Here is a 72089-nt window from a genome sequence, read left to right as displayed (position 1 = left end):
CTTCCTGCCCAAAATTGCTACAGAGATTCCTAAGATATTGATTCAACCCATTAAGCTTGAAAAAAAAAAAACCTGACAGTCAATTTGACATGGATGCTAGTCCAGATGTCCATGGGGATCTGATAGTCAGCTTACACCAACTACTAGCTGGGAAATCAGTCAGTGACAAGGGAATTAATAAAGCTTATTAACCCAGTCATTGGTCTAAGTAATGATGTTATAGATAAACATGCTGATATAGTTACATATATATCAGAGTGACAACATTGAAGATTGCCCATGTGTAAAAAGCTGTGAGTGTAACTACATATATTTACTGCTATACAATTGAATTACTACAATGGGATATTCTTGTTCTATAAGAAATGATAAGCAGGCAGATTTCAGAAAAACTTGGAAAACTTATATGAACTGAATAAAGTAATGAGTTGAACAAAGTGAACAGGACCAGGAAAACGTTGTACACAGTAAAAGCAATCTTATACAATGATCAGCTTTAATAAACTTAGCCCGTCTCAGCAATATAATGATGGAAGACAAGTCCAAAAGACTCAAGATGGAAAGTGCTATCCACACCCAGAGAAAGAACTATTGTCAGAAGACAAAGTATACTTTTTTCAATTTTTTCTTTTTTTTTCTTTCTCATAGTTCTTCCCTTTTGTTCTTATTCTTTTTTTCCCATAATATAACTAATATGGAAATAAGTTTAATATGATTGTACATGTATAAGCTATGTTATATCACTTGCCATCTAAGAGAAGGGGAGTTGAGAAGGAGGGAAGGAGAAAAAAATGGAAATCAAAATCTTATAAAAGTAAATGTTGAAAACTAAAATAATAATAATAGTAAATCTAAAAATAGTCAAATTACTACATATTTAATTATATATCTCTTAATTTGTGGTTATAATTATATAATAATGTTTTGTTTTATATTCATGCTATAGCAATTTCTCTTAAATTTTATATATATTCAACTAATGGAATACTATGATAGAGTTCAGGATCTGAAGTTAGGAACACTCTTTTTGAATTCAAACCTGGTCTCTGATACTTACTTGTTATATGACTTTGGGAAAATCATTTAAACCTATTTGCCTTAGTTTCCTCATCTGTAAAAAATGAGGCAGAGAAGGAAATGGAAAACCACTCCACTATCTTTGCCAAGAAAACCTTAAATGCACATCGTAAATTGTCAGACCCAACTGAATAATAACAGTATACTACTGCTTAGAGTTAAATTGTATCTTATAGGTTGGCCTATTGATACAGTTATTATTGAAGTTAGCTAGCTTAACATTGTTTATTTAGCCATGGTTACCACTTTTGACTAATTGCTTTGTGCTCTAGATATTAATGTACTGCCATCATTTACTCCCCTATTCAATAAACTTTGACTTCCTATTGCTCACAGAAGCAAATACAATTAAGTTTTGTTTGGCATTCAAAGCCCTTCTTAACTTAATTCTCCCCTATCTTTCCACTCTTCTTATACCTTACTTCCTAACAGTTACTCTTTGATCTAGTAATAGCCTTCTGACTATTCAACAAAGAAGATATTTCATATCTCAACTTTGGACACTTTCTCCAATTGTCTTATATCTGGAATGTTCTCCCTATCCTTTTACCATCCTAGCTAAGATTCTACCTTCTACAGGAAATCTTCCCTAATACTTCTAAATTCCTATGTTTTCTTCTTTTAATGATTTCCTATTTATCTTCTATATTGCTTGATTTGCATATATTTGCTTATATGTTATCTCCTGCATTAGATTGTAAGTTCCTTGAGGATAGGTTCTATCTTTTGTCTCTTTTTATATCCCCAGTATTTACCACAGTGTCTGGAACATAGTAGGCACTTAAAAATGTTTATTGAAATGAATTTAATTTAGATGTCCATGTGTTTTATCCCATATAAAGTTAGAAATGTTATCACTATGGTATCTTCTCAGCTGATTTTCAGTATAATACCATGTCTACTGCATGTGGTATTAATGCACATTTGTTTTATATTGTTTTCAATGGTACTGAAAGTTCATTACATGGGATGCCAGGAAAATCACCCTTGTTTTAAATCACTGATGTTTGTGTTTATGTGTATAGTTACAGATTTTGGACTTGAACCAGTTTATCTTTACAAGGAACTATATAGTCAGTTTCAGCCCAAGGGAGGAATGTAACTTGAGACTCTAAATCCTTTAACATGAGGTTCTCTCAGTGGTAGAGATCAATGTCTTATGCCTGTATGAGTCAAATGGATACTGACAACCCCACCTCTCTTGTTGAAGAGAAAAGTAGATTAGGAAGAAGTCAACGTGATAGGTGCTAGCAGCTTCCATCATGTCTCTATTTCTAGATTGCTACACTAGAGACTTTGGGGAATTTCCCCTTAGGTGATAAGTAGAATTCCTGTTTGAATTGTTATCTCACTCCCAAATGGGAGAGCTCCTTCACTCTGTATTCTCCTAGTATACTTTCTCTGATTTCTGTTTTACTATCAACTTAGATAAATGGGCTTCTTTGCTTAAAAAAAAAAAAAAAAAAAAAAAAAAAAAAAAAGGAAGAGGCAACCACTAAGGACCTTAGATACCAAGTATAGATTTTGTATAGCCATTTTGCAGTTGCTGAAGATTCCAGAGGTGACATGTTGAGATCTGTGCCTTGAGAAAATTATTTTGGCAACCATGTAAATGATGAATTAGAGATTAGAGAAAGTGGAAGCAGAAAGATCTATTAGGAAATTATTAGGATAATCCAATTGAAAGGTGATAAATATATTGAGATCTGTGGTGGAACTAAGATTAAATGAAGCAATCAATGCTAATATAGCAATAGATCCTTTTATATGACTCACTTAAGGCTTTGACTAAGTACACTCTAGGAAAAGGTAGAAACAACAAGGCAAGAGAAACCCATTGACTTCCCATGTTGGTCCAAAACTTATATTCAAAACCAAAGTGAGAAGGGATACAACCAAGGATGTTTCTAAGGAGCTTCAATCATAATGGTGTTCAGGCCATGGCAAGATGAGAGAGTACACAAAGCCAAAGACCACTCTAAGAACTTGGCAAATTGTTATACCAAGCTCCTTGGGGCTCCTGTATTCATCTTCACCCCATGTATCACAATGACTCAGGAGGTATTTCATAGAAAGAAGTGATTAGATTTCTACCCCTGAGGTTACTGGCAGCTAGATGCCAATTAGCTAGCTAGGAAACTGGAAATGCCTAGCTTAATAGGTTTCATGTATTGAAGAATTCTGATAATAAGGTTTAGGGTGGTATTAAATAAAAAGAGCATGGTAAAAGGAGGTAGGAGGATACTAAGGCATGAACAGCTTGATAAAAAGCAAAAGCCTAAGATTCAACCCCCTCCTCCCCCAAAATAATGCAACAAAGGACTTGAAACAAAGGTATTATCTATGTAAAGGGAGAAAAATGAAAGGATTCAAGAAATATCATGGAGGCAGAACAAATAAGAATTGACAATTGATTTAATAAGGAGGGAGAGTTACTAAATTCTAAGTCTCAGTTTGCTTTTCTGTAAAATGTCCTCTAAGGTCTCTTTGACTTCTAGGTCAATGATCCTATGGACCATTTAGTTTTACTAAATTGCTATTCTTGTTTTCTTCCTCCTTTTCCTCCTCCTCCTCTTCCTTTTCCTCCTCCTCCTCCTCTTTCTCCTCTTCCTTCTTCTTCTTCTTCTCCTTCTTCCCTACTTCCTCCTTCTTCTCCTTTTCCTCCTTCAATTTCTTCTTCTCCTTTTTAACAAGGAATATTTCACTGAGTAGAGATAAAAAAATAATATAAAAGCAAAATATATTAAACTTCAAATAAATATGTGTGTGTACTTTCAAGTGCACTTTTGAAACTTCTGGGGCTATGATTTTGAGGAATATATTTATTTACATATACAATCAGAAAAAAATTAATCTGAGCCCACTATACTTAGTGTTCAAATGAATTTTCTGAGCTAGTGGAAAATATAATAACATTTTCTAGGAAAACAGTTGGAGTTTCTATAGTTGTGAATTTTACATAAAACTGTGTGGTTCTAATGTCCCACTTTTGAACAATTTTTGTTCTTGCTAAGCTGCAATGATAGAGTTAGAGTCCCAGGACCAGTGAAGAAAAAAATGTAAAATCAAATCAAAGGGAGTAATTCAGAGTCAATTATAAGATTACTAGACTGGGGTTGGAATCAAAGAGATAATCTATCTTACAGACTTGTGGATAGGAAAATACTTTATAAATCATAAATCACTATGAAAATCGAACTGTTAATATGATTATATCATGATCTTGGAGATAGGGCAAAGGAAGAACAGATGAAACAAACAGGAATCAAGTTCAGGACACATGAGAGCAAAATGAGGCTACTAAGCCAAATTCAAGATCTCTGGAGGTCAAAAGCAGGTGGGCCAAGAGAAGCAATGTAGGACAGACTGGGACTCAATAGAGAGAGGCAAAGAGGTGGCTTGTTGTAGCAGGTGGGATGTCCTATTGCAACTGAGCCTGGCTTGGAGGCTCACTCTTTCATGCTCAGCCCACCTGCTTCCCCACAGGGTTCAAATGAACAAAATCCTTCTTTCTCTTCCTTCCTATGATTTTCTATAGAAAGTTTCCTTCCCATTTCCATCTCTCTGGTAACAATAGAGATTCCTATGGCTAAAAGAGTTGTATCCTAAGGAAATCAGCAGTCATGATTTCTTTAAAATTCTCAAGAAGTTCATTGACACGACCCACATTTACATGTTAAAGGGCTGAAATTTTTTGATTCTTCCATCTTCATGTAAAATATAAAATAGCCACAGGTTTATTTAGAAGAGAATTTTGGAGGTGAAATTAAATATATATATATGAATATAAACATATATAAATTTCCAAATATTATCTTTTACAATTTGTACTTTTCTCTTAACCCACCAGTGACCTAAAGCAATATCAGTAACAACAACATATAGCTCTGAGAGGTAGAAAGGGCAGTTATGGCAAATCAAGACTCTCTGTATTCTTTAGGTACCAAAACTTGGAGGAAACTTTGTGGTTTAGGATATTGTTTTAAAATTTTATCATGATATAATAAAAAAAATTTTTTAAACATTACAGCACTTTCTTATGAAAAATAGAAAAGGATATTTGTATTTTCTTATAAGGTTTTTAAATTTAATTTATTGTTAAGGTTGAAATGCAAAAATAATCCAATAATCATTCATTCTTTTTTTGTTCTTAAGGTAGAACAAGAATTTGTAACAAAAAGCAACAACTAAATTCAGAAAATAAGATGATATCTATTATGAAGTAAGTGAAACTATAACAAATATAAAATCAAAGAAAATTAACTTGAGAATGCTGACAATCATTAAAAGAATTCAAACAAATACTTTCACAAGATAATGTCTTTTTCCTTTAAAACAAGAATAATCGTCTCATATTTGACTATAAGAGCACCACAAAATAGAGACAAAAGTACAAAATAAGAGAGAAAATCTGAGGGCAATGGAGAAGAAAAGAGAAAGTAGTCTGTACAGTATGGGTAGATGAGAGACAAGGAGAGCATAGAGAGGATAGTATATGAATATATGCATTGATTATCTTTAATATATAATACTCTTACCAGATAAATTATCACCAAGTTATAGTTGATCTACTTTTAAAAATCTATAAAATCATAACTTAGAGTTATATAAGTATAGTTTTTTGTTTGTTTGTTTGTTTAATTTTTTACCTAAGGAGGCAGCTAGGTGGTGCAGTGGATAGAGCACCAGCCCTGGATTCAGGAGGATCTGAGTTCAAATGTGGTCTCAGGCACTTAACACTTCCCAGCTGTGTGACCCTGGGCAAGTCACTTAACCCCAGCCTTAAAAAAAAAAAAAAAAAAAATTTAATTTTACCTAAATTTCAGATTCAAATAAAAAATTTAAGATATTAAATATATTTTATTCTTGACATTTGGCTCCTTTATGACCCCTTATTTGTCAAAGTACTAGAATCTATAGGGATTCTATCCAAATCATCAAAGCTTAGCCATTCATAAGAAAATTAATGAAATAAAGTCCTTTCTGCTCAAGAGATTTGAATGGGAAAATTCTAGATCAATTTAGGGATCCAGAGTATCAGAACTTGTCAGTTCCTTAAATTTGGAGAGTCCAGTTGTGACTCCAAATTTTGTCACTATGACTCAGTTACCTATCTTTTTTGTTCCTCACCTCATCACCTCATAACAACCATGCTAGATAGGTATTTTTATTATCCCTATTTTACAGTTGAAAAAGTTGAGGAAATCAAAGGTTAAGTGACTTGCCCAGGGTCACAGTGGTTGTCAGTATAATGAGGGTTAATTTGAATTCAAAGCTTTAGAACTCTAGGCCCATCTCTCCCTCAACCTACTTCTCAACCTAGCTTCTCAGGGCAATGTATTTACTTTTCCACAAAGGGATCTCTCTGCTATGGGTTCAAGAATAAAGTCAGGACCAGTTTCAATTCTAAGAGAGCCTAACTTATAATGTGAAGAATTAAAGTTTCTTTTCTCATATTCTTCAGTTCAGTACATCCCACACACAAACTCCTAGTTTTGAGTTTTGGCTTATGTCTAAGTTTCTCCAGAGGGCTGAGAGTACTACTTGCTCATTGTCATACAGTCTGAGTCAGTCTCTTATTTCAAGTCTCGTGTTTATAGCAATGCACCATGCTAACTAACTTCTCAGTAATTTGTTAGCAGCTAGGTAGTATAGTAAGAGGCAGCTAGCTGATCCAATGAATAGAGCACTAGACTTGGAGTCTGGAAAACCTGAGTTCAAATACAGCCTCAGACATTTACTACTTGGACAAGTCACTTAACCCTGTCTGCCTCAGTTTTCTCATCTTTAAAATGACCTTCAGAAGAAAATTATATTTGCCAAGAAACTTCCATGGATAGTATGGTTCATGAGGTCAGAAAGAGTTGGACATGACTTAACAACAAGGTAGTATAATGGATCAAATATTGGACTGTGTTTAGTTCTGTGATCCTGAACAAATCATCTAACATCTCTCAGCCTCAGTTTCCTCAACTATAAAATGAGGAAAACAATAACAACTATTTCACAGAGTTATTGTAACTTTCAAATGAGATGACAAGAAAGCCCTTGCAAAACTTAAATCACAATGTAGCTATTATTTTTGTCATTATTTAAAAGACAGAAGAAGTAACATGAGAAACTGTTATTTAGGACCTGACTCTGATCAACAATTCTGAATTGAAAGTAAAATCAGCAGGGGAGACTTGGAAGCCCTGAGGAATAAAAGTCTGAAGACAAATAAGTGATCCTAAAGAAAGGAGGAAACTGTCTAAAAAGAATGATTTGGACACCTAGGGAAATCATCAACCAAATCATCAAATTCAAAGGAGACATCCTGGATAGAATGTAAGTACCTTAAGAACAGGAACTTTTTCTTTTTTCATTTTGTATCTCCAATGCAGCATGTCAATAAATAAAGAACTAACTGAAATTGGAAAACCATGGATTCAATTTCCAGCTTTGATACATACTAGTTCTATAAACCTGGGTAAGTAATTTAACCTTTCATTGAGTATGTTAAGTAACTATAAGGCTATACATTTTAGAAAAGGCAATTAACATTTAATAAACACTGGAAACTCAGATACAAATAGAAAATAGAAAAGAAAGGCAATCTCTGTCCCAAAAGAGCTTATATTCCTAAAAAACATAGAAAAGATACTTGAAGAGGGTAAGAAAAAAATGAAGATAATTGTCACCCTGGAATTCCCTATGTCAATAAAATTCCAAGATTGGACCTTACCCATATTCCTATTGTAATGCCAGAGAAACTGAGGCAAGATAGAGATTAGAGGGTTTTTAATATTTTATTTGAAAGGGATAGATTGTGTTGGGGGCATGTTGCCTCCAGAGATGATGTCCAAAGCATCCAGAAGCTAATGTGTGCTTCTCATGAAGTATATATACACATGTGGCTCCAAGCTAGCAGGGAGTAGACTGAGGCAGGGGTGGAGTCAGAACACTGAGAGTGGTAATGTACTATCAATCCAGTTCTGATAGGGTAAGTAGGGAGAGGCACCAGACATTCTAATAAGTTGGGATCAAGAAGAACAATGACAGGATGGGGGGAGAGGGGAGGCACCGAACATTCTGATAAGTAGGGAAGGTCTGTGGTCATGAAGTCTTAAGATAAGAGGTTTTTCTCCTTATCTGGATCATGATGATTAAGAAAGGGGATGTTGCTACTAGGCAGAACAATTCAGGGAAAGTGAAGTAGAACATTTAGGGAAACTGAGGCAGAACAATTAGGGAAACTGAGGCAGGACCATAAAAGGGAACTGTGGCACAACACTATCTCCACTACCTACCACAATGTTTTCAGCATAGTAGATGAATAATAAATGTTTATTGAACTGAAAAGCAAAGATTCAAATTTCACTTCCTGTCCATTTCCAGTTTCACCTTTAGAATAAGTGCTAGAGAGATTAAATATATATATACATATATATATATGTATATCCTCATACTAGAGGGTGAAATCTAATTCATATCACAATTTCAGAAAACCATTCCAATTATTCCAGCTGAAAATTTTTCTTCCTTCTCCAAATTCCTATAGCACTTTGTTTCACAGAAGTATAGAATCTTAGAGTAGATAGTCTAGAGGCCAAGTTATCCCTGAATAGTAAACCTTTCTACACTGTACTTGACAAATGGTCATTCAGCTTTTACTTGAAGCCCTCCAGTGATAAGAAGGCTACCATCTCAATCCATTCTATTTCTGCATATCTCTATTTTTAGGAAGCTCCCTCACCCCACTTATATTAAGTTGAAACCCACAACTTCTGCCAAATGCTCTTAGTTCTTTCCACTGTAGTTAAAGAACATTGTCTCATTGTGCATATAGCATCCTTTCAAATAATTCTCCCTATCCCCAAAGTCTCTTTCCTCTAGCCTAATTATCAGTAGCACCATTCCTATGGCACTGAACCTAATTGTCCTTCAATTTCCTCATTTAAAATGAAGGAGTTATGCTATGATCACCAAAATGGTTTCTTTCTACATTTTTTTCCTATTAGTTAATGATTACTGAATTAGCAATGTTGCCCATGTCATATTCAAAATAGCAATAGTTTTGAATTGTAAATTCAAAATGGCTAAAGGTTTTTTGAAGTATTTTTCTTCACTTCAAACTACAGAACTCCTAATGTTTATTTCAACACTAAAACAGAATGGAAACTGGCTCACATCCTAGCACCACTTACATGTAGTAAAATTGTGTGGTTTTCGCCAACAAGACCTATTTTAATCAAAATCTGTCATCTGAAATAAAATCTACTTTTCCAGTATGATATAGAATGATTCCCCTGAAGATTAATATGCAGAGTTGTAATGCTGAGCTCTTTGAAATGTTAGCTGTTGTATAAATGATACATTGATTCAATAAGCATTTATTGAGCTCATACTTAATGCAAAAAAAAAAAAAAAAAAAAAAAAAACACTTTGAAGAATAGGAATATGGGTGAACAAAATTCTTCTCCTCAGCTAGCTTTCAGTCAAGGGAAGGAGGAGAAAAGTAATGAGAAGGGATTGAGACCTACAGGAATAATAAGACAAGACTGGATTTAATAGGGTGCTATAAAAAAGGGAAACAAATTTGAGGTACAAATGTGAAGTACAAACAAAATTAAGAAGAGAAAGATGGCATTTTTAAAGTTTCATGCAAAAGATAATATTTGATCTCTTTGATGAGAGAGTAGAATTTGGCATTGAAATGGCAGAGAAAGACAGAAAGATCATTTCAGGTACACAGAACAGTTTTAACAAAAACATGGAGTCAAAAGAAAATGGGATCTTATCAGGAAGTGATAAGTAATCTAATTTGATTGGATATTAGGATTTATGAAGAAGAATAGTGAGAAATGAGATCATAGATTTAGAGTCAGAAAGGACCTCAGGAGTTATCTAGTCCAAATCCCTCATTTTACAAATTAACAGAGGCCAAGAGAAATAAAGTGACACCAGTCAAGTCACAAGTAGTAGCAGAGATAGATTTCAAACCTAGATCCTCTTATTTCAAATCCCACATTTAATGCCAAGCTAAGGTATTTGAACTTCATTTGGATAATGGGAGAGTCATCAATGGGTACTAAACAGGGAGAGTCATGATTTTTTAAAATGTACTTCTATAAAATTGCTTTGACAATTTTCTATAAAATTGATTGGTAAAGATAAGGACTAGAGGTAGATTAGTAATATTCCAACAATTGAAGAAGGATAGTAATTACTATAAAAGATCACAGGAGAAGATTATGAATTCCCTTGACCCTTATAGTTTAGATGTGGACCTGTCCAAATTGAAGTTTGTACTGTCATTTTCAGTCACGTGGGAAACTCATGGAACAATGAATACAGAACTGGCCTCAAAGCCATTAAGACTTGAAGCTCAAGCCTTGCTTCTGACAATAAAGGCTGTGTGAACTCGGGTTGGTCAATTAACTTCTTGGTGTTCTTGGCAATGTTCTAAGGATCTAAGTTGTAGAGAAGGTGCCAAGTATGGATTAATGGAAGAAATTGACTCACCATAGAGTCTTTTATATCAATGAAATCACGGGTTCTATTCTATAAGGGGCTGAAACTCTTGATACAATGCACTGAGGTCAGACAATTGATCACTTGAGGCTAATTACTGATTGGACAATACTCTATAAGAATATGCTTGGAAAATGGCAATTCCCATTATCCTGTGCTGGCCGAATCAATTGCTGTATACAAAGAATTGTGGGAGGAACTAGGAGGTAAAGGGAAATTAGCCGGGTCACTTCTGCAAGAGAGACGAAGAGGTGAGGTCACAGAGATCCTATGCATCCACTTCATTTCTACTGCTAAAGACCAAGAATAAAGACTTGTTTATCCTGAGTCTGGTTTATTCTAAGGTATCCAGGATGCTAATGCAGTTGCCACACTATTTCTATTCCTATGATACAAAACACTACAACATGTACAAGAATACTTAAAAATGAAAGGTTCATAAAATTAGATCTAGTTGTACAAGGAACTTCGGCAGTTGTGGTGGTGGTAGAGGTTGTTCAGTTGTTTCAGTTATAACTAATTCTTCATGACCTCCTTTGGAGTTTCCTTAGAAAAGATCCTGAAGTAGTTTTCCATTTCCTTCTCCAATCCATTTTACAGATGAAGAAACTGAGGAAAAGTTAAATGACTTGCATAGGATCACATAGCCAGTCAGTATCTGAGGCTGGATTTGAACTCAGGTCAATTTGACTCTAGGCCCAGCATTCAATCTACTGAGTCACCTAGCTTCCCTAACTTCCTCAATTTATATTTGAGAAGAATGAGGTCCAGGATGTTTAGATGTCTTGCTTGAGGTCATACAAAGAGTAAGCATCAGAGGCAAGTTTTGAACTCTGATACTCTGGTCCTAGAGATCCACAACCTTTTACCACATTAATTTGGACACTGCTATTGCAGTGATTCTAACTCTTAGTGAATTAAGTAAATAATTTACTGAATGATTTACAGAGAGTGTATTGTTTTTAATTTCCTGATTGATGTCCAATGTCCTGTTTTTCTATTTATTTTTTAATAACCAAACTCTAGAAGATCAACAGAGGGATTTATTCAATAAAGGTAAATAACTTTGACCTCTAAGACAGTCTGATAGAGATAAAATAGTATTTTCCCCCTTTTTACATTTTATTTTCATTCTTTGTCTATTTCACTCAACATTTATTCTTAGGATTCACAGAATTACCTGAAAACAACCAAATGTATCAAAAAGAAAGTGTACTGGAAATTAAATAATTATTGGGGAGATGGGGTTAAGCTGGGGAAAGATTAAAAGTTCCCAGAGAGACCCTAATTTTATTACAAATATATTATCCCTTGAACAACACAGTGATTATTGGCTTACTTAAAGTTGGAGTAATACAGTTTACTGTAGATTTCTGGTAGTTGGGAGTCTGTCCTTATTTAAATGAGAAAATAACCTTCAGCTCCTTTAAAATGTAGAGTTTGGCATTTTACAAAATTTCATAGGGAGAAAATGTAATGAGTCAATAAACCCAATTTGGAGGCTGGTTATTGTCACATAAATTAATTTGCCTGCTAAATGATCAGATTCACATCCACCTTTTTCCCTACCATCTGCCTCACAACAAAGTTGGCATTGTAGTCCTTTGAGAGTGGACCGTAAAAGTGCCATTACTTAAAGGCTTATTATCTACCAAGTCATTTTGAATTCCAATTTCCCTGTGACTGACCAGGTACAAAGCAAAGCTTGAATTTTCTAAAAATAAAAATGAGAAGACAGAGTTGCCCACTCTTAAAGACAGTTCTCCTTGTGGAGGGAGGGTCCAAGAATGCAAGAAGAGTGTCTGACCTTGCACCTTTGATAGACTATCTGCCATGGCATAAGACTCTCATTAAATGGGAAGGTGGCAGACCATATTTCCATGGCTTGCTTTTGACTTGTCTCTCCAAAGTCTCGTGATCTGTGAAATCTCTCATGACTGTCACACTGAGTAATCCCATCCCATTTCTCTGCACAATCAGGCACCTGGCAGGCTTTGCCAAGCAGAATGCTTGTTAGGGAGGGGTACGCAGAGCCAAATCTGTTCTTTAGCCAAGTCCTAAATATGACCCTAAAGAAATCCAAAGGCCAAGTTAATCCCAACTGGGATTTTTGACTAAATCTTAACCAGAGGGGGAAAGAAAATACTTTTTAAAGAAGGAAAAATATGAGAGGATTATATAAGTACAAATAGTAAAATAAAGGAAAAAAGATTAATTCAAAATAACTTGTATCATTATTCATTAGTGGGCTAAAAGCTCTTTCAGAACTGAGGTTATGTCTTTTATTGCTTTTTTGTGTATTCCCTCCCCCACCCCTCCACCAATAGCATCTGGTATAGTATTTTGTGCATGCTACTCCAGAAATACTTGTTGACTAATATATAATTATCAAAAGATATAATTCTGAGATTTATGGGTCACAGGCCCACAAATACATGGATCATATGACAATAAAGATTTTCCATTTCCAATACAAGTTGAGAAATAGAAAGAAATGAAGCACATTATTCATGCAATCATTTGTAACATGGTGAGAAAAAGGAAGAAAGCATTCCAGAAATAGGAAGCACTCAACAAGAAACAAAGAAGGGGGAAAAGCAGAAGAATAATTGTCAGCAATTATTATTTATTCACTATCTGAAGAAGCTTCTTAGAACGGTAAAGAAAATTTCTAGATCCAAAGAAGTCAACTAGGCAAGGAGATAGGTTGGGAGAGCTTGAAGAGTAAAGAATAATTTTGAATTGGTCTTAACCATGATAAGGTAGTGGAAAAGTGTATAGTTAATCATGCCTTCTCCTTGAGAAAGAATATTGATTTAAACAATATCTGAAACAAATGAAGAAAATATTTCTAAAGAATGTAGACCAGAGGCAGCTAGGTGGTACAGTGGATAGAGTACCAATCCTAGAGTTAGGAGAACCTGAGTTCAAGTTTGGTCACAGATATTTAACACTATCCAGGGACCCTGGATAAGTCACTTAATCCCAATTATTTCTTTGGGGAAAAAAGGGGAACATACCCTTTGTAGACATCATAGGCAGAACTAAAGTCCAGGAGCTAGCCACATGGATCCCTAGAAGCTAAAATCTGGTATCTTAAAGAGTCATTCCCTCAGCATAGGTATTACAAGATTTTTGGCTGGATGGGGGTTTTTAGACCTCCCCTTGTAAGCTTGAATTGATCTAGAGTAGGACATAGAAGGAAGAGTAATAACTGGACAGAAGGACTAAATTGGGGACTGGAAATGTGGCAGGGAAGGTATGATTGTTTTAGAGAGAGAAATTGCTAAGTACAGATGCTGGCAGGAAGAGTCCTCATGATTTTTGATGGGAAGTATCTGTCTATCTCTCTGTCTTTGTCTCTGTGTGTCTATTTCTCTGCTTTTGTTCTCCTATTGTCTTGATGTCTTTGACTTTCTCTGACTCTGTTTCTATCTCCCTCCATGTCTCTGATTCTGTCTTTGTCTGTCTCTTTTGTCTCTGTCTCTCTCTGTTTCTGTGTCTCTGTTGGTCTCTCATTGTGTCTTTGTCTCCCTCTGCCTCTGGCTCTCCCCAATCCTACCCCAATCCCCTCTACCATCATAATACATGAGAGTAATTATGTCTATCAAGAAACATTTATTAAGTGCTACCATGTGATAGGCATTGTGCAAAACTTTCGAGTTTACCGTCTAAAGAGGAAGACAACAAAGAAACAAAAAAGGAAAAGCAAATTATTTGCAAGAAATAAAAGAGTAAAGGCATTAGAATTAAGAGAGGTTGGAAAAGGCTTCCTATGGTGGAGGATTTGAAGGGAGCCAAGGAAGTTAAGCTGTAAAAATGAGGAAGGAAAGCATTCCAAGCTTGGGGGACATCAGAAAAAATGCCCAGAGACAAGAAATACAATTTCTTGTTCATAAAGGAGAAGACTGGAAAGGTAGTGAGAATGAGGTTATGAGAAGCTTCGATACTAAACAGACGATTTTATATTTGAACCTGGAGGTAATAGGTAGTCACCTTTTTTTTTTTTAAGTAGAGGATTGATATGACATTGACAGATATTGAAATTGGGTTGGGGGAGTGAAAAGTTGTAAAGAGTGAAGAGTTGAGAATGACCCAAGTCTGAGAAACTGCAAGAATAGTGTTACCTTCAACAGACATAAAGTTTCAAGGACAGGGACTTAAGAAGGAAAGATGAGTTCAATTTTGCCCATAATGAGTTTAAAATGTCTAGTAGACTAGTTCAAGATGTCTGAATGTTGTTGGAGATGAAAGACTGAAGGTCAGAAGAGAATTTTGAGCTGAAAATATATTTGAAAATCATCAGCATAAAAATGATAAATTAAATCTACGGATACTGGTGATATCACCAGCTGAAGAAGAGGGTCAGGATATAAGTCTTTGGAATACTTATGGTTAGTGCTAAGAGTCCAGCAAAATCTCTTCCCCTTAACAATAGATGGGGTAGGAAAAGGAGAAGGAAAGTGTTAGCTCTAAGATGATCCATATTTCCGGACAGGTGTAGACTGGAAAGACTTGATTTCTTCCACTAACAGAAAGGAGGAAGCTGAGATAGCATAGGAAAATACTCACGCAGGCAGCTTGCTAACCTTATGTTTCTCAGTGAAGTGTGCACGTTGAAGATGAGACATAACAAGCTGAGAAAGAAGATAAAAGACAATGTGATGAAGCAGATAGGGAACTGAATTTGGAGTCAGGAAACAATGGTTCGAATCTTGGCTCTGTCATTTTCTCCCTGTAGGATCTTGGGTAAATCATTTAAACTCTCTGTTTCCCCTCTGCAAAATAACAGAGGTAAGTAGATAAATTAAGAAGAATTTATTAAATAATAATCTTAAACAATCCCAAAGAACTCAGAATGAAAAATGCTATCTGCCTCTAGGAAAGAACTGGTGTCATCTGAATACAGACCAAAGCAAACTATTCTTTTTTCTTTCTCTTCTTTCCTTCCTTTCTTTTTTCTTCCATCCTTCTGTGTGGGGAGTTCTCAGAGATTTCTCAAAGTGAAGATTAGAAGTTTTGTTAGAATCTCCTGAGGAGCAGGCATTTGTTCCCTGAGCTCAAGGAAAGGAGGCCTATTTTACAGAGGTCAATAGGCAGTTTAAATAGTCAAGAAGGGGAAAAAAAAAAAAGATTACAGAAACCATCTCCTATTAATCCTCCAAAAATCATTGGCAAACTCCACCTTTATTCCTTTATTTGTCTTTGAAATACAGATAGGCTTTTGTGGTACTGGGGTCTTGGTTAAGCAATAAATGTTTTAAAAGAGATCTGTTATACTTCAAAGGTTAATAATCAATTTCTAAGGAGATTTATTTAAAGTAATTGATTAAGGCAGAGGAGTTAAAGATTTCTAAAATAACTAAGGAGACTTGGTTTATCTCATGCTTTTCTCAATCAACAAATAGAGATAGCCTGTTTGGAGGCTTCTTAATAACTCCAGGCCATTAAATAATTAGTCAGGTTCTTCTCTAAGTAGGTGAGTAAAGAACAAGGGGATTATCTCTTAAATGTTTTCTGCTGGAAGAGCGAACCTTTGCTCTTCTTCCCAGAGCCTAATGATTTAACAGACCTTTAGTGCTGAGTCTTGAATTACCCGAAGTTATTATTCTGAGAAGTGCTCAGTTTCCTATTTCACTCACTTCCTTCTTTCCTTCTTTCCTTCTTTCTCTCCTTCCTTCCTTTCTTCCTCTGGTTCTCTTTCTTTCTCTATTTCTCTCAAGTTTTCTTGCACAAAATGACTAATATGGAAGTGGTTTACATCCCACCTTCTTAAATTGTGGTTTGTGACATTGTGAAGTTTCATAACTGAATTATGAGTTATTTTCAATAAATGTTTGATGTGTATATCTGTTTTATATAACTATATACTTGGGGTCACATAAAAATTTCTTGGGCAAAAAGGGTCATGAGTGAAAAAAATTTAAGAAGCATTGGTTTATATGACCACACATATATAACCTATATCAAATTACCTACTGGAGGAGAGGAAGAAGAGAAGGATAGGAATTGGAACTCAAAATTTTTAAAAGATGAATGTTAAAACAGTTTTTATATGTAATTAGGGGGAATGAAATATTATTTAAAACTTTTGAAAAGCATTTTATTATAGCTTTTTATTGACAAAACATATGCATGGGTAATTTTTCAACATTGACCCTTGCAAAAACTTCTATTCCAACTTTTTCCCTCCTTCCTTCCACCCCTTTCCCTAGATGGCAGGTAGTCCCATACATGTTATATATGTTAAATTATTTGTTGGGGCAGCTAGGTGGCGCAGTGGATAGAGCACCAGCCTTGAATTCAGGAAGACCCTAGTTCAAATCCGGTCTCAGACACTTAAAACTTCCTAGCTGTGTGACCCTGGGCAAATCACTTAACCCCAGCCTCAGGGGAAAAAAAAATAAATAAACTATTTGTTAAATACTATATACATATTTATATAGTTGTCTTGCTGCATAAGAAAAATCAGATTAAGAAAAAAAGGTTAAAAATAACCTGGGAAGAAAAACTAAAATGCAAGCAAACAATAATAGAGAGAATGTAAATGCTATGTTGTGGAAGCATTTATTATTTACTTTTGTCAATACTGTGTTAAGCAGTGGTGATATAAAGACAAGTGAAAAGAAAGACAGTGTCTACTCTCAAGGATCTCACATTCTAATTGGGAAAGATAATACATAAATGGTATCTGAAAAGGAAGTGTGGGAAGATGAAAGTACAAGGGCATTGAAACCAGAGTCACATCTGGGAAAGGAAATAAAGGTGGAACAGGCTAAGGCCCTCTCCAAATGGTGGCCCAAGAAGGAACTTAGCAATAGTAGAAGAGAGCTGATATGGTAGATGGATATTCCAAAGTGAGGAGGCCCTAGGATCTGAGATGAAAGAGATGATTCCTAGAGTGACTTCCATTTTAACATTTATGATATTTTGTGAGCTATACCAAATCAGGAAGAAATGTAATCACATTGATGTGGCAAAGCCTTAAACATTAGCTTAACAGACTAAGAAGGGCTTACTTTGCTCCCCTTTTTTTTCTAAAATGAATTCTTTGTATGGTAAAAAAAAAAATCTCCATCTTAATTAGCATTCTTTTTTTACATCCTGCATAACTAACATTCTGTCTTTATGTGATATTGAAATCCCTCAATATTTTTTAGTATTGACACTGTTATACCACAGTCTCCTTGAACTGTTCTACCTCAGTTTCCCTGCATTAGTTTCCCTAATTGTCCTGACTGAGTTTCCCTGAATTGTTCTGCCTCAGTTTCCTTAACTGTTCTGCCTCAATCCCCTTAGTTGTAAAACCCCACTCTGGTCCATTAAATCTGAGGGCCACTGCTTTTAGATTATGAATTGTTAATGTAAGACTCAAGATAAGGGGGAGATCAGACTTCTTGGCTCCTAACTTCTTTTGTCCTCAAGAATTTATGACACTACCCCCCTCTCTAAATATTCCAAAAGATAAGACTATTTCAGATAACTCATTGACATCTTTATTTCTGTTTATTCAGATATCCTGACTCTGGCCCCCTAGTTTTCCCCCTCCAGAAACTTCCTGCTCTTTTCTTTCTTTGTTTCAAAGTCCTATAAAAAGCCTGGGATTCTCACATTCTCCACTGGATACTTTGAGACAAGAGTCCTGTGGGAAAACTGGAACACTGATGCATTGTTGGTGGAGTTGTGAAAGAATCCAACCATTCTGGAGAGCAATCTGGAATTATGCCCCAAAAGTTATCAAACTGTGCATACCCTTTGATCCAGCAGTGCTACTACTGGGCTTATATCCCGAGGAAATACTAAAGAAGGGAAAGGGACCTGTATGTACCAAAATGTTTGTGGCAACACTTTTTGTAGTGGCTAGAAACTGGAAAATGAATGGATGCCCATCAATTGGAGAATGGTTGGGCAAATGATGATATATGAATGTTATGGAATATTATTGTTCTATAAGAAATGACCAGCAGGATGAATACAGAGAGGCTTGGAGAGACTTACATGAACTGATGCTGAGTGAAATGAGCAGAACCAGGAGATCACTGTACACTTCAACAACGATACTGTATGAGGTTGTATTCTGATGGAAGTGGACTGTTTGCATTTTTGTCTTTCTTCCCAGGTTATTTTTACCTTCTGAATCCAATTCTTCCTGTGCAACAAGAAATCGGTTCTGCACACATATATTGTATCTAGGATATACTATAACACATTTAACATGTATGGGACTGCCTGCCATCTAGGGGAGGGGGTGGAGGGAAGGAAGGAAAATTCGGAATAGAAATGAGTGCAAGGGATAATGTTGTAAAAAAAAAAATTACCCATGCATATATACTGTCAAAAAAAAAGTTATAATTATAAAATTAATTTTAAAATTTTTTAAAATAAAATAAAAGAAACTTGAGGGGAAAAAATAAACTTGATGATTTATAAATTAAAAAAATAATAATAATAGGAACTAAAGGAACTAAAACTAAAGAAAGCCAGAGCATACTCTGGCAACTTGAAATTTATGCAGCTGGCATGTATCCTCATTTCACCTTTTTTCTTGCTCCTTTCACATCCTGTTATAAAAACAGTAATTAAATCAATGCTACTGGGGAAAGAGCAGGCAGGACAGTAAACTGACCTATGGTTTCACTCATGCTCTCTGTGATTCCTCAGATCAAATGTCCTTCTCTAACTGCTGCTCTCCTATTAGAATCAATCAACAAGCATTTATTAAGTACACACTATATGGCTGGCACTTTGGTAGCTCTTAGTTATGCTTGACTTCTCTCTCATCCCATATATCTTGTTATTTGCCAGATCTTGGCATTTTCATCTTCATGACATCTCTAGTATATTCCACTTTCTATTCACATAATCATCAACTTACTATAAGCTCTCATACCTATTGTATTATTGCAACAGTCTCTTAATCATATATATATATATACATATATATATATATATATAGCTATATAGATAGCTTAAAGGATAGGTTTTTAGAAAGGGAAATTAAAGAATTTCCTCAGGTATGATAATGATTAAAGAAGATCTCAAAGTTGATTCTATAAAGTGTAAAACAATTTTAAAGGGGGAAGGAAAGAAGGAAGGCAGAAAGGCAGGAAGGCAGGAAGGCAGGCAGACAGGAAGGAAGGAAGGAAGGAAGGAAGGAAGGAAGGAAGGAAGGAAGGAAGGAAGGAAGGAAGGAAGGAAGGAAGGAAGGAAGGAAGGAAGGAAGGAAGGAAAGAAGAAGAAAGGAAGGAAGGAAGAAGGAAGGAAGAAAGCCAGGAAAGAAGGAAGGAAGAAGGAAGGAAGGAAGCCAGGAAAGAAGAAGAGGGAGGGAGGAAGGAAGGGAAAGAAATGTAGATAGATAGACACACATAGTAATATATGCTATACTACTCCTGTCAATGAGATCATGAATTTAAGATGTAGAATGGAATCTATTTCTGGGCATGGCCAATACTTTGTTTGGCTATTCATTTTTCACATACAGTTTTCTTTTTCTTTCTCTCACTTTGGGTGGGAGGAAGAAGAGGATTTGTAGGAGGAAGGAGGATTAATATTAGGGTTACCAAAGAAAAAACAAGAAAAGAGAGTCATTGAAGATTTTTTTTTAAATACACAGAACAAATCAGAGGGAAATTTAGTAGGAAACATAGACAAGGTTGAGAACTTTCAACATAAAGTTGAATTTATTATGGTCTTGGAGAAGCAAGCTATATGAACACAGTGCATATGGAAATATTTTACATAATAACACATGTAAAAACTACACCAAACTGCCTATCATATTCAGGAAAAGGGAAGGAAGGAGGGAGAAAAAATTGGAACTCAAAACCTTGTAAAAATGAATATGAAAATTTTTCTTGACATAACTGGGAGGGGGAGGCAGGAATCAAATGCCATTTAATCAAAAAAAAATACAAAAAACCAACCTATCCTTTATATACACACAGCACTTTCCTTTGCAGTGATTTCAAGAAACATTGATTATTTATGGCACTTTTAAAAGTGCAGGTAGATAAATATATTAGAAACATTTTGTATAGATTCAATCCCCCCAAATCAACAAAGAGTGAATTTTGTATTGCCTTGCTAACTGATTTGGGGTAGATGTTTAAATGCCCACTAATCAACAAGAGAAGACTGAAAGTCATTCAAACAGGATTTGCATTTTAACTGGCCTGAAAAAAATAAAAGCTCTTCAACTGGCAGAGATGTTTAATGCAGGCTGCAAAAAATCAGTCTGGCATAAAGTCCCTAGCAAGTGTAATAGGAAGTTTAAGACAACTTGATATTCTGCTGAGAGCCAGAGATACCGAGAGAATTATACATTCATCATTCAAATCTTTACTTGCAAGTCTAAACTGGTATTATTTAAATTAAATTATTTTGCTAACACAGTTTGATAATAGGATTAAGAGGTCAGATGCTGTTGGACATTTTTTACACCCAGAAGCAAGCACAATTCTCCATTTGCAGCTGTTCAAACTTTAAGCATGTGGAAAGATTCCAGAACTCTAAGATTCTTGAGTTTATATCTCAGAGATACTCTTAGAAACAGTGAAGACAAATTGATCTTTACAATACATCTTAAACTAACTAGTGATATTGGCTGCATGAATAAAGTATAACCAATATTTATATTAATAATGAAAAATTTGGTTCAAGATAAGATCTGTTTTGAAAAATGTAGGAAATGTGCACAGTTTGAAATCTCTTAAAATTTCTGACAACCATTATAGTTACAGTATGCTCTTAATAACTATTTTGGTGGCAGCTATTCAGAAGGGATGGAGGCAGGAAGCTAGGTGGTACAGTAGATAGGGTCTGGAATACCTGGCCACAAACATTAGCTATGTGAGCCTCAGCAAGTCACTTAATCCTGCTTGCCACAGTTTCATCTATAAAATGAGCTGGGGAAGGAAATGGCAAAACACATCAGTACCTTTGTCAAGAAAATCCCAAATGGGATAATGAAGAGTCAGATATGACTGCAACAATTGAACAACTGCAACAAATTTATTTCTTTATTGTGGGAATAACAGGGCAAAAGTCACCAGCACTTTAGGTCTTCTCATGTGTGATAATCAACTATGAATGACAGAGTCCATATTATTTGTGATTTTAATGCTATACAAAGATATGGGGAAAGAAAAGGGTCTAAGAGGAAGCTATTGAAATGAGTAGCTTTACTACAACTTTGCCCCAGTCTTTTATAGTTTGACTAAACATAGTGTATGGAAAAGGTGAAGAACTTACAGATTAAGCACATATTGATCAGAGACTGTTAGCTAAATTGATTGAAGCCTTAAGGACTCAGATTCGGCCTCTCCAGAAGCATGTGATTTTAGATAAGGCCTGGACTACATTCCATTGTCCAAAGAAGGACACTGGTGAGAAAGCTTTACTTCTACTACATTCCATTGACCAAATAAGGGAATAAAGACTTATGTGACCAATCACAACATATAGAGGGTGGGATTTTGAGGGTTCTTTGTCTGAAATGTATAAAAACTGTGAACATTTTCAAGGGAGTGGCTCTCTCCTGCTGTGACCAGGATGGGGTATGCTTCTCAAGATTCTTATAAATAATTCTGCATTCTAGAATGTTGGAGGGGATGTGGGAAAACAGGGACACTGATATATTGTTGGTGGAACTGCTAATACATCCAGCCACTCTGAAGAGCAATTTGGAACTATGCTCAAAAAATTATCAAACTGTTCATACCTTTGATCCAGCAGTATTGCTACTGGGTTTCTATACCAAAGAGATCTTAAAGAAGGGAAAGGGACCTGTATGTGCAAGAATGTTTGTGGCAGCCCTCTTTGTGGTGGCCAGAAACTGGAAAATGAATGGATACCCATCAATTGGAGATTGGCTGAATAAATTGTGGTATATGAATATTATGGAATATTATTGTTCTGAAAGAAATGACCAGCAGGATGATTTCAGAAAGGCCTGGAGAGACTTACATGAACTGATGCTGAATGAAATGAGCAGGACCAGGAGATCATTATATACTTCAACAACAATACTATGTGATGATCAATTCTGATGAACGTAGCCATCTTCAACAATGAGATGAACCAAATCAGTTCCAATAGAGCAGTAATGAACTGAACCAGCTACACCCAGTGAAAGAACTCTGGCAGATGACTATGAATCACTACATAGAATTTCCAATCCCTCTAATTTTGTCCACCTGCATTTTGGATTTCCTTCACAGGCTAAATGTACACTATTTCAAAGTCCAATTCTTTTTGTTCAGCAAAACAACTGTTTGGTCATGTATACATATATTGTATTTAACTTATACTCTAACATATTTAACATGTATTGGTCAACCTGCCATCTGGGGGGGGGGGGAGGAGGGGAAAAATTGGAACAAATGGTTTGGCAATTGTCAATGTTGTAAAATTACCCATGCAAATATCTGGTAAATAAAACTATTAGATATGAAAAATAAATAAATAAAATAATTCTGCTTTCTATGAGTGATCTGAGTAGTCAATTTGGATAGGTCTATTTTTGACCCAAACAATAGCAACTAGGTATGATCTGTCTGAATGATTTATAAAAATTTTGCCATTATAAGAATAAAAAAATTTATTGGGTTTTTTTTTCCCACCACAACTCAGGTAAGAATTAGAATTTATAGGACAGCTGAGATGACATGTAAAAAACAAAACAAAAACAAAAACAAATCTAAATATTTGAGGACCATATTTTTTAATTGAAGTAATCTCAAAAGCATAAAATCATCATAGTCTACATGGCTATTTGATCTATTCAGAGATGGAATCCTAGTAATTATCAAGGTAACTCAAAATATAAGCCAGACTATAGGTGAAGACCAGCAGATGATAGCAGAAATCAGTTCAGCAAAGATGCCAGAGAGCAGTAGGATAACATGGTGGCTAAGTGATGTAGAGGTACAAATTGCTAATCCACACATGTTCCCTCTGTATGTTTCCTTTTATTTCCTACATATGTATATATGGTCCTTCCCATACAGGTGATATGATAACTAGTAAAAATGTATGTATAGAAGGGATTTTTTCTTGTTTCTTTATTGTTCTATATTTTAAAATTAAATATATTTTGTTTTGGATTTTATGTGTCCTCTAATTGTTCTAGTAAAAGAAACACCTCTTATGAAGAGTTCATATGTTCTGATTTAAATGGATATTGACTCACAAATTGACTCAAACATAAAACAATTTCTATATAGAATCCACATGTAGGTGGGGTCCTTAGAATTACATTTTCCCTGATTATTGCTTATTTTTATCAGAAAGTAAAAGGACTTCCCTCACTCCTAAAAAACATCTTATTCTGAAAAATTAGGCCCATCATCTCCATTTACATTTGGTCACTGATTTGGTTTCTTGTTCATTTTAAAAATTGTTATTGGCACAGCTGAAAGAAAGAACTATGTAACATCTCCAAATATTCATTTAAAAAGCTGATGCTAGATTCTTAGGACAGCCCTTGATAATATGAGAGCTATAGATCTGGCATGAACTAAAGTTTTAAAGAATCTAACATTAGTCTATTTATTACATTAGAACAGTCCCATATAAGTTTCACCCATAGGCTTAAAAAAAAAAAATCTCATTAGCAAAGAAGGATTATAGGAAGCCTAATATATTTTGTGGTGAAAATGAGGTCTTTTGAACTTTGAATACTTCTTGGATAGAAATAAATGCATTTACCATGTGTAAAGTATTGTGCTAAATATTAGAGATATACACATAAGGAAAACATACTCTAATGAGGTAATGTAACACATAATAAAAAGTTGCAGCTACAAAGCATATGAACAGGATCTGAGATTGTAGCTAGGTGGAATCAGGAAAATCTAAGTGTAAATTTGACCTCAGACACTTACTAAAAAATGTGACCTTGGGACACTTCCTATGATCTGTAGCTGATTTAGCTGACTTCAAGAAGCAGTGTGACAAGCTAATAGAGGAAAGTGATTAAGTCATTGAGAACTGGTATCAAAATTATCAGGAAAAGGACCTAACCTCCTTTCTCTGTGCCAATCATAAGCTAAAGGGAAAGATACAAGTTGTCTGGCATCAATGGATCAATCATTTAACCTCTACCCACTTCAGTTTCCTCAACTATAAAATGGGAATAATAATATCCCTAAATCCCAGGATTTTTGTGAGAATCAAATGAAACTATTGATGTAAAATGTTTATCACAGTGCCTGACACATAGTAGATATTACATAAATGTTACTTATCATTATTAATATTAGAAATTATTGCCTTTCATTTTGTTCAGTGGAAATAAATTAAGTTTTTAGACCAGGAGGTCATCTCAAATATTGCTCACAAGTAACATCAGAGATAAAATTATGAGATAAGTACTCCAGAAATATCACTGCATGTGTACTAATTCAATTGAAAGTTCAAGTCATTCTGATTATATGCCAAGGGTAATGTTTTTGAACACATGAAGGATAGTATATTTGGTAAAGTGCTAAATTGAATAATGGTGGGCCGAATGTTTAATTGATAGTATTAGTTTATGCAAAAGCTTTGGAAACTCAAGAGGTTTCTGTTATAATGCCAACAGAGCGTAGAGATGAGTTCTCAGGTTTTGAGAATGAATTAAATGACAAGCATAATCTTACAAAAAAATAATAAAACAAGTGTAACCACCAATTATCTTCTTGATGTTAGGGCCAGATTGGGGATATTAGTAGTCTATAAGAGGACATGGCCAGGAGCTGAGCCAGATTTCCATAACATTATATGTAATGAGGAATGCAGACCAGCATCTACATCTAGAAGTCACTTAGTATAGAGGAAAAATGTGGGTATAATTAATACAAAAGTTAAACCAGGATCAAAGGATTAGGTGTCACAACCAAACAGAAGAAAAAGGCAAGAATGTGGAGCCAAAATATTGGGTGGCTTTAATAAGAAGAAGAGAAAGAAAGAAAGAAAGAAAGAAAGAAAGAAAGAAAGAAAGAAAGAAAGAAAGAAAGAAAGAAAGAAAGAAAGAAAGAAAGAAAGAAAGAAGAAAGAAAGAAAGAAAGAAAGAAAGAAAGAAAGAAAGGAAGGAAGGAAGGAAGGAAGGAAGGAAGGAAGGAAGGAAGGAAGGAAGGAAGGAAGGAAGGAAGGAAGGAAGGAAGGAAGGAAGGAAGAAAGAAAGAAAGAAAGAAAGAAAGAAAGAAAGAAAGAAAGAAAGAAAGAAAGAAAGAAAGAAAGAAAGAAAGAAAGAAAGAAAGAAAGAAAGAAAGAAAGAAAGAAAGAAAGAAAGAAGGAAGGAAGGAAGGAAGGAAGGAAGGAAGGAAGGAAGGAAGGAAGGAAGGAAGGAAGGAAGGAAGGAAGGAAGGAAGGAAGGAAGGAAGGAAGGAAGGAAGGAAGGAAGGAAGGAAGGAAGGGAGGGAGGAGGAAGGGAAGAAAAAAGGGGGGAGGGAGGAAAGAAGGAAGGGAAGAGGGAAATATGGCAGCAGGAATTGAGTATACAGGAATCAGGATCTTGATTTCTCATGAGGCCCAAAGAAAGGCAACATATTGTAATGGAGAAAACCCCTCACTATATTTAGAATAAAGTGGCTGGGGTTAGCCAAACTCTGCAATATTCTAGCTGTTTGCCTGGATCAAACTACTACATCTGAGCTCAAGCTGGAAGACCCAGTTTAGGCTCCCACCCCAGACACTTACTTTGTGACTTGGAGAGGGTGCACTGACTTCTCTGAGAATTCTGTTTCTTCATCTGTAAAATAGCAAAAATAATATCTAATTTGATGTGATTTTCAGTTGAAATCATGTATGCAAAGTGCTTTTCAAATTTTGTCACCATATGAATATGAGCTATTATATTTTTACTTTGTAAAATGAGAATATTGTGCTCACTTTGACAATAAATGAGTTAATATGGGTATATGTATGTGTATGTGCATGTATACATACATATGTATGTAAGAACAGTGGAAACCATGTCTCAAGAATGTGAGTTCTCCTGACAATGCAAGTGAGATATGCCTATGGATCCTGTGCCTAATGTCATAATTTCAAGCATCTTTCTGACTAGAAGCTGGTATGTGCAATAGCTTGGAATAAGACAGAGTTTCACAGGTACTTATGGTTATCCATTAAATCATAAGCAGAGAAAGGGCTAGTAAATGCTCTGGCCATAATTCTAGCATTTCATTTAATTTCATCCCCACTTTCTACTTTCTACTTTTTATTTTGTTCCCAATGTTCACTCTTCTATAGTCCAGAACCCTAATCTTTCTTTCTCCAAGTCTTAATAATTCCTACTATCACCCTATTGTCTTTACCATTCTCACACCATCCCTAAATTAAGGTAGATTTTGTTAGATATCTCGAGTGTCATGTTATATGACTGTGTATATTGTATATAGCAGTGTTACTCTAACCCCTCCTTCCTACCACTTCCTCTTTCTTCTTCATCCCATCCCTTTATTATTCTTATTGCTTCTTGTTCCTCTTCACAAAAACCTAGGAGGTAGGTGTTATTATCCACATTTTTCAGATGAGGAAATTAAAACAGACAGAGGTGAAGAGTTTTGCCCAGGTCACACAGCAAAATGTCAAAAATTTTGACACATTTTGAACATTTTTGAACACAATTGTTCCTGATTCCAGATGGAGCACTCTATCGACTGCCTCTAAGCCAAATGAATAGACCTTAAACAGAATGTCAGTCTCTTATTTGAAGTCAAAACTATAAGTTTATCAGTTTAATTGAACTGAGTAATAAAATAACAAAATACCAGTCTGATGTAATTTATGTGAAGACTTTTTTTCCCTTCTATTTCAATAGCTTCTTTGGTTAGCTAACATTTCTTTTTTTCCTTTTATGTTTTAAATTTCTACTTTGCATACAACCCCTTTTTAGACAGCAGGATTTAAAAAAAAAAAAAAAACCGACAGAGGAAACTATCCTTAGGCAAGTCATAATGTACAAATAGTTTGGCTGAGAGGGTTACAAAGGCTCTGTTGGTCTGTCAGAAAAAGGAGCCAAAACCTGACAGTCATATTAAATAAAACTTTTGTTTTAATGTCTGGATATGAATAGCATTGCCATTTCCTCAGCTGAAGATTCCCCCAAGCCCTAAGCATTTAGACATTTAGAGAGAACTCTTCAATGTGCAGCATCCGGATTTAGCTACATAGTTCCCATTAACCTTGCTGAGTGACATATAGCCAGATACCCCCATGCAGCACTGAAAATTTACCCTGACTGAAAATTCACAACCTGACTGGATAGAGGTAGGAAAAATAAATAAATTAAGAGCCTGATCACATAAAGGAAATAGCTGTTCCTTTAATTTTATTTTTCACATTTAAAAAAACTGTTTAATTAATCATCTTTACAAACTAGAAGAATCCAACAAAATGAAGAATGGAATTCCAAATAAAACCACAAGACCCAATTCATTTTGACAAAAGGCAAAAATAAAAGCTAAACAAATGTTCCTTAAACATAGATACTTTGTATTCACTTCTTGCAAATAATTTGAAAAAAAAAAACAAAACCACTGGGTATGAAATTCTACCTATTTCTAAGACTTTGTCTTTGGTAAATTCATCTATTTGGTAAAGATTAGCACAATATAGAGATTAGAGATCTAATGAGACACTAATTATATGAGAGCCATTGCATGTGTATACCATGAACCTAGATGGCTACCAGAAGCCAGAGCATCTGGAAAGGAAAAGAAGAAAACACAAGTTTTCACTTTCTCCTTTGGAAATTCTGACAAGTGTAATAAGAACTTAGAGAATATGTCTTCCCTCTCACTAATCTTATACTTAGGACATAGTCATTTTTTTACTCAATAGCTTTGATCTTTCTCATGAATTTATATTCTATTTTATATTAGATTAGATTGTATATATGTTTTATATCCCTGGCTAAAATGAGTTTTCTGTTTTATTTGATTTTGTTTTTTTGTTTTTGTTTTTTAATTTTCCTTGGTGCCTATGAGGAGTCTGATATACTCTAAGCATTTGATAAATGTCAATTGAATGGATAATGAATTAATGAAAAAAATCACTTAAGAAAAGCCACTTAGAGGATAATTGCAATAATAAATAGATGCTGTCCAAGAAATAATATCTTTGTTAAGGTGGTGGTTTTTTTTTAAAGTAAATTTGGGGGCATAAAGGTGTTTTGACTAGTTATATTCCTAATTTTCTACTCAATTCAAACCACTAACCATCTATTATATGTTGTATAGACTATGCTTTGCTAAGCTTTAGAAACTGCCCATATGTGGCCCTTTCACATAAAATATGTGTTTCATATGCAGAAGGGAATAAAATGTGTGTTGAAGAGAAAGATAATTATTTAATTAAAATTCCTTTAATCTAAACTTTTTTTTTTTAGCTTTAAAATGAAATAAAAGCTATCAGGCTTAGCCACTCAGAATTAAAATTTATAAAAATGGAGAAAATTAGACTAAATTGTCTCTAAATTTCTTTTCACCTTTGAAATATTTTTAAAACTCTATAAAATAAAACCTAATCCCAACAATACTGTGAACAAATATAATAATGTCCCACATTATAATATGTTCTTAAGATAACATATTCTTTTGTGTATTATCTACACTTATTATACCTACAATGCTTCTTTGAAATTTCTACATGAATTCCACAAGTAGCAGTTCCTATATCAGGCCTTTCTTGTTCCCTTTGATTATTGTGTTTTTCCTACCAAAACTATTTTGTATTAATTTGCATTATATGTACATGCTGTAATCCCCAAACAGATGAAAATTTCTTGTGGGTAAGGACTGTTTAATTTTTTTTCTTTTCTTTTCTCTTCTTTTTTTTTTCTTTTTCTTTTCTGGTATCCCTGAACTTAGCAGAAAGTTTGGGAAAGAATAAATATTTTATAAATGTTTCTAAATTAAATTAAATTGAATTTCACAGGAGTCAACTCATTCTATTAATATTTATTAAGCATTTAGCCAGACTTCAGTAAAGATAGTGAATAGGAAAAGAACAGACCACATCTCCCAAATGTAGAAAAGAGAAAGCAAAAAATCATGAAAGTGAATAATGATTAAAAAATTAAAAAAACAAAATATTATCATCCAGGTTGGCAGAAGGGAACACCAAAAACCCATAAGCATTAAGGCAACAGCTAATATAGAAAACAGAAGACAGTACACAAAGTGCTTAGAACCATTACCCAAAAGATAAATTGTTTAAAATTATAAACAATTCTTAAAGGAAAAAAATTCAAGTTATCCAACGGCATATTTTTTAAATGTCCCAAATCACTAACAATTAGCAAAATGCAATTTAAAACAACTCTGATGATCTATCTAAAACCCATCATATTGGCAAAGATTACATTTGTCAACTAGTTTGCCTACCTAAAAGACTATTCCATTGTTATAGAGAGAACGCTAAATTGCAGTTCCAGTCTTTCTGTACAGCAGTTTGAAATTATACTAAAAAAATCACTGACATATGCTTTTTGAACTAGCAGTACCAATACTAGATCTATACCTCAGAGTGATCAAACAAAAAAGGGAAATACCAATATATGCAAATGTAGTTGTAGCAGCCTTATTTGTTATAGCAAAGAACTGGAAAATTAGGAGATGATCTATTAGTTATGGAATGACAACTAATTATTGTATATGAATATAATGGAATTTTACTGTATAATAAGAAATGATGAAATGAATGATTTTAGTCAAACTTGACAAGATTGCATATAAACTGATCCAGATTAAAGTAAACAATAAAGTAAACAGGGAAGCTAGATGGCACAGTGAATAGAGTACTAGTCCTGAATTTGGAGTTATATCTGACCTCAGTGATTTAACAATTCCTAGCTCAGGGACTTTGGGCAAGTCAAAATTGCCTCAAAAACAACAACAACAACAACAACAACAACAACAACAACTAATAAAGTAACAATGTTAACTATGCACAAATATAATAGTGACCCAAACTAATATAATTAAAGTCTATAATTATAACAAACATGAAATAGAAAGAAAAAACTTTTTAAAACTTTTACCTCCCACTTGACAAAGATATGATGAACTTAAAGGATGGAAGGAAAGAAAGAAGGAAATAATCACTTATTAAATGCCTACTATGTGCCAAGCATTATGCTAAGTATTTTATAAATATCTCATTTGATCCCCAACAGTCACCCTGTGAAGTAGGTGCTATTATTATTTCCATTTTATAGGTTAAGGAACATAGCTAATAAGTATGTAAAGCTGGATTTGAACTTTCAGATGTAGCCAGTTTGTAAATGTATTTTGTTTTGCTCTACATATTGTCACAAGGATTTTGTTTTTCCTTTTTATTTTATTTTTCCAAATGGATGGTGGAGGAGTTAAGTATTAATAAAGGAAGATTATAGGAGAAGGAATGGAAATAGTGTCAGATTTTATATTCTTGAGCTCAAAGATCATTGCAGACAATGACAATAGCCAGAAATTAAAAGCTGCTTAGTATAGTCTTTTGAAAGAAACCTATGGTAAATTTGGAGAGCCTACTAAAAATTAGAGTTATCACCTTACAGAAAAAGGTCCAGATAGTCAGAGCTATAGTAATGTATGGCTATGACAGTTGAACTACAAGGAAAGCTGAAGGTCCACACTTGAATGTGGTGCTGAAGAAAACTTTTGAAAGTTTCTAGGACTGCAAAAGAGAAAATCAGTTGATATGTAAAAGAAATTAACTGACGGTTCATTGGAGGGACAAATACTGAAGCTAAAGCTTAAACACTTTTGTTTGGAAAAGACTGATTCTGGGAAAGATTAAAGGAAAAAAAAAAGGAAATGACAGAGGATGAAATGGATAGATAGTATCATAGAAGCTAGGAACATGACTTTGGATAGACTTTGAGAAATAGTGGAGGATAGAAGATCTGGTGTGCTATGGTCTACCAGGTCACAAGGAGTTGGAAATAGCTATATGATTAAACAGTAATAATGAGAGGGGGGTTAATAATATTATTATCTAAAAAAGGAAGAAGGAGAAGGAGGAAGAAGAAGAAGAAAAAGAAGAAGGCATTTGGGATTTTTTTTTATCAAAATACACAAAAGCAAATAGAAGGAAGTTCAGAATAAAAAAGGAGTAGGACAGCTTTGAAAATAAATTTTGAATTTATTATATCTGTATTTTATTTATTATATACTTAAAAAAAAAGCATGTACAAAATAAAGATTTGTGGTTTTATATAGAATTCTCATTATCTGCTTTGCTTTATATATTAAAATGTTCCTTTTATTTGGTGTTTGTTAAATTTCAGAATTTCCTAGTACTGTTGACATTGAGGTTGTGGGTCACAGACCGGTGTTGCAGAGTGTCTCAAAAGAACATGTCTTGAACCCATCTTCAAATCAAAGGCAAAGTTTATTGTAACTGTAGCATCAATTAACATGAGCTAAGTTCCAAAAGAATTTAGCAAAGAACCAGGGGCAAGAAGACAATTTTATAGGAAAAGTCAGAGGGACCAGAGCTTCATGTTATTTATTTACTAATTTTATGGTGTAAGGGCAGAACTGAGGAGTGGTCTCAGGAATTTGCTTTTCACTGACCACAGCTTATGTATCTAACAGCCAGCAATGTTTGTAGGACTAATCTAAGGCCAGAAGACTTTTGCAAATATTAATTGTAAAATGGATTATTAGAACAATAGCACTCTAAGTGTGTGGAGACCTCAGGATCACTGATTCTAAAGCTAAAAGCACTCTAAAGTCAGGGATAGGGGAATCTCCTTACTCCTGTTTTCCTAAAAGCTATACTCCATCAGTAGCACTTCATTGCCTACAGTGATCATAAAAATGATCATATAAACACATAATTATATTTCTACTTGGTCATCAGCTCCCATAAATTCAATTATAATCTTTATGCTAATGATTTTCAAAATGATTTATCCAATCCTAACTTTCTGCTGACTTCCAGCCTCCCATCTCCAGCTGTCTATTCTACATCTCAAACTGAATAGCCTATAGATTTCTGAAACTCAATATATCCAAAACTGAACTCATCATTTCCCCCCAAACCCTCCCTTATTCCTAACTTTCCTATTACTATTGAGAGTACCATTATTCTTCTATTTACTCAAACTCACAACCTACGAGTCATCTTCCATTCTTCATTCTCATGACCCCCATATCTAATCTGTTGCCAAAGCCTGTCAATTTTATCATTATATTTCTCAAACGCACCAACTTTTCTCTTCTCTCACTTTTTATCATTTTGCATCTACTACTAAAATACCTATTGTTAAAATAACCTGCTAGTAAGTTTCCCTAACATTCCAAGTTTCACCCTACTTCTAATGTATCCTCCACTCAACTATAAGAGTGATCTTCCTAAAGCACAATTCTGACTATGTTAATCCTTTACTGAATTCCAGCTTCTACCTATCACTTCTAGGGCCAAATATAAAATCCTCTGGTATTTGAAAGTCTTTATAACCTGTTCAATCTTAATACCTCCATCTTTGCACTCCACCACACACTATGCTATTCTATTTATGTCATCCTTGCTGTTTCTTGAATAAGAAATTCTTCTAACTCTAGAAATTTTCACTGGCTGTCTGCCATGCCTTAAATACTCTGTCTTCTTCTCTGCCTTTTTAACTTCCCTGGTTTTTTTCAAGGCTGGCCTGATCTCCCCAAACACACATCCCTGTCGCAAATCTGAGCTGAAGTGTTTCTGGCAGAAATCATGCATGTGCAGTGCAAGGCTACAGTGAAGCTGTATGATGCAACATGGACATGTGCTGCCAGAAACATCTCATATTAATTATGTGTTTGATTTTGAATTAATTTTTATCCATTGTATTCAGAAAAATTTTACTATTGTCAAATATTTCATGACCTCCACATTCAGTTATGTGACCCCATGGAATTGTGACCCACAGTTTAAGAAGTTTTATTTTAGAGTGTATTCTTGTCCAAATAGTGGTTGAATTAGATAATATGTAAATTTTGCTAAGTGGCATAGTAGATAAGTCAAGAATTCTCATTTTCCTGAGTTCAAGTTTGGCTTCAGATATTTACTAACTTTGGGACCCTACACAAGTCAATCCTGTTTGCCTCAGTTTCCTCATCTGTAAAAGGAGCTGGAGAAAGAAAGAGCAAACCACTCCAGTATCTTTGCCAAGAAAACCTCAAATGGGTTCACAAAGAGTCATACATGAATGAAACAAGTGAACAACAAAAGATTCCTCTTAACTCTGAGATCTTGTGATTTTGTGAATAATACTATTCATCAGAAGCTAGGGGCGGGGGAAGCTGTACAGTCAAGCCATGTTTGAAAATTAGTCGTCCTTACAACTGAGTGTGGTCAGAGAACTGAGGGAACTGGGGCAAGCTATATATGTAAGTGATTGTGTGGCTCTCCACTAATCTGAATGAACCAGGCTGGCATCAACTGGGGTCAGTTCTATCTCTTCAGCAGTCATCTCCTATGATTTTAGAGAGACCTGGAGAGACTTACATGAACCTGATGCTAAGTGAAATGAGCAGAACCAAGGGATCATTGTACATGGCAACAGCAAAATTATATAATGATTAATTCTGATGGATATGACTTTTTCCAACAATGAGATGATTGATGCCAGTTCCAATGATCTTGTGATGAAGAGCCATTTATACCCAGAGAAAGGACTGTGGGAATTGAATATGGATCACAACATAATATTCTCACTCTTTTTGTTGTTGTTCACTTATATTTTGTTTTCTTATTCATTTACTTTTCTTTTTGATTTGACTTTTCTTGTACAGCAAGAGAATTGTATAAATATTCAACATATATTTTAACATGTATAACATATATTGATTTAGGGGAGGGGACTGGATAGAAGGGGGAAATTCTGAAACACAAGGCTATGCAAAGGTCAGTGTTGAAAAATTATCTGTGAATATGTTTTGGAAATAAAAAACTTTACAAAAAGAACAGGTCAAAAAAAAGTTATAATTATAAAATTAATAAAAAAAAATTTTAAAAAGAACAGAAGTCACCTTTTCAGACATTAAAATCTGAATTACCCAGAAGGAAATGCCCAGAAAATGCCCAGAAGGCTGACACAGCTTTGTGGTCTAGCCCCCAAAGAAACTAGTAATTAAAGAATCTGAAATGGGGAAAAAATTAAGAAAAAATATTGACATTACCAAACATCTCAAAAGCAAGAAAATGTATTTATCTTCTTGAATGTAAGAAAATAAACCAGGAGAGTATTAATAACAGAAAGGAATAAGGCTTTCAGTTCCATTTTTAAAAACATGGGAATCTATGACTAAATAGTGTAAGATAAAAGAAAATGAATCAATACTTGATGAATGCCGAGAAATCTATGGATTCCTAAGAAAGCAGGAAACCAGAGCAGAATATTCCTAAATATTAACATATTTTGACATTAACAAAGAATAAAAAAGAAATAAAATTATGAAAGTAAAATTTATTACCTGTCCAGCATAATTGGTAGAATAGAAAGATTAGAATCTGTAGTGGGAAATCTTACCAAAGAAACAAAAGAGACAATAATTGAAAATGAAAATGCATACAAAAATGAATGGCAGTCTGGAAGAGAAGCAAAAAGCAATATATTTTTTTAAATTATATCTATTGAAGAAAAATATATTGATTTCCAACATAGGATGTATAGAGACAACTTAAGGATTATAGGTCTCCCAGAGAAAGCAATAAGTCAGAAAGCCTAATAATGCAAGAAATATAAGAAAAATGTCCAGAACTTTTAAACACAGAAAACAAAGTGCCAATTGAAATAATCCACAAACCACCCAGAATGGGCAAAAAGATCCTATTCTGTAGATTCCAAGACACATAGTGGTTACATTTAACAATTTCAATGCCAAAAAAAAAGCAAAAAACCCCAAATTCTATAAACAATTAGGAGAGGGACCTTCAAATAAAAGAATTAAATTTGAAAATCAGCAACACTGTTTTAGGGTAACAGTTCTCATGGTTATTACAAGAAGCACTTTAGTTCATCACTTGTACTAATCACCAGAAGCACCTTAGTTCATCATTTTCACTGAGGATTAATACATGTATTCCTGGTCATTTCTGATGTGTGAGGTTTATTTTTATTGTAAGTCAGGATTTCTGCCAGATAAATGTGCTAAATAATACAAAGAAAGGCAAAAAAAAAAAAAAAAAAAAAAGTCCTTGCCTTCAAAGAGCTTATCTTTTAATGAAAGAAATAGCTTTCAAACAATTATGAACATTCAAGATATTTACATCATAGAATGAAAGGTAATGTCATAGAAAGGCACTATCATTAAGGAACTAGAGCAGGCTTCTTCTACAAGCTAAGATTTTAGCTGGAACTCAAATGAAGCCATGTAAAAGTAGGGGAGCCAAGAGATAGAGGAGGAGAAAGACAGATTTAAGTAAGGGCTGTGCAAAGTCACCTGTCTCACTTTCCTTTCCAGAACCATAGGTGATGGGGAGAGCAGGACAGAGTTATGACAAAATTCCCTCAGCTACTATCACTGATTTACAGTAAATTACAGTAGTTTACAAATCCCATTGACACCAACCTCTACTACATAGTTTTTCTCTTTAATCTTGATGCTTTACTAGCTGAACTTTCCCCCCCCCCTGAGGCTGGGGTTAAGTGACTTGCCCAGGGTCACACAGCTAGGAAGTGTTAAGTGTCTGAGTTCAGATTTGAACTCTGGTCCTCCTGAATTCAGGTCAGGTGCTCTATCCACTGCGCCACCTAGCTGCCCCACTAGCTGAATTTCTAATAAATGTTTTCTTATATTTCTTTAACAAAGTCACCATTAAACTACTAACATATTTCATCTTAACAACAAACAACTAATGTAAAAGAGGAGTTTCCATATGAGTGTTACAAATACTGCATAATGAATATCTTTTTAAATAATAAATTCAACATTTGAGAAATAGATAAAATCAGGCAAATAACAACTATGTTGACAACATGGATGATAATTGCAAAATACAGTCCAAGATAGCATATATTCTCTGAAATAGGGAAATGGAAGCAGACCCTAAGACATAAACAGTTATCACAAACCACCATATTTGCTCTTGAAAATGTATTCTTATTTTGGTGTGGAAAAATTTGTTGTTCAGTCAGGTCCAACTCTTTGTGATCCTTTTGGGATTTTCTTGGCAAGTATTTTCCATTTCCTTCTCCATCTCATTTTATAAATGAAGAATCCAAACCAAAAGGTTAACTGACTTGTTCAGTCATACAGCTAAATGTCTGAAGCCAGATTTGAACTCAGGAAGATGTCTTTCTGTCTACAGATCTATCCACTCTGGGTATGGTCAGAAGTACAACATAAATCCCCTTTCCTCCTTAGCTTTTTTTAACTGAGCTTTTTCTCTGTTTCCTCCCCCATCTCCTCAAAGGTCTACACCAAATTTTTTTTTTTTTAAAAAGCACTATGGGTAGTTTGTCCTTAAAAAAAAAAAAAAGTTAAGAAACTTCTTAGTTTAAATATATCTGCAAAAGAAGCTTTCCTGCCTGTACATACCTGTCTCCAACTTACTGACGGTCCAAGCCTTTTTCGTGAAAAATTTGAGATGCCTTCAAACCATCTCATCATCTCATCATCTAACATCCAGAACAGAATATAATATTCAGTCTGTGGGGATGATCATGCTAAAAAAATTATACATTTAAATAAAATTGTGTATCTCTGATAAAAATGTGTCATGTTTATGGAATGATTTGTTTGCTATGTGTGTTTTAAGGTTTTCTTGTAATTGAAAGGATTTGCATTCCAGAATATCAGAAGTAGTCCTCTCAATAACATAAGGGTACACATAACTAAGATTTGTCCTGTCTAGATCCCAAGGTTTTCCCAGAATTGCTTGATGGCAGAAAAAAGAAAATAGTATTACAATTGTTTATCCATGGCCTGAACTTGAGAGCACATTGAAGATCCATTGTTCAACTAAGAATTTTTTCTAAAATTTGCTTTCCATTTGGAAAGTATTCCCCTCAGGCACAGGTAGAATCTAATTTTTTTTTATTCTAGTTTTTTTTTTTTCTTCTTTTTTCCTGTTATTCTGAATTTACAAAATAAAACAAACATTTCCATAACAGTAGAATGAAGAAAAAAGAAAAAAAAATGCACATGATACTACAAAAATATTATGTACAACTTACTATTCCTTTTAAACACATAATAAATTTATCATGTAACTTTTTTTTTCTTCCCTTGTCTCCTACCCCACCCTTGAAATGGCTACTATTAGACCCAAATATTTATATATAAGTGTAAAATCATTCTATATGTATTTGGATTTATCTCTTCTTTTCCTAAATATTTGGTTATTTATAATAGTCAAAATGACAGTCCCTTACTTTAGTGAAAATGGAGTCCATGCCTAGATTCATACTATAATAAAGTTTTCTTCTCTACAACAGCCCTGCTGAGGTCCATTAATTATGGACCGATGAGGTCCATTGGTTATACCATATTAGCATGTGTTTCATTTTTAGATCCTGTCCCTGTGTCATCTCTTACAAACTGTGTCTATGAGCTGTTTCCTCTATAAATGAGCAAGCACTATAAATCTTGTGGCAACTTTTGTTGAGAAATTTTTCTTTTCTTCAGGGAAAACCGTGACCAGGAGCTTAGACTGCCCTTTCTTCATTACATTCAAGTGGTGTTATCTCAGGAAAAAGGCTGGGGTCAGTAGCTCTTCCTCAGGTCGAAAGCCAATTTTCTCAAACATGAATATTTGGTATCTCAGACTCTCAGCCAACTTAACCTTTTCGTTACTATTACACACAAAAGTCAAGAAACAGAAGAGAAATTGAAACTTAGTGGAACCATTTCAGTGTGGGAAGTGAAAAAACACTGCTTTAAGAGTCAGATATTGGGTTAGAATCCCAATTTGGTCACTTTCTGCGTTGGTGACCTGGGGCAAGTAAATAAACTCTCAAGGTTTCTTCATCAGTAAAATAAATGATCCTTTATCCTTAAAGTCCCTTCCAACCCTATGACATTACTAACATAATGTTGATCTCAACATAGTGATAATGTTCTAACCTTTGTTTGGTTTTTGAACTGGGTAAAATGATATATTTTTTAAAATAACCATTAACATGCATTGCTTAATATGTTATTTCTGCATATTGTCATTTTCTTTCCCTTTTCAAATTTGTTCCCACTGTGTTTTGTCTTCCTGGAATCCATTCAGTAAAATCATTCATATTCTGGCCTTATCCTAAATCCCTCATAGCATATCACAATATGACTGCCAGCCTGAGAATGCAAATAAGCAACTTAGAATTACACAGTTGGGGTTGGAAACATTATGGAAGTAATGTATAAATATCACAGCAAAACATACTCAATTTATATCTACATACAACACTCAACTGGCACTATTTGATTTTTCCCCTAGTTGGTTTCCAACTGATAAAATCACCACTAAGAATGCATTGAGCTACTAGGAGATATTAATAAATCGTAACTTTATATATGGAAATGTTAGATATCTTAGTTCAGGTTAAGAGTCATAATCACCATAAGAAGAAGTATAAGTATTTGCAGCTGATAAAAGGTATAAATATTACACAATCAAAAAATGTTTTTGGGGTGTGTTTTTTTAAACCAAAGACCTTGCTAAGAACTTTGTTGCAGCTAGGTGGCACAGTTGGAGAAAGCACCAGACCTGAGATCACATCAACCTGAGCCCAAATATGACCTAAAAAATTAACTATGTAATCTCAGCAAGTCCTTTCACCTCTGTCTGTCTTAGTTTACTCATCTGTAAAATGGGAATAATAATAACACCTACTTCCCAGAGGTTTTTCGTGAGGATCAGGTGAGCATTTTGTAATGCACTTTGCCAACCTCAGTACTCTGTGGATGTGTATATTTATAATGATAATTGTTTTTATTTTGCTCTGCCAAAAAAAGCACTGTGAATTATCTTTCCTAGTACTTCTTTTTGACAAGAAAAATAACAACCCAAGAATATTGCATATTTCTTTAAAATGATCTTCAACTCAGTTCTTACAGGAACCTACCTAAAGCGAAGAGATTTTTTAGTCATTCCTGGAATGCTGATTTTTGTTTCTCTTTCTGCTTATTTATATTTGACATTTGCTTTGGAGAATTGGGAATATTTTTATTTGTCAGCAATGTAGGGTACCAGATTTCTGTTGTTTTCCAGTTGAGGGTTAATTTTGACTCTTGAGAACTGATAGTTTTGGTGAAATAGTAGTGTGTGCTGTAAGTTCAGAGTGAGTCTATAAGACAAAATGGTTGCTTATTTTGCTTGTTGTTGTTCAGTTGTTTTCCTACTCTTCATTACCACATTTGGGGGTTTTTTTGGACAAAGATACTGAAATGGCTTACCATGTCCTTCTCTACTCCTCTTATAGATGAGGAAACTAAGCAGAGTTAACTGACTTGCCCAGGGTCATGTAGCTAGTAAGTATCTAAGGCACAATATGAACTCATGAACATAAGTTTTCCTCATTTCAAATCTTAGGTGGTACAGTGGATAGTGGCCTGAAGTTAGGAAGACTTATTTTTCAGACTCAAATACTACCTATGTGACCCTCTTTGCCTCAGTTTCCTCATCTGTAAAATGAATTGCAGAAGGAAATAACAAATATCATTGCCAAGAAAACCCCAAATGGGCTCTCAGTAAAACAATAATTTGTTTTGCTTAGCTACAATTATTTATTGCAAGGGAAGGCTATATTAAACAAACATTTTGGGAAAGTGACAGCAATGTAAATAAAGTAGAAATGACAAATTGTGTTGGTATTTTTTTTGTGTGGGACAACAAGGTGGTGCTATAGATAGTTTCCAGACTTGGAATCAAAAAGGCCTGAGTCCAAATAATGGCCTCAAACACTTACTGAGTTTACCTCATATTCAATTCTTCTTCATCAGTTTATTCAACTGTACAATGAACTGGAGAAGAAAATGCCAATCCAAGTCAGTATTTGTGCCAAAAACACCTCAAATAGAATTATGAAGAGTCAGACAGAACTGAACTTCAAATGAGACTAATAACCAAAATAAGTTTTAAGTTTAACAAATTCAAAAAGATAATCTAAATTTTAAAAAACACTTCTTACACCATATCTTTCCAACTATTTATGTTTTTGTGAACTTTAAAAGCCAAAGTGATAAAGATAAAATGAAACATTTAAGAGAAGTACAAGGTGGGAGATTTATAGCTTTAAGATATATCATTTTAAAGAGTGGCCAGCAGAGGGAGCAAGACAAGATCTTTACTATTGTGTCCTGCCTGTACAAACTAGATTTCTATGTCTGGTCAAGGATGATTTAAGTTTTAGTATCACAGAAATTAGAATGAAAATGCACATTAAAAAAAAAAAAAAAAAAAAAAAAAAAAAAAAAACTATTCCCTTATTTTACAAATGAGAAAACAGATGCCCAGAAAACTTATATGTTTTGTCCAGTGCCACAGCGCTAAAAAGCAAAAATAAGAATTTAAACCCAGCAGGAAAACAAAGGAATGGAAGGAAGAAAGGAATTAAGTGGTAAAGTATGAAGTAATAGGTTTGATGGCAAAAAGGTGGATGTTTAAATGTGAAGCATAATCTAGAGTGGGACTAACTAGCTATAGTGAGGTAGGTGAATTTATTTTTAGCCATTAATCAACCCAATCCCTTTCCAGAGGTGGTTGTTTTTCTGAGATAAAAACTTTTAAGGGAGAAATCATCAGCCTATCCGCAATCCACCTTCTTCTCAAAACAATACATAATCATCTGTCAATCTTGTTTTCCAAATGTGCCAATTTATGATTATAAGTTCTATTGTGGTCCTGGGTCACTAAGTGTGATTGACAGGGAAAGCCTGATAAGATGCATAGGGACAATGAGAATACCCAGAGTCATATATATATATATATTGAAGGTCCTTAATATCAAGACAAGAGTTGAAGAAGAAAGACTATAAGCTATTCACTGAACTCAATGGCAATGGAAAGCAAGGAATATTTCAAATCGCCCTTCTAAACCAGGGAGTTGGAGGAAATGAGTGAAAGCACAGCAAATGATGAAAAGAAAGGCCAGAAAAGGACTAGCTTGGCATTAGGAGGGGTAGAGGTCTCAATGAGAACCAGAAAATGGAAGGAGTGAGAAAGGAAAAGATATAAAATGAAAGCAAGTTGTTTTGCTTTCTTTGTTACCTAAGAAGCAGACATTGCAAAGGGCACAGTGTAAAGTTATGAATAGCTTTTCAATGAGACATTGAGGTAAGGGGAATAGGAGTGATGAATCAGGCAATGAGGAGATTGGGGTTTGCTAGATTTTAAGTCAAAAGATATGGGACCTGTTTTTTTTTTTTTTCTATTATGCTATATACTTTCTGAACTTGAAGCAAAATCATTTAATTTCAGTGAGCCTCAATTTGTTCAAGTATTCATTCAACAAGCATTTCAGTATTTGTTAACAGAGGTTTTTTTTTTTTTTCTTTAAAAAGGTGAGGTAGGAAGAAAGAGGGAAAAAATGCTTGATAACTAAAAAACAAGCATTTAGTGAAGCATCTTCTGTATAAAGTACTATGCTAAGTGCTGGAAACATATGATAAAAATGAAATAAAATTTGAGGGATGGTATAGATGATCTTAAATATACTCCCACCTCTAAATTGAAAGATTCTAAGTGTTAACAGAATTTTAGCATAAATGATATATTAATATTATAAGGAATGAGGAGGTGAGCAATAAATTCAGAAAACTGCTAAAAGAAGAAATTAATTGAATGAAAGTGAATGCACCTCAGGATACATGCACCAAGTTACTTTTCTCTCTACATTTTGTATTTTTTGGATAAATGCATTGGTATTTATCCAGAACCATTTCATTAATCTCTGATTAGATTATAAAGACAAAGATCTTAACAGTTATTTTTCAGTGCCAAAAAGTAAAAATAGTTGGGATCACCCTGTTTCTAACAGCAAACACAAAGAAGGAGATTTTACTCCTTTTTTCTTCCCTCTCACTCAGAGAATATTATATTCAAAATCATTATGAAGTCCTCCATTCATATATGAATGTGGAATTTTAAAAGTTGCCAGTTCTGTGCACAGAAAGAAAGAAGCAGTCACACAGCTCCCCCAACAGGAGCTTTATCTGTCCTTCTCAATAAACTATGCAAAAAATTCACAAAGGAGTCACTGACTTCTCATCCTGGAACCTTATGATTCCTGCTACTCAATTCTGTCATGAACAAATCAGAGCCTGCAAAGGAATTCTTAGGCATAGCTGAGACTCCTTGTGGAGATGTAGTTAGATGTTCTAGTAAACTACAGTCAGTAAGCTTTGATGCTAAATTAGAAGAAAAAGGAGTAAATAGTCTCTGCAATGATGCTGTCATAGGTCCCTAGAGTCCTTTGGGTGACAAAAGTCTTCAAAATATAAGATATTTGACATGAATTTTTAAAATCACATTAATTTACCTATTTCTATGTTTTATCTTTAGGTAATGAATAGATAACAATAGAGTCATAATTCTGTGGGAGAATTTCTCACCCAGGAAGAATCTTACCCACCAGTAGGATTTGCTGAGAAGGGGTCAAAAAGATTGAGTAGCCAAGTGAGAAAGAGAAAGATTTATGAGCATGCTTTAAAAAAAAAAAAAAGTGTTTGTTGATTCCTAGTGTAGCAATTAGAACAGATAAAGTACACTTTTCACAGAAAAGGAACAAGTAGAGAAAGGGAGAATGAGGCAGTAGAGAAATATTTCCTATATTGTTTGTTATGAGAATTGGAAAACATTCTCTATTCAGGGACAAGAAAGATAAAAGGAGGTGACCAAATACTTTTACAATTGTTAAAGAAGTTCATTTGATCTAAGATAAGTGGGGTAAGGTAACATTTAGACAAAGCAACAAGTGTCTCCTATCCAAGGACAACTAATAGATGGGACCATTTGATTTACCATGACCTCATATAGTTTATTATATTTTATTTCTACTTCAATTCAAAGACCTCAATTCCTGTTGACACTATTGGTCAGAATTGTTATGCTTTGTCTTATTTTCTGAGTCCCTTATGGTCAATGAAGAGAATATAGAATAGAATCCCATTGTAGCTTCCAGAAAGGTTCCAGAACAATTTTAGGCCAGAAATGTTCTATTTCTGAAGGCTGTATTGGTTGCTGTTAAACATATAAAGACAATCAGGTAGAGAAGACTATTGTAGAGAAGACTACAATATAAGACCTGAAGAAAAGGGATAAGATATTTGGAGCTTCTGGGCCAGAAAATCACTAATGGTGCAAGTTGCCCTTTATTTTCATCATCTATCACTTTATATTTTTAGATGACCTTTAGCCAGGTAGCTCAATCCACTTTATTTTTGTCATCTAATTAATCTCCTTGACATCTGTGATGTCTGACATCACATTATCAGTTTGAGGATTACCAGGCTAACCTACATAAAGCTGTTTATTTCCTCATTTGAAAGAGTTAGAATATGATTAATTTTTTTCCCACAAACCAAGGTATATAGCTTGCAGGATATTTTTGTGATAACCCATGAGCGAGTGCAATAGATCAGAAGAGTGTCCTCAGAGACACCAGTGAAGGCTTTTATTCACTGTCCAGTAACTTGATGCCTCTCCAATATGAATAATGTTGTTTGCTTACTTTCCTGGACCTTGTCTGAGTTAGTGACACAAGCAAGAGATAAAAATGATCACACTGACTCTGAACAGAACCTTTCCTTCAAAATAGATATGTACAAAAGATAATATTGAGCCAGGAATTAGGAGAACTGGCTTATAATAATAATACCTTTACATCACCCAGTGATTTCTGAGTGAGTACAGAAAATGTCAGATGAACAAGAAGATATATATTAATATGAAAATTCACAAAGCTGAGTATATGGGCAAGGATCAAAGAAGGGAAAAAATACAATGATAGTAGGAATATGCTATAGTTAGAAAAGGGAAATGGCATATCACAAAACTATTGCAAAAATAAAGATAGAATCCTTACATGAGCCTGTAAGATTCTTTTTACTAAAATCTCAGATGACCAGGAATTTTTCTGACTACTGTTTCATTTTTCAGGAGGTAATTGAAATGAAAAGCCAGGGAGTCAAAATGTAGTAGGACAGGAAAGATTGCTCTCCTAGACCTGACTCTAAGTAATAAAGAAAAATTGGTAGGTAAAATGGAGGTGGTAAGAATTTGGAGAAAAATAAGTTATACCACTTTATATACTGTGAGAGGCAATGCAGGGCAGAAGATATTGTGTGTGTGCTGCAAAATTTGGAAGATTTGATTGCAAAGAGTTCAAAGAAAGAACAGGCAAGATGCCATAGCCTGAAATTACATAAAGAAAGCTGGCATAAAAATGAAATTCTGATCAGTACAAATGTAAATAGTTTAAATGAGGAAGAAAAGACAGTGTTGTTTAAAGTGACTAATACAGTTGCACAGGGAATTTACTAAAGAAATCTTTTTTCTTTTTTTAATCAGTTGCTCATGGGAAGGTTGAGCTAATATAATAAAAAATAAAAATTCTACCTAAATTTGTCTACTTATGGCATCAAAATGCCACCAGCTTCTGAGAAAAGAACTCACAATTTGATAATAATTATCAGGAAAACTGGAAAATCGGCATAGACATCTCACCCTACACCAAGATGAGATCAAAATGGGTGATTTATATGTAAAAAGTTATAAAACAAGCAAATTAAGAGAGCAAGGAATATAGTTTACCTGTCATATCTGTGAAGGGAAGAATTTATGATCAAACAAGAAAAAGCATTATGAAATGCAAATTGCATCATTTTGATTACATTAAAAAGTTTTTGCACAAAGCCAATAGAGAAATAATTTTTACAGCCAGTGTTTCCAATAAAAAGCTTCATTTCTAAAATATATGAATAACTGGGTCAAATTTATAAGAAAACTAGTCATTTCCCCAATTGATAAATGATAAAAAGACATGAATAGACAATTTTAAGTGAAGAAATTAAAGCCCTCTATAGTCATATGGGAAAAAAAAATGCTTCAAATCACTATTGATAAGAGAAATGTAAATTAAAACAACTCTGAAATACCACCTCACACCTCTTAGATTGGTTATGATGACAGGAAAAGATAATGATAAATGTTGAAGAGGATATAGGGAATCTGGGACATTGGTGCATTGTTGGTGGAGTTGTAAACTAATCCAGTCATTCTGGAAAACAATTTGGAACTATGCCCAAAGGGCTATCAAACTGTGCATACCCTTTCACCCAACAATGCCACTACTGGATTTGTATTCTGAATAAATCATAAAAGAGGAGAAAAGATCCACATTTGCAAAAACGCTTGGAGCAGCACTTTTTGTGGTATCAAAAAATTGGAAAATCAGTGCATGCCCATCAATTGGAGAATGGCTGAATGGTATATGAATATAACAGAATGCTATTATTCTATAAGAAATAACAAGCTGATTTCAAAAAAACTTGGAAAGATTCACATAAACTTACACTGAGTGAAGTTAACAGAAGCAAGAAAACATTGTACATAGCAACACTAAGATTGTGTGATAATCCCAGAGAATGGGTGTGGGATAATGCAAGGGCTTCTGGGAAGAACCACTTCAACCAATGAGCTTGCTCCTCCTAGAATTCCTAAGGTGTAAACTCCCTTTAAAGGCCCAAACCAAAGGTCTGAGCCAGAGAACTGTCAAGTCAACCTGAGTTCTCACCTTGTAATTGTCCAGACAACCTGAATTCTCACCTTGTCACTGTCCAGACAACCTGAGTTCTCACCTGGTAATCCTAATACACATATAACCCATATTGCTTGCTAGCACAGAGAAGGGAAGAAGGAAAGAAAGGAGAAAAAAAAAAATTGGAACTCAAAGTCTTACCCAAAAAGTGAATGTTGAAAATCATCTTTACATGTAATTGAAAAAATAATGTACTGTTAAAATAAAGTTTTAAAAAATTATTCTGATTTTTTAGTCAATGACTATAACAATCTAGTATTTGATAAACCCAAAGACCCCAGCTTTTGGAATAAGAATTCACTATTTGACAAAAACTGCTGGGAAAATTGGAAACTAGTATAAGCAGAAAGTAGGCATAGGCCTACATCTAACACCATACATCAAGATAAGGTCGAAATGGGTTCATGATCTAGACATAAAGAATGACATTATAAAAAAATTAGAAGAACATAGGATAGTTTACCTCTCAGCTCTGTGGAGGAGGAAGGAATTTGTGACCAAAGAAGAACTGGAGATCATTATTGATCACAAAACAGATAATTTTGATTATATTAAATTAAAAAGGTTTTGTACAAACAAAACTAATGCAGACAAGATTAGAAGGAAAGCAATAAACTGGGGAAACATTTTTACATCCAAAGGTTCTGATAAAGATCTCATTTCTAAAATATATAGAGAATTGACTCTAATTTAAAAGAAATCAAGCCATTCTCCAATTGATAAATGGAGATAATGGATAAATTTTCAGTTGAAGAAATTGAAACTATTTGTAGTCACATGAAAAGGTACTCCAAATCACTATTGATCAGAGAAATGCAAATTAAGACAACTGTGAGATATCACTACGCACATCTCAGATTAGCCAAGATGACAGGAAAAGATAATGATGAATGTTGGAGGGGATGTGGAAAACCTGGGACACTGATACATTATTGGTGGAACTGTGAATACATCCAGCCATTCTGGAGAGGAATTTGGAACTATGCTCAAAAAATTATTGTGCATACCCTTTGATCCAGCAGTGTTTCTATTAGGATTATATCCCAAAGAGATCTTAAAGAAGTGAAAGGGACCTACATGTACAAAAATATTTGTGGCAGCCCTCTTGGTAGTGGCAAAAAATTGGAAACTGAGTGGATGCCCATCAATTGGAGAATGGCTGAATAAATTGTGATATATAAATATTATGAAATATTATTGTTCTGTATGACAGCAGAATGATTTCAGAGAGGCTTGGAGAGACCTATATGAACTGATGCTAAGTTAAATGAGCAGAAACTGGAAATCATTATATGTATCAACAACAAGACTATCGGATGATCAATTCTGGTGAACATGACTCTCTTCAACAATGAGATGATTCAAACAAGTTCCACTTGTCCAGTGATGAAGAGAGCCATCTACACCCAGAGAGAAAATCATTGAAACAAAGTATGGACCACAACATAGCATTCTCACTCTCTCTGTTGTTATTTGCTTGCATTTTGTTTTATTTATATTTTTCTTTTTCTTCCTTCTTGATCTGATTTTTCTTGTGCAGCAAGATAACTACATAAATATGTATACATATATTGGATTTAACATGTATTTTATACCTGCCAGCTAGAGGGAGGAGGTGGGGGGAAGGAGGGGAAAATTTGGAACAAAAGGTTTTGCAAGGGTCAATGCTGAAAAAATTACCCATGAATATATTTTGTAAATAAAAAGCTTTCATAAAAAAAAATAGGAAAAAAATTTGCAGAAATTGTAAAAAAAATAATTCTGATTTTTAAAAGGCATATGCTAGCTCTAGAACATCATGGAAACTCATGAAAAGATCCATAATAAGAGTTTTGTGTAAACAATAAAAAAGGAAAAATCAAATGAATAATGAAGTCACAATACCTAGACTGTGATATAATTAGAAGAATGACATACAGAGAATCCTGCCCCTTCACATATATATGCATCCTGCAGTTACAGTGCAAATATTCTATGAATTGGACCCAGAATAAACAGAAGGAGAATGGATTTTATTGTCTTTGGTAAATTGCAAAGCTACTTTAATGACCCCAAACTTCTACTAAAACTCATTTTTTTTAAAACCAGTATTCTTTTGCTATTGTTGTATGATCATGAATCATGGAATACTATATAGTATCCAAAAACGTATTAGTGAGTATTACTCAAAAAGGCACAAGAAACACATGGTGCATGCAAGCAGGTTGTAACATATAATAAATAAGAAATAACAAAGTAGAATTGCAGTTAAGTATGGTATCAAAGATATATATACAAAAAGAAAAAGAAGGCTGTTAATGATGAGAGTAAGGGAATACCAAGTATATTCTATTCAATGAAACGGCATTCTCAGAGATACAAGAAAGAAGACATATGGGAAAACAGGGATAAAATTCACAATATAGGCAGACTTGAAATAACCACAACAGTGAGCTCATAAATGTATTTGAGTATTATCAAAAGACGGAAGAAGGGGCAAGTTACTGAAGAGAAGTACAAAAGAGTAACAGTGTCAGGAAAGCTAAAATCAGAATATACTGAACCTTATAATAAAAATAAAGAACAACAACAAAAAGGGTTAAAAGGTTTTGTTTGATTTATGACCATTGTTGGCAGTAAAAGAAGGAACAAAGAAGAGTTTAAGCTGCTGCTTGGAGTATGAGAAGGAACTCGAATTTTACCTATGTCTCATTTCATGTATTTTGCCATAGCCTACTCACAACTCTATATAATAGACAATGCACACTTTCTTAATCTCATTTTAGGAGGGAAAGGGACCCACATGTGCAAATATATATATATAGTGTTTTAATCTGACAAGATCCACCTTCCCATCTTTCTATCCCCATCCTACTCCCCAACTCCTCCACTGAGAACACAAGAAAAATGAGAGCTATTATAAGCACATGTCAATTATAATCGATTTCCATATTGGCCATAACCTAAAAAAATTTGTCTTATTTTGTATTCTGGGTCCTTCGCCTCTCTAATCAGGAAGTCAGTAGCATTTTTCATCATCAGTCCTCGGAAATCCTAGGTGATCATTATGCTGATAAGAGTTCAGCACAACAGTATTCCATCACATTTACATACTATATCTTGTTCATCCATTTCCCAATTGATCCGACTTTCAGATTCCCATTCTATGCTACCTCAAAAAAAAAAAAAAAAAAAAAAAAAAAAAAAAAGAAGCTATAAATATTTTTGTATGTACTTAGGGTGTGTACCTCTTGTGCTAAGCTGTTAATTCCATTTCCTGTTCAATCTTGCAAAACTCATTTATTTTTCAATTTTTTTTTCAAATGTTCTCATTACATTTATAAAAACATTTTCAACTTTCTAAAATTTTGCTTTATCTCTTTCAGGAGTCTTGGTTGAATTTGTGCCAACCTATGTTTTTCTCTGAGGCTTTTCTTATAGCTATTTTAGTTACTCTCTTTTTCTGACTTGTATCTTGAGCATTCCTGCAACTATAATACCTCATTATAGTAGGGTTCTTTTTTGGGTTTGCCCAATTTTTCAGCCTCCTTCCTGACTTGCACTTAATGTTAGTGATTTGGTACAAGGGTGCTGGAGCAGTGAACCCCCCCAAAAATATATTGGGGTTTCAGGACTCTCCTTATATGTTCCACCAAATGTTGTCGAGTAGGAATTAGATGCCAAAATATATTGCAGTTTCAGACCAGTGTTTATGAGATGTCTTAAAAGAATTTGTACATTTAAATCTCTAAATCAAAAGGCAAAGATTTTATTCTCATGCTATTATGGCAGGCTAAGGGAAAGATGAGGGTTGAGTTTCCTAGAAGAACAGTCTTTAACCGGAGTGGGGAGAGGGGAGAGATGTCATAACCTTAACTAGAGGGAAGATGCCATAAAGCAGGCAAAGTTCCTAGATGTCTTGCTGCCATAAGGAAGACAATTCCTAACGAATTTTCAAAGAAGTGGGATACAAATAAGTTTTTTTTTAATAGGGCAAAAATAACTTTGGGGGTTGACATCACAGCTTGGCCTTCTGATTATATACATGTGGAGGTCATGTCAATGCAAACAATTAAACAAAAAATTCAAAGGGGCTTACTGCATAAAGACCCACTTAAGTACCAAGATAATCCTGGCAGTACTTGCCTTAGAGAGTAGCTAAAACAGTAAAATTCGGGCCCTGTCCTATTACTGCCCCTCCCCTAAAACTACCAAGGACTCGGAATCTTTTTGTCAGGAATCTTTTTGTCATACAATCATTAAGACTGGGCTCTTCTGCACTTCTGGAAAAAAAGTGTCTGTTGAGTGTTGCCTTATTCTACATTCTCAGGAACAGGTTAGTGTGGGACAGTAGCAACCACAAAAAACAAAATCAGAGACTCTCAGGGTGAGAAAAAGCAAAAAGGGGTTTATTAAGATCTCACAAGAAAGGGCATACCCTATCTGACAAGGGGTTCCTAAGTAAATGGAGTGCAAAGTAAAAACTGCAAAACACAAGATTAAATACCCTGAATGTAGAAGTCCCCACCCCTATTTGGGTTTTTTCTCCCATTGTTGGGGGAATCTGGGTTTATATTCTAATCACAGAAATCTAACCCAGAAGTAAAAGAATAAATTGCTTTTAAAAGACGTACTTAAATGCTAATTAAGAGGAGGTAGGAAACAGGAAGGGACAAACATTTGCAATTTATTAGCTATAGCTCTACTTGTTATTATGAAGTCTCAAGTCACAATTAAGGTATATAGATTAAGACTATATTCCCATAAGAGATCTTTACTCAGTTAATTCCACACAGGTTGGGGATCTTTGACTTTCTGTAATCTCCAAATAGTCTTTTTCAGGGCAAAGTCTGATTACCATGTCCCAAAACTGAAATCTATGGTTTTATTTAGGTATTGCCTTCTCCTGGGAGTCTGTAGATAGGAAAAGTCAGACCTCCTTTGGTATCTCCAGCACTTAATACTTTACCTGCTTAACAAATGGTAATTGATCTTGACTCTCTTTTGGATGAGAAGATTAGATTGCAGCTAGATTCTCCCCTTTTCAGACTGGAAAACTCTAATAGCTCTGAGACAAAATTGTAGGCTCCCTTTAGTCTAGAATTTACGCCCTGGCTATTTCTCTATAAGCTGGGCTAGACACTAGAATTTAGATCCTGCTTTCCACCTGCGGTATGAGCCACTTTGCTGCTGATGCTACTTCTGGCTTCTGAATTTCCTCCTTTCTCCATTCATAATTCAGAAGGATCTCCCTACTAGGATAGTTCCTATGAAAGTTCCTTCTTATGTTGTGCCCAGTTTCCCTAATTGTCTTATTCAATTATTCTGCCTCAGGTTATAACCATTACCTCTTAATGTTTGATAGGATAAAGTTCTTTTATATCTTAGACTTCAGGCTATAATTATCCCCTCTTAATGTTTGATGGGATAAAGACATCATTAGAATATCAGGAGCCTCTCCAGTACCTTCCTCCATTATGTCATCCTAGGTCCCTGCCTCCATTATGTCATCCTCATCCTAGGTGCCTCCCCCCATTAGGTCATCCCCCATTAGGTCATTGTTCTTGTAACCCTATAAAAGAATTTGTGTCAGCATTAAAAATTGGATACTTTGAGAGGATAATCTCCTTCAGCCTCTGGCATTACACTTGTTGCACTTCAGATTTGTGACCCAGAACTGGATAGTGAATGACACAACTGCACCTGTCCCCATCACAATATGCAGGTATGAAATTGAGGGTTTCCTACTTCCGATGTAGGACTTGACACGGCTCTGGTATAAAGATTCTTTTTAGGTAAGGAGTATTCAGAGTGCCTACTGAACTGACTTGTCCCTAGTATTGTAATGCTGGAGAAACTGAGGCAGGATAGAAATTAGAGAGTTTTTTTTAATATTTTATTTGAAAGGGAGAAATTTACTAGGACCAAATGGATCCATGGTTTGGTCCCAGGGCTGAATGAGACTATCGTCTCCAAGAATCCAGCATCCAGCAGCTAATGTGAGTTCTCTAAGACATATTTATACATAGTAGTTAAACAAAGGCAGAGGGGTGGAGTCCAAACTCTGGTGATTGGGAATCTTCAGGCAGGAACCATCAACTGGACTCTGACAGGTTGGGGGGGGTAGAACCATAAATTCTAGCAAGCATTGACCAGAATTCTAAAATCTCTTCAAGTTTTTCTGTATAACAATTTGTCATCTTTATTAGCATAGGAGGCGTAAAGTTAAACTTCAAAGTTGTTATATTTTGTATTTCTTCTAACTATTAGTAATTTAAGACATTGTCACATAGTTATTGATAGCTTAGAGCTGCCTGATCTTAATTTTGGGCCTTTTATGTATTAAAGAATAGTTTCATAAATTTAAACCATTCCTTATATATCTTAGATTGAGACCTTTATTTTGTTGCAAAGACTTTTTCAAATCACTTGTTTCACTTCTAATTTTTGTCTATATTAGATTTATTTTGAAAATGTAGTTTTATCTTATTTAATTATTTTATTTTATCTTGTTTGATCTTCTCTATCATTTGTTTAATCATGAATTTTTTCTCTTACCTATAGTTCAGAAAAGTAATTTTTTTCTTTTTCTCCTAATTTGTTTACAATGTGATTTTTTTGTTGTTGTTGAAAGACAAGTTCTGTTGAGGTGTGAGAATTGAGAGATCCCCTAACAGCACTGGTATCCTCTATGGCCGGTAGCAGACTTTGCAAAAGAATTCATAAACCCCAATGAATACAGACTGGAAGTTTGTGGCAAGAAAGGTTTATTTGCACTGAGAAATAACTTTCTCAGCAGGCAAACTCCTGTTAGTATTTTTGCTAAAAATGGGTTTATACTGCAAAGCAACTCAGGGGGCATTCCTAATTAGAAATTAGCAGAGATGGATTGACAGGCCTTCAGGTTTTATCTGGTTTGCCCTGACCCTGAACTGGGGAGTAGTTCAAGGGTCTATAATCTTCAACCCCATAGGAGAGTTGACCAATGCCCCAGATGGAGATTTCTAATTGAAAGAGATTACTTATCTGGGAGTTTCCCCTAGAAGGGTATCCCTCCCAGAGGCCTAGAGGGTTTGAGACTCAGGATCATCCTTTCCCCAAAGATTAAAGGGGACACAGTTTACATCAGGGCCTTTCCAACCCTTGCCCCCCAAAGATTAAAGTTCTTTGAGTCTATATTTGGAACTGATGTACAGTTTACAGTTTTATTAGATTTGATTAGAGAACTTTGGGGAAGTTTAGAAGAGAAAGACAATACAACAAGAAAGGTAGAAAAGAGTGATTAGGGGAAGATGATAAAACCATGGCCTGGGGCATCTCATTTAGTGGGAGAGAGTCAGACTAGATTGAATAATAGTCCAGTTTCTGCCTGAAAGAACTGGAAGGGATTCAGTATTTCACCCCCTTATTGTTCTCCAGAGGAAGTAATATCTAGCAATAAGGTTAGAATAAGCAGCAAGGTGTTGAGATTAGAGATGATACATTTAAACTGGGAGAGGCATCTTATTCCCTAAAGTTGAAACCAAGTAGAGCAGCAGTACCTGAATGGAGACAAATATATGTAATTGTTAATAAACAATTCAGAGAATTCCAATTGTGAGAACTGGGGGATGAGACTTTAATTTACAGAGGTATGAAACTTAAATCAGAAAAAATGAAATTGAAACCCAAGAAATGCAAACTAACTCAGAATATAATGCCAGAGAAAGTGAGCCAGGACAGAGACTAGGTTTTTAATATTTTAATAATGGACAATTTGGGCTACCTAGTCGGATATCATGTCCAAAAAATGTCTGACCCCTAGCCAGTTGAATGGAACTCTTGTTTCAAAGCATCCAGCAGTGAGCAATTAATTCCAGAGACTTTTATAGGGCTCCACCTATCAGGGAAACAAAGGCAAAGGTGGGGAGCAGAACACTGGGTAAGTAGAGGAGCCATTATTTAATTCTGACCAGTTGGGGGGTCAAGAAGATAGGGGGAAGGAGATAGGAGTCTAAAGGGTATTTGAGATAGGCCATCTGGAGTTTTATGACTCTTTTTGAATGTGAGAGTGGCCAGAGCTTCAAGGCCCCAATTCTTTCAGTTCCAATAGGGCAAGGAAGGGGGGGGTGGCCACAACAATTTCACTCAGGACATAATATAATAATTCATAGAAACTGAGGCATAATAATTCAGGGAAATTGAGGCAGGGAAACTGAGGCATTATAAGAACAAGGAAATAAAAAATTAATGTAGGGAAAATGCAATTGAGGTGGGACTCAGATTTGCAAAGGATTGCAAAATGTAATTAGAGGTGAGGACTTACCGATGGGAAGATGTAATTAAGGACTTGGGGGAAGGGGAGAGTTGGTTGAAGATGTAATAATGGAATCAGGGATGAAGACTAAGGGGATGGGATTATGTACTTTGAATAGTCTATAACTATATGGTACTCAGTCAATGGGGAAACAGGACAAGGACTTGCCTTAGGGATAATGAGTAAAAAACTATGTCCTATACTATACTATAGGATACCCCCATTCTCAACCTCAACATATTGTTCAATTTTTCAATCTCCCTTGCTCTTCATATCCAATTGGTTACCAAGTGTTATCTATTCTAATTCTGTGATACTCTTTCATGTCTCCTTGCCATTCACATAGCTACCATCCTAGTTGGGAAACTCATTACCTTTCACCTAGACTATTATAGAAAATCTCCTAATTTGTTTCCTTACTCCCCGTATTTTTCTGCTTTAATACCTAAGTAATTTTAATTACCAATTTGATAAATTGGGCATTATATTTTATTTTTATATATTTCTTTCTTTATACAACATCTATATTATATATTATAATAACATATTATTATAATAATATTTATATATTACTTATCAATTTGCCAAAATTACCAGTAATTTTAATTGCTAGAATAATATTCCTGAAGAACAGGTCTAACTACATCACTTGCTTGCTCAAAAATTTTCATTCATCTCCCTGTTACTTATAAGAGAGATTACATACTGAAAAGCCTGCTTTTTAAAGTGCCCCCCAATACCAGCCTGACTCCTACCTATTTTTCCAAACTTATTTCAAATTATCTCTTTTTATATGTCCTATATTCTTTTTTTTTTACATAAACTTTTTATTTTTCAAAACAGTAGACAATTCTTCAACATTAGTCCTTGCAAATGCCTATGTTCCAATTTCCCTTCCTCCACTCCCTCTCCTAGATGGCAAGTAGTCCAACATATGATAAACATGGTAGAAATATATGTTAAACCCAATATATGTGTACATATTTATACAATTTTTGTGCTGCACAAATACATTCTATATTCTTAAACACATTCATACAGGGCCACTAGTGCTCTCTAAAGTGAAAATTACATTAGTACTTGCATATAGTGTGCATTTGATGAATATCTATTGAGCTTTTTCAATAAACTGTTTAATATCATTCTCTATAGTATGCTATGTGCTTTAGAACTAAGTTAAATGAAATTTTTCCCCAAAAGTGTTTACTTTCCTAAAATGGGGAACATGTTCATTGAGAAAACACAAAGACGAACATATGGAAAGTATACTACTATGTCTTGGACATAAATTTTAATACTGTGAAAGTTAGTAGAAAGCATTGATTAGGAAGATAAGGTTAAATATGTTGCGCACAGATCAAAACTTGAAGTACTATTTATATATGCATCACTTTTTCAATAATTTATCTCCATCTTAGACTATGTAATTCTAAAACAAGCTAGATAATTGACACACAGCATTGCTCCACAATGTTTAGACATTAAGAAAGAAAAGGGTGGGGGGAGGGGAAGAAAGGGTTGGAGAGGAACCAGTCCAACAAGACTGCCATAACTCCAGATGTTCAGAATGTTTCCTACTAGCTTCAAGAAACAGGTAATTATGTATAATATTCCAAATGAAGACAAGTTCACCAAAAATAAGAAAGAGACTACTACTTCTACTTGAAAAGGTGGCAAATTCAGCTCATCAGTCTTGGTTCAGGCTCCCCTTCTTACATCTGCTTAGTGGGTTCTTATTATTCTATGATCTCTATCACATAATTTAACTAACACATTATTCAAAAGAGGGAGACAAAAAAAAAAAAAAAATCAACCCAAATAGTTAATCCCTTTCCATTTACCTATATACTCCCCAGAAACTCCAGGCTTCTAGGAAATTTTGTTAATATTCCAAATTTCTAAACAATAACTCAGAGATAGTATGGCAAAGAGTTGGTCTCAGCATGAGATTTCTTTTTCCTCATTTTTTTATTCTTTCACTGTGACAGTTTTTAACTGATGCTTTTTCACTGGCATATTTGTACACAGTCAGGAGGATCACTATAACAGCGTTCAAAACAAGCTCCTTCTAGTAGTAATGACAAATCTAGCTACAAAATAATGTGCCTTGTTCAAAATTCTGAATTAGGGGATGATAACAATTACTATTAAAGTGGAAATACTAATTGTTTTTCTTTGCAATTTTGCAATCTAAGTTTTACCAGTATTTCAAAGTTTAATATTTTTATTATTTCATATAATAAATTATTTTTGTCTTTCATAAATTTCGTGATTTTATTCCTTAAGCACATATTTTCATATTCAAGATATTTGTTCTCTTTTGAGAATATACATCAAACTATAATGTTAAATGTTAACTATAATGTGATACCCTGATTTTAGGGGGGCTTCTATTCTGGCAATAAGTCAGTGATTCTAGATTTTCTGCCTCAGGAAACTCCCACATCTAATCTGTCTATTAGATAGCTTCTGGTCTCAGGATAGTAACACAGATCAAACTCTTGAGGCAATAGTGAATAAAACCACTCTTCAATTCATTGCTGATTAGTAATCTTGTCAGTAATAATCTGATCAATCACTCCTTTCAGAGACCACTCCTTCCTACATAAGAGCCATAGAATTAGCATATCTAGAATTGAAAGCTGGAGAATTGTATCTCCTTGCTTCCCCAAACTTTTGGGGTCCCCCTTTCCCAACCTCAACAGTTACAACTTTCAATAATCATTTTAATGAATTGTGTATCAAATGAAAATTCTGCCACCATGGATCCCAATTCAATCAAATCATTTAAAGTAACTAGATAATTCAAACATTCTAGGGCTCTCATCAGAGTTTCAGAAGCTGGTGGATCCATAAAATCAAAGTGTACCAAGTCATTTATATCATGTTTCTCCAACTATAATACCACTAAGCCCCAAATTAGACCTCAAAATTTCAGGGTAAGTATTGTCCCTGCATTTCAGTTTTCCAGACTTTCTCTGCATGAATTTGAAATATTTTCCAGACCTGGTACAATTAGTTGGGCTAGCTTTTTGCTGGGCAAAAGCTTTGCTGATTTCCATCACCAAAAGAGAATCTACTCTGATTTGAAGATTATATACTTTTTATTTTGCCAATCCAGGGTCAATGACAAACACAATACCACCTATTATTAGTTATATCTCTTCAATATGAGTAGATACAACTATCTTTCACTCTATTTCTTCATTTCATTTTTTTCAAAGAGGCTTCAAAATTTGTGGTTGTTTCTGAGGCAGAAGTATGGAATAGAGAAGAATGATTTTAATATCACCATTCTGGACCTAACTCATCACTTTATTCTCTTACAGACTTCATCAATTTCCTCTTATCTAGGAAGGAAAATAATATCTCTTTCCTCATCTCATATATGTGAATTTGAATCACAGTTTTAACTGCTATTTCAAGGTAATCTCTTTCTGGTTCTGGAGTATTTAAAAAAAAAATCTCAAGAGAGTGTATATGGAAAGGGATAGTTAAAAGGGAACAATTATCAAATTAAATCTGAAGTTTCCTTTGACCTAAAGTAGCACTCATAACCATCATCTTTCTATATGATCCATCCTCACAATTTCCTTAAGAACTCTTATAAGAATATATGTGGTATTTAACAAGTATTGGTCAACCTGCAATCTGGGAGGGTGGGGGGAGGAGGGGAAAAATTGGAAAAAAAAAAAAAAGTTTTGGCAATTGTCAATGTTGTAAAATTACCCATGCAAATATCTGGTAAATAAAAACTATTATTATTAAAAAAAAAAAAAAAAAAAAAAAAGAATATATGTGGTCAAAGTCCTTCATCTAGGATTATAATGTTTAACCTTGAATAATAACCCATAGTGAATATGTTTGAACCCTGAATAAAAATTTATGGCTACCTCCCCCCCCCCTTCTTGCCATTAGGACTGGGAGAATTGAGTCAGGAAAACCCTTGGAGCTCCAATCACCTTTACATACCATTTCATAAAAATCTAGGTGCATTTTGGTCCTTGCTAGGATAATTCCCCCCTCCTTTTGAGTATTGCCCCTCATCTCACTGTCACCGGCTCTTGACCTTCTTATCTTGTCCCCCATCCTGTCAGAATTAAGTTACAATCCTTTCTCGGAATTATGGCTTGTCTGCGCACTGTGTCCTCATTCCCATTATGCCTCTGTTTCCCCTATAAGATTATACTTAGGATATGTATTCTGTTTGCAAATCCTAGTTAGCTAAAACACTTTATAAATTCCCTGCCTCAAATTGTCAATGTTCTAAAATTACCCATGCATATATCTGGTAAATAAAAACTATTAAAAATAAATAAATAAATAAATTCTCTGGTGTTGCAATAATGCCATAGCATTCTAGAAGGGGATCATTCATAGCTACTTGGAGATATGTTCCATCTATCATATATTTGAGAATAGTTTTTGTAGTACTGCAGTATTCAAATCCAATGGAGTACCCAGCTTCCTGGCCCAATATAACATCCATTTCATCAGCAATTCTCAGAGCCATAGTCATTGCAGTAATTTTCCTGGGCTGGATCCAAGCTGTTCCTCTCTTGGGTTTTAGTAAAGAGTGCATGTAATAAAGACACCACTGAGGGATCTGTGTTGTTTTACCAGAATCAGTCTCACCAACTAGTGTGAAGGACTGATGCCTAATCAGAATATCTGTAAACCTACCTTTATGTTCCCAAATAGGAACTTGAAGGCTGTTCTTTACAATGATATAGTAACAAGGGTGTGCAGTAGATTAGTGAATGGATTAATACACTATGGAAGTGATATGTGTCCTGTATATCCTGTATTGGTTGAATGAACAGAATGTGTTGAGAGTGCTGATTTCAATACTTTTAAAGGTGATAATCCTGCAGTAATGAGCATAGCATTAGTAGAGGCAGCAAGTCCTAACTCTAAGGTAAAAGCTGTGGGACCAGCAGGAAGTCACTTGATATCTCAGGGTCTCACTCTTTAAGACTTGAAGATTCTTAGGAAGAGCCATTCAGTATTTATCAAAGGAGTTCCCTCACTGAGAATTCCCCTCAACAATCTGTCCATTCCCAGGCCCCACCAAAAAAAAAAAAAAAAAAGTATATGTATGTGGATACATATATACACCTACACATACATACATGTATACATATATGTGTATACACACACATACATATGTATACACATATAGACACACACATGCATAGATATTCATTCTTTTTTAGTGTGTTAGGCTAAATAGCTGCTGAGTTCCTTTCTATCTCTGATATTCTATGGTTCTGTAATTACTTGAATTTCTCTGTTCTTTTCATTGTTTTATACTTTTCCCTTCTCTGAAGAATTTTGGAATTATTTGTGCAATATAAGAGACTCTGACAAAAGGCATGTCCATGTTAAAGAAGGTGCTGTGCTCTATGAGCTCTATGAGCAAAGAAGAATGGTAGTAGCTAAAAATACAAAAAAATGTGAGATGCAAAAATTTAGAGATATCTCCACCCCAAACGTTCATATAGACTGTGTGTGCTCAATGTTTGGTAGGCCATTAAGAGTTCATATTGGTCTAACTGGCTACAGTCAGACGTACCAAGATCTTTTTGGTACTCTTCTAGAATGAAGGACAACAACCAGCCAACCAAATACAGCCTATAGATTGTACACATGTGTGGTTGAGCTACATATTATGAGCCAGATGGGTTTCACAATTCATCATATTGCTTTGGCCTGTGGCTAAAGTCTCTTTTGGAGGAAGTAGGGGTGGTATTTATACTGTGACATATATTTTATTGTAATATATACTGATGTCAGTTCAATTCAACAAACATTTATGAATGGCATATTGTACAGCTAAGGATGGAAGTCAGGACTGCTGACTCTGACTTCTGAAAATACTAGGATATTTTTCACAATGCCATGAATTTATCATATAAGATGAAAAATCAAAATATAATGATATTTTTTTCCCTTTGAAAGCATGGATTATACTTTAACATTTTTTCAAATAATTCATTTATTCATGTGTACATACATGGTTTTATATTTTTATTTTGATCATACAATATAGACAGTAAAAATGGTAAGCTATTAGTAATATATTGTTTTTCTTTAGTCTTCAAATGAATGGGAATGTGATACTTAAATTTTAAATGAATTTTCTTTTTCTCATATCAAAGCTTTGTATATTCTGTTACCATTAACCTCTTACTTGCATGACTTTAATTTCATTTGTAAAGAAAAATTACAGCCTTTTAAAATATTTTCATTCAACTAAAAATATTGGTTGTGGTCAGTGTTGAAAAGGCAGTCCAAATTTTGAATGGGACAGCTGAGAAATGTGGAAGATTCTGTTTACCAAATACTAGCTTATAGGTTTAGCTAAAATAATGAGATGAGAAGACTTCTGGCAGACACATAAGACTTGTTTACATTTTGATTGCAATTTAATAATTTGCTGATTGCATTATAATCACACCAATATTGCATTTTAATTGCATGCATCTATTTGGTTAACTAAATTAATGCCTTGAAATTACAGTTTGATTTTCACTTATACATAACCAATTCTCTTTCTGTCTCTGCTCCAATAAGGATGATTATCAGCAAGTACTATTCCTGATCATTTCTTTCTGGTAAACTCCCTAGCCATATCCTGGCTAGTGCATTCTAAAAGATCATATTATTTAAAGTAATGTAAAATGATTACTGTTTCATGGATAGATGTGAAGTGCATGGGAAAGCATTTTGTTTAACAGAAATCTGGAATATTCAGCCACAATTAGTAGGGAAGAAGAGAATTGTCCCTGTCTATTAGCTCTTACCTGGTATTTGTGTAACAAATATTAGTATTTGTATATTTCTAACAAATGCATTTGTTCAGAAAATTACATCTGGGAATGGGGAAGGAACAGGTTATCAGGTTAATAGGATACAGAAAAAAAAAGAGTAAGCAAATTTCATAAAACATAATTTGAAAAGGTAAGATTCTAAAGTTTTTAATTATTAAATTTATAAAATGCAACTAAAAATTTAAATCACTTTTTTAAAAAATCAAAAGAGAATCTTGCATGTCCCCAGTTTTTTAAAACTGATAGGTATTTATAATACTTTCTTTACTTTCCCAGAGACTTCTTGATATTAAATAATATTTAAGAGGAAAGGAGTACCCTTAATTAATCAATACCTGGCAAGGTGTTTCATTCAGTCATTCAATATTTATTAAGTGACTACTGTGTCACTTACTGGGCTGAGGCTAGAGAGATACTAAATTTATTTGGCAGGTTATCTGCCCTTATGGATCTTACAGGAAGGACAAATATAGGTCCTGACAACTGGATGGGATTAACAGAGAAAGACTTATGTGGGATAGTAGCAACCACAAAAATAATCAGAGACTCTCAGAGTAAGAAAAGCAAATTTCATGAAAAAGGGGAACTCCCAACAGACAAGGTGTCAGTAGAGAATTGCAAAGTGCAAACACAGGATTATATAGACCCTAACTGGAAGTCCCACTTCAGAGGATGCTCTGAACTTTTCTCCCATTGGCTGGATGGAGAGTCTAATTTACACAGAAACTAAATATGGATTCCAGAATACACTTTTTACCATATTAGGTACTGAAATACTAATAACAAGAGGGGCAAGTGGGAGGGGGAAGACAGGAGGGAAATTAATATTTATCTAAGATAATCTAACACCTGCAGCTTTTAGCTATATCTCAATTTGTTATTGCAGTCTCAAGTCACAATTAAGGCATAGGTCAAAGTCACATCTTTATTAGAGATCTTCACTTAGTTTATCCGATACAAACCAAAGTATTGATGGAATTATTCCTTGAAGCAAGCAGAGAAGGGCGTTGATGAGGATCAGTTCATCCTAATAGTCCCTTGGAGAGGTCGTGGTCTTACTATGTCTAGTCAGAAATATGACATGTCAAATCCCTGAGGTTAAATTTCCCTTATAAATCTGTTCATGGTTCACACCTTCTTTGCTGAACCCTTTTGGGCTTACAACTCCTGGCCCATCTGACCAGGATACTCTGCCTCAAAGTGTCTTTTCCCTCCCTCCTCCTCCATTCCACATGATGTTTGTCCTTTCATTTCCCACCATCCCTCCTTCTTTTTTTCTTTTTTCTTCTTATGGCTAACTGACTCTTTTAAGGTGCTAAATCCCTTCATTTCGTTTATCCATTGTCAATTGTTAAAAAACCCTTTCCTTGCTAACTATATGTTCTTCAAACTCTTTCAAATTTTCCATTCCTGGTGTCTATTATATTTCTCCATTTTGTCTGTAACCTCTACTAAATAAATCTATCTTTTGCCAAAGAGAATGGCCATTGTGAATTCTTCACATGACCAGACTCCAACTTTTGATACCAAACCCCAAACATGTCAGTTGGCTAGACATCGCTCTCCTAAATCACATCCCTCATGTATACTATATGGCAAGCAGAAAATAAAGACATAAAACACTGTCATGTGAAGTCTGAAAAGAAAGCTCATAGGAATTGAATTGTTTTTCTAATTTCAATGATTATACATGATGATGTCTTATTTAATTTGAACAATTTCTGGTACTTTGTGTGAATTCCCACAAACTATAACCTTAATATATTTTTGTTTTACACTGTGGAATGATCTGAATGGAAATGCTGGATAGAGCAGCAGTGTTGTAAGACAGAGGGGTGGGGCAGGCCCCAAAAGTTTGAGACACAAAGACTATATTCATTTAAATAAAATGATGTAAATACTCTTACTGGAATAGTTTTCTTAAAGAAAGAAGGGTGGATCCTTGTGGTACTTATGGTATTTGAGTCTACAATGCCAGATCTTCTGGTGTTTGGACCTAAGGTATGTTTGCTTCAGCAAACTGGATAAGCCAAGATTAGTCTTAGAACCAAGAAGAAATTAGACAACTTGATTGTTATACAAAAGAATTAGTTTTAAATTAAAAAAGAAAGAAGTGTTTAAGAGACTGGAAAAGAAGACTTACTTAATTTAAATAAAGAAAAGTAGGGGAATAGAAAAGATAGAGATCAAAACAGCTTCTTAGGATCATAAATCTAGAGCTGAAAGGAACTTTAGAGGCCATTTAGTCCTAACCACTAGTTTTACAGATAAAGAAAGTGAGGTACATAGAGATTAAGTGGCTTGCCCAAGATCACACATATGGTAAGGATTCAGGATCTGAACCCTGGATCTTTTGACTCCAAATCCAGACTTCCAAACATTGAATGCTGAAAAGTATCTCAGAGATTCTGGGCTAGGAAAATTAGCAATTTTTTTTAAATGATAGTTAAGTACCATTTATTTTATTTAAATGGTCCTGAGATCATCTGAGAGACATGTCTCTCAGAGCTAATCCATCTTATTACTCTGTCCAGATCTTTCTTCTTATCATTTACTAATCTCTGGTAGACTCTCCCACCATCCTCAGTGTTTAGGAAGCTAGCCTAATCTTCCAACCAAATTGAACCATCATTTTTTATGATTTCCATGTTTATGATATCCTTTGATACCTTTCCTTTATAAGCTGATCAATAATAAGAGTAATACTAACTACTGACATTCTTGTAATAATAACTGCTTTGTAGAGTACTAAAATTTATAAAGTAATTTATAGAACAATAATACATTTTTATAGGACTTTGAGGTAGCTGTTATTTTTCAGTCATTTCAGTTGCATCTAATGACCCCATTTTAGATTTTCTTGGCAAAAATACTGGAGTGGTTTGTCATTTTTTCCTCCAGCTCATTTTACAGGTGACAAAACTAAAGCAAACAGGTTAAAGGACTTAGGGCCACACAATTAATAAGTGTTTGAGGTTATATGAGAACTCATGAAAATTAGTCTTTCTAACTCAAGGCCCAACACTTCATTTGCTGTATGACCTAGCTACAAAGAATTGCAAAATGTTTTATATACATAATCTCATTTGATCCTTGATGAATTCAACCCTGTAAGGTAGGTGTTATTTGTTTTTAGACTGGATTTTGGTTTCATTGATATGAAGAGCTCTGACTAAAGAAATTCTCTGTGTCAATGAACATGGTCACTTACCCTTCATCTTATACAATTTCCTGAAGCACTAAGAAGTTACTGTTGTTGTCATTAATTAGTAATTATTATTAATTAATTAGTAATTAGTTAATTATTATTAATTATTAATTAATATTAATAATAATAGCTAATGTCTATGTAGCACTTTCCAGTTTTCAAAGCACCTTACACATACCATCTTATTTGATCACCTTGGGAGGTTGGTGTTATCCTTTTTAATCCAAGATGAGTTCTCTAAATTGTTCCTTAGGGGTTTTTGTTTGTTTGTTTTAAGCATTAACTAGAATTTTAATCTGATTGATGTGCCAAGGCCCAGATGCTTCTCAGACCAGTCTTGAAGATCAAGAACACTGTTCACAAGCTTAATCTCTCCCTCTCACAGTTTGAAGTGCTACTGATATATGGAATTCTATTTATAGAAGTAAAGTTATTTGATGGAGCAGGCCTGTTTTATAATTGCTATTACTATTGCAATTACCATTATTTCTTACTATCTAGTGAAACTGAAAGAACAGGGTCTCTTTGAAGACATTATTATCCTAAATAAAAGCAATATTTATATTAAGTATAAGAATTAAGAATTTGTATAAAAACTAAATTTAGAGAACATTAAGTAGTAAGTATTTTTATTTGCATCTTAAGAGTTAATTTTCTTTGAATTGCAGCTACTTATAGCTTCATAAGTTTCCATCCTAAAAGTCAACAACATTTTTTCTTTATTTGGAAACAATTTTATCCATTGACTCTGCCCCCAAGTAATGGCAATTTCTTTCAAGGTCATTCTGAAGATACTTATTTGCCTCAAAACTTATTTTGGAATAACTGCCGTTTTCTTAAAGCTGTTATTTATATCATCTTTCTATTAATTATCAGAACCAGTCCATCATAGGTTCATCTCAGACAACAAGAACCTATACTAAGACTCCTGAGACTCTTGAATTATATGGAAAGGCCCAATTGCTTCTAAGACCAGTCTTCAAAGTCAAGAGGATTTTCCACAAGCTCAGGCATACACAGTTTGACGAATTAGAAATCTTAAATTTTCTAGGACACTATAAGAGCCCAGGAGCCTTAACAACAAGGAATGATTTCAGAGGCAGAGTTTTTTTCTCTAGATCCAGCCTCAACCTGTATTGCTTTGGTATATATTCTAACTCTCACATGGATACTGGTGCTTGCATTGGCTTGTAGAGGAAGAAACAAGAATCTACAGGTCTGAAGGAATTCTTCATCTGGAAGTACCTAAGGGAGCCATGGCAGCACAGATACGGAATTCAAAGATAGGTTCAAATCCATTGCCGTTGAAGGCTTGGGCAAGTCATTAAAGCTCTTTGGGTCTCAGGTTTTTTAACTAGAAAGGGAAGGACTTACCTATATGATTTATGTAGTGTTTAAATGATTTGTAAGCCATTAGAAAATATGGTATGAAAAATATGCCCTTATTTAGGCCACACAAGAAGTAAGTTACTAAGCTGGGATTTGAATTCTAGGCTTTTGACTCCTCAACAAGTATTACTTTTACTTTACCACAATGCTTTATCTAAACAGTATTATGAGAACAAGGGTAAGATCCCCAGCATATTAAGTAGATCCTCAGTGTTGGATTTATGTGAGAGGATAAAATCTGTACTGTTAGAGAAAATATACACATAGAGGAGATCCCAGCTCCATTGGAATATTGGAGAAGGCCTAATTAAGGATGAAGACAAGAAGAGATGAAGAATTGAAGTTAGAAAACAGAGAAGTTATATTCAAATCTATTGAACATTTGTCCCGATGCACAAACTTACTATGTAAGTAAACTAAATAACAGCCTTGCTAATGGGCTGTTAAATATAATAATAAAACCACATATACTCAAAGTAAACCTATGCATCAAACAATCAGAAGACACACCCAGGTTATAGGATTCCAGTGCCTCTCCTGATATCTCACTACTACAAATTTTTAGATAAATAGAAAGTAATTAATTGATGTCACAGAACCACCAGGTCTTAGAAATTATTTAAATTGAAGGTGCATGCTTAAGAAAGATAATTAAAGGGAAAAAAGATATAATCCACTTCCATTAGCTTCTATGCATGATCATTCCCATTCCTTTTTTCACCATACAGAACCAATTTATGAACTATGGAGGTCACAGATATATTTACTATTGTTTATGAAGACTTGAGAAATTAGTTTGCAACCTAAATGATTTGATGCAGGTCCATGTATGACAGATGGATAATTTCTTATCTCCCTTCATTCTTCTAGGCAGATAGATGACACAGCAAAGAGAGAGGTGGACCTGGAATCAGAAAGCACTCAGTTCGAATCCTTTCTCAGACACTTACTAGCTGTGTAACCTGGACAAATCTCTCAATTTCTGCTTACTTCAGCTTCCTCACCAGTAATATGTGGATAATAATAGTACTTACCTTTCAGAATTGTTATGTGAATAGAGTGATATTTATAATGTTGTATAAGATGTTATTCATTACCATATCATTCTCCTGAAGTTCTAATTAAGAGCTCCAAAACTAATCAGGAAAAAATGTCTTGAGAGTCTCTATATGGAAATCATTTTGCATGATTAATTTGTTCTTCTTCCTTTTACACTAGCACTTCCTTTGATTGAATTCAATAGACACTGAATGCCTACTATGTGCAAGATTCTATAGTAGGCACTGAAAATGTAAAAAGGAAAACAAAAAACAAAATAATCTGCATTCTACACTTCTACCATCCAAAGCAGTAGCCTGTATTTATTCCAAGATAACTGAAAAAAATAATTACTAAATAATTAATGATAAGCAATTACTAATCTGTAATCAATTCTTCAAATTATTCTTACTAAAAATCATATTTGGCAGCTAGGTGGCGCAGTGGATAGAGCACCAGCCCTGAAGTCAGAAAGACCTGAGTTCAAATCTAGCCTCAGACACTTAATATTTCCTAGCTGTGTGACCCTGGGCAAGTCACTTAACCCCAATTACCTCAGCAAATAATAATCATATGGCCTAGCACAGTAACTTTTGCCATATTTTGAGGTTTTGGTTGTTGCTTTTTTGTTTGCCCAAAATAGATCACTGGAGATGCTCAGCAACCTGACCTGACAAAGCCTATATTGTTAATAACTTGTCAGCAGTATGGACAAAAGTATAAATTCATGATGTAAATTCAATAGCTATAATTGTTTGACAAATGTTTTAGGTATGTGAAATCAAAACAATTTGAGTAGGCTAAGGGAAAAAGTGATGAGAAGAAGATTGAAGAGGGAGATTGGATAGCTTTCTGAATTTTTTTTTCCATAGCTTTGTGAATGAAAGTCACAGGAACCAATGTGCTACTATTCACATTTAGATGGCTGTGTCAACTGGACATAATAGGCCTCTAACCTGTGAATGACCTGAGCCACAAAAGAGCAAGCTAAAGGCAGAAGAGTCAGGAATCAAATGAAAGTTTAATTTCAAAGTGAGGAAAAGAGTTTACAAACAAGAAAGACAGTCAGACACATGTGCCAGGACCCACTCCCCGACTTGGGGAACCTGCTTTAGTGTGGCCAAACCTTGATTTATATACTTGTGGATAGACAAAGAGTCAAACAGTGTAGTATAGCAACAGTAGTGAAGCATAACAGCAAAGATGAGGCAAGATTGTCTAGTGCAAAAAGTCCAGTCATAGAAGCCTGCTGGTACTTGCCCAAGTGCAGGGACCATCAGTTCTATAATTTAGTTGCAGTTAGTGTTCATCCAGAAGGTAAGAGAAAAGGATTGTTGTTATGCCAGCCTCAGGGCACAGCTTGTTTGTTGGGCCTTAGCTCAGGAAAACTGGGTGTCTCCTAATAGTATCTTAACAGCTGAAAAGAAATTATGATTTTCCAGACAGATAAAAATATTTTGTCTTCTTATGTCTTTCCTCACATGAGGAAATCAATCAATCTACCTGAATTTATTGAAAGCCTACTATGTTGGCACAATAGAGTGCCAGGGCTGGAGTCAGGAAGATTCATCTTCCTGAGGTCAAATCTAGCCTCCAACACTTACTAGATATGTGATCCTGAACAAATCACTTAACCCCAATTGCTTCCAGACTGGGGCAAGGAGTGGGAGGGAGGAAGTGGGGGAAGGGGGAAGTTATTTATGAGGAACAGTAGAGGAGTTCATATTCAATTATAAGAGTGGGCCATTAGAGTTCATTGAATAAGGAAGTGACATATTCAAATGTATTTTAGTAAAAACAAACAAACAAACCTTTGACAGCTATGTGGAAATAAGGAGAGAACTTGAGGTAAGGATACTAATTGAATTGGAAGCTATGACAATCCAGTTATAGGATGATGAGAACTTGAAGTAAGGCAGTGCCTAGGTAAATGGAGAAAAGGAAACAGAAATGAAAAATGATATAAAGATCAAAACTATGAGATTTGGTAACTGACTGAAAATATAGGATGAATGTGAGGAACTGAGAATGAAATTAATGCTGAGAATTTCGATAACTAGAAAGTTAATGTTTTCCTAACCAGAAACAGAGAAATTTGGAAGAATAGTAGGTTGAAAGAAAAGAAGAATTCTATTTTGGACATGTTAAGTTTGACATGCCTGAAAGAACTCCAGTTCAAAATGTCCAATAGGCAATTTAATGAGCAATTCTGATTAGGAGAGACCCCAGGGCAACAGTCAGATCCCTGGGAGTCATTGGCATAAAAATCATACTTCAACCAATGTAAACTAATGAATTTATAGAGAGAAAATATGCCATGACAAACCTTGTGATTCTCCAACAATCTGGAAATAAGTTACTGAAGTTGATCCAGCAAAAAAATTGAGAAGACATTGCTCTACATGTAGAGAGAAAGCCAAAACCGAGCAATGATATAAAAACCCAGAAAGGAGAGAATATCCAAGAGAAGATGGTCAAATGCTGAAAGAGATGAAGAAGGATATGGATTGAGAAAGGCCATCATATTTGTCACTTAAGAGATTGTTGGTAGCATTGGAAAGAACAATTTTAACTAATCAATAAAGCCAAAAAGTCAGATTGCAAACGTTTAAGAAATATCTGAAAGGAGATGAAATGGACAATAGATTTTTCTACAAGTTTGGTTGCCAAATTTCAGTATCTTGTTTGCAATAGATCACTAAGTTCCTGAAGATTCAAACAAACAGTCTTTTGATTCAAAAGTAATACTAACAAATAGAAGCATTTTCCAGTGTGGTTAGAAACAGATCAGGTTAAAAACAGATAGAAGCCATCAGCAAAATGATTAAAAGTAGCTGACAATAAAGATCTCTGGGAACATAGGAGCTTTTCGTTAAAACCCTAAAAGCAATACTCTTCTTGTTCAAAAGACCCATTGCTCAGTCTCTCATCAATCCATTTGCAAGCAAAGTTAACCCATACTTTCCTGAGTCTACACCACAACTTTTTGCTGAAACAGTCCCAGTTGCTATAATGGGAATGAAGTACTGGAGAGTTAGGGAAGGATTAACTTGAGTCATACGAATTCCATCAATATCCTGGACCAGGAAAAGATAAAAATATAGAAGATGATAGCCTGATGGGGTGGTAGGGAATAGCATGGAGTTTGTTTTTTGGTTTGGGATTTTTTTTTTCTTTAGGATGAGGGAGATGTATTTGCAAACAACAGAACAGAAGCCAGTACAACTACATCTCAATTAGTACAGGCTGCATGTTTCTAGTAGAAAGGAACCAATTATCATATTTTACATAATTATATCCTTAAATAGTACAGATTTGAATACATGTAATCACTTGATGGGATTTATTATTTGCACTAATTGGGATCTAGCTGTAGAAATATAAGAATAGACTGAAGATTGAGCCTGCAATATGAAAAGATATTTAAAAGATAAAAAGGAGGGTAGAGGATCATGGGTACCTAAGGAAGACTTGGCCTTCCTGAGGAGATGAACACCTCTTCAATAGAGAGTGGAATAGAGGATTCAATAAGAAATGAAATCAAAAAGTTTTGAAATACCAAAAAAAGGGGGGAAATGGAGCTCATGGTAAAAGGCCTCTATTTTCCTGGCAATAAAAATAAATAATACCTAGCACTTATACAGTATTTTAAGATTTACAAGGAACTTTGCCTGTATTGTTGCATTTGCTCCTCTCAACAATTCTGTAAAATTGATGCTATTATTATCCCATTATACAGATGAAGGAACTAATGGTGAAACACATTGGGTAATTTACCCAGTAAGCCAGTGACTGTATAATAGTTCTCTTTGTGGTACTTAAGTAAATTGTGATTCATAAGACCATAGATTTAGACCTCAGGAACCATTGAGTTTATTCCTTATTTTACAGGGAAGAAGACAAGGTCCAGAGTAGTTAATCTTGCCCAGGTTCACAATCTTACCCCCACTTCTAGCTCTCTAAGGAGCCTTTCAGACCCTGCCTCACAGAAGCAGCTGTGTACTTTCCTGGGCATGGCTGGTTTCTGCAGGATCTGGATTCCTAATTTTGGGATTATTTCCAAGTCTCTTTGATTCTATTCAAGGCTCCCATAATCTTCCCCTTGAATGGGGACCTGATCAGACCAAGTCTTTTAAAATCCTGAAGGCCAAACTGACCTCAGCCCCTGCCCTGGCCCTGCCTAACTTAGAAAAGCCTTTCACTCTGTGTGGGGATGAAAGACAGGACAGGCTTTGGGGGACCTTACTCAGACTCTGGGACCAATCCCAGACCCGTTGCCTACTTCTCAAAGAAATTGGACTCCACTTCCCCAGGATGGCCCTCCTGCCTTAGAGCAGTGGCTGCCACAGCCCTTTTAATTGAAGAAGCCTGAAAACTAACCTTGGGACAGCCATTAGAGGATTTTAGCACCAAGTTCAGAGCATTTTAGAAGCCAAAGGGCTTGTGAGTGGGAGGTTACTAGCTATCAGGCTCTCTTGCTAGATACCCCTGACCTGACTCTCCAGGGTGTGCCACACCCTTAACACTGCCACCCTGCTCTCTGACACCTCCTAACTGGGAGAAATTCTCTGTAATTGTGAAGAAGCTTTAGATTCTTTCTACTTCAGCAGACCTGACTTGAGGGAAGTTCCCCTTGAGAACCCATTTGGTAAATGGTTTATAGATGGGTTGAGCTTTCTTGAAAATGGGGAAAGAAAGGCAAGTTATTCTGTGCTGGCTCTCAATGGCACCCTGGAAGCTAAGCCATTGCCTCCTGGGACTTCTGCTCAAAAGGCTGAACTCATTACTTTAACCAGAGCTTTGGGACTAGGGAAGGGAATAAGAGTGAACATCTATACTGACTCCAAATATGCTTTTCACATTTTGCATGCTCACGGGGCTGTATGGAAAGAAAGGGGTCTGTTGACAACAATAAATTCTCCCATTAAACATGAGGAGAAATTCTACTGCTATTGCAAGCTGTCTGCGAACCCAGAGAGGTTTCAGTCATATTTTGTGAAGGACACTGGAAGGGAGATTGACTCCTGACCATGACAC

The 72089-nt window shown here is 34.7% G+C and overlaps 1 pseudogene; it reads right to left on the bottom strand.

The window, feature by feature from the left end:
* Positions 1-57282: 57282 nt before the first annotated feature.
* Positions 57283-60235, bottom strand: LOC141549682 (ATP-dependent RNA helicase DHX15 pseudogene; annotated as a pseudogene).
* Between the last annotated feature and the right edge of the window lie 11854 nt (positions 60236-72089).

The sequence above is a fragment of the Sminthopsis crassicaudata genome, chromosome 1 (genome assembly GCF_048593235.1).
Source record: "Sminthopsis crassicaudata isolate SCR6 chromosome 1, ASM4859323v1, whole genome shotgun sequence".
Lineage (NCBI taxonomy): Eukaryota > Metazoa > Chordata > Mammalia > Dasyuromorphia > Dasyuridae > Sminthopsis > Sminthopsis crassicaudata.
Note: the sequence above shows the minus strand (reverse complement) of the source record. Positions and strands in the feature narration are given on the sequence as shown.